This window comes from Somniosus microcephalus, unplaced genomic scaffold (genome assembly GCF_052327205.1).
Source record: "Somniosus microcephalus isolate GS21.2 unplaced genomic scaffold, FLI_Smic_1.0 unresolved_chr7, whole genome shotgun sequence".
Classification (NCBI taxonomy): Eukaryota; Metazoa; Chordata; class Chondrichthyes; order Squaliformes; family Somniosidae; genus Somniosus; species Somniosus microcephalus.
Window position 1 is genome coordinate 26,284,726 of NW_028225185.1, and position 60,948 is coordinate 26,345,673.

Consider the following 60,948-nt stretch of genomic DNA (forward strand, 5'->3'; position numbering starts at 1 on the left):
ACGTAAAAACAGACTGTAAAAGCTTCTATAGGTATGTAAAGAGGAAAAGATAAGCGAAAATAAATGTGGGTCCCTTACAGGCTGAGACAGGAGAAATTATAATGGGGAATAGGGAAATGGCAGAGAAATTAAACAAATACTTTGCGTCATTCTTCACGGAAGACGACGCAAAAAACCTCCCGGAAATAGTGGGGATTCGAGGATCTAGCAAGAATAAGGAACTGAAAGAAATTAGTACTGGTAAAAAATTAATGGGACTGAAAGCCGATAAAGCCCCTGGACCTGATGGCCTACATCCTAGGGTTTTGGAAGAGGTGACTATAGAGGTAGTGGATGCATTGGTTGTCATCTTCCAAAATTCCATAGATTCTAGAACGGTTCCCGCGGATTGGAAGGTGGCAAATGTAACCCCGCTATTTAAGAAAGGAGGGAGAGAGAAAACGGGGAACTACAGGCCAGTTAGTCTGACATCAGTAGTGGGGAAAATGCTAGAATCTATTCTTAAGGACATGGTAACAGGGCACTTAGAAAATAATAATAGGATTGGGCAGAGTCAACAGTGAAAGCGTGTTTGACAAATGTTTTTGAGGTTGTAACTAGCAGAATAGATAAGGGGGAACCATATGTGGTGTATTTGGATTTTCAGAAAGCATTCGATAAGGTGCCACACAAGAGGTTATTACACAAAATTAGGGCTCATGGGATTGGGGGTAATATACTAGCATGGATTGAGGATTGATTAATGGACAGAAAACAGAAAGTAGGAATAAACGGGCCTTTTTCGGGTTGGCAGGCTGTAACTAGTGGGGTACTACAAGGATCAGTGCTTGGGCCTCAGCTATTCACAATCTACATCAATGATTTGGATGAGGAGACCAAATGTAATATATCCAAGTTTGCTGATGATACAAAGCTGGGTGGGAATGTAAGTTGTGAGGAGGATGCAAAGAGGCTTCAAGGGGATATAGACAGGCTAAGTGAGTGGGCAAGAACATGGCAAATGGAATATAATGTGGAGAAATGTGAAGTTATCCACTTTGGTGTAAAAATAGAAAAACAGAGTGTTTTTTAAATGGTGAGAGATTGGGAAATGTTGGTGTTCAGAGGGACCTGGGTGTCCTTGTACACGAATCACTGAAAGTTAACATGCAGGTACAGCAAGCGATTGGGAAAGCAAGTGGTATGTTGGCCTTTATTACAAGAGGATTTGAGTATAAGAGTAAAGACGTCTTACTGCAATTATATAGGGCCCTGGTGAGACCACACCTGGAGTATTGTGTACAGTTTTGGTCTCCTTACCTAAGGAAGGATATACTTGCCATAGAGGGAGTGCAACGAAGGTTCACCAGACTGGTTCCTGGGATGGGGGGATTGTCCTATGAGGAGAGATTGAGTAGACTGGGCCGATACTCTCTGGAGTTTAGAAGAATGAGAGGTGATCTCATTGAAACATACAAAATTCTTACAGGGCTTGACAGGGTAGATGCTGAGAGGCTGTTTCCCCCCTGGCTGGAGAGTCTAGAACCAGGGGTCACAGTCTCAGGATAAGGGGTTGGCCATTGAGGACTGAGATGAGGAGGAATTTCTTCACTCAGAGGGCGGTGAATCTTTGGAATTCTCTCCCCCAGAGGGCTGTGGAGGCTCAGTCGTTGAGTATATTCAAGGCTGAGATCGAGAGATTTTTGGAATCGAGGGATATGGGGATCGGGCGGGAAAGTGGAGTTGAGGCAGAAGATCAGCCATGATCTCATAGAATGGCGGAGCAGGCTCGAGGGGCCGAACGGCCGACTCCTGCTCCTATTTCTTATGTTGTTATCGGTGCTCTCCCACCACTCATCGACAGCAAGGACGGCAGGATGGTCTGGGCTTGTGTTGACTCCAAGTGTTGGTCAGGAATGTTCAAGTTCAATGGAGTGGACGTGCGTCTTTTCTGCCCCATCGCCGTGTCTGCGAGACAGAGTGCCTCACCCTCTCCACACTCCCTTCGGTAGACAGACCGGAAGACAACTGTTTTTTTGGCGTAACCGATGCCCAGCGGGTGTGCCTTTTCGTTTCTATTACTTCAACCGTATTTTAAGACAAAAAAATGATTTCTTTTCACTGCTAACCGTGGCTTGGCCTTAAATTCCACGCTCCCGCCAAGCTGCAGGGACGATTCAAAGAATAGTCTTTCCGTCGATCACAGGTTTGTGAGCGACACCCATCAGCGGCCACAGACTGACCGTTTGCCTGCCGTGTGACGTGAATGCCTACCGTACCATCAATTTCTCATGAGAGAGAGCAGGGACCTGCACCAGTATCACAGATACAACGAACGATATTATTCGGTCCGTTAAAAAAAAAAAAATTCTACACAGCAGACGCTGCTGGTCCACCCGCAAGCCTCCGAACTTTACATTCTCACAAATCTTGCGACTGTTATTAAGGCAGCTCAGTGTGAACAAGGCAACGGTGAAATTCGAAAAATACAAATTGAACACCTTTATTAAAATTATATATTCCATCTAGAATATTGCAATGATGCAGACAAAACAGCAAGAGGATAGCACCACGATAACTACATACTGCAGAGAGATTAAAAAGCAGCATTATGTAAAACATAATATATATAAAAACAGATACGCAATTTGCCATGACACAGCCAAACGCACAAAGCAAAAATACCATTATAGGAGATATATAAAAACAAAGTTTGCCGTGACACAAGATATATATAAAAATTAAAAATATAATATATATATAAATCCTGCGGCACAACGGAGGCTATTCGGCCCATCGTGCCTGCGCCGGCTCTTTGAACGAGCTCTCCAATTAGTCCCACACCTCCGCTCGTTCCCCATAGCCCTGCACATTTAATCCTTTCCAAGTATTCATCCAATTCCCTTTTGAATCTGCTTCCACCGCCCTTTCAAGCCGTGCATTCCAGATCGCAACAACTCGCCATGTGAAGAAATGTCGCTCCCCCTCCCTCCCCGTACACTTTGCCAATTATCCTAAATCTGCATCCTCTGGTTAACCGACACATATACAAAAACTGGACACATTTTACATCGACAAAAACAAAGCTTGCCACGACACAACAAAGCAACAACAAAAAAACACACCACTACCGGCTTAGAAACGCGACGGTTAACGTGCGACCGCTTTGCACGTCCGTACCTGCGACCGCTTTGCACGTCCGCGTGGCGTCCTGTTCTCGCTACCGTGTCGCCGGGCGTCAGGCCGCTCGGAATGAACCGGTCGATGCCTGGCCGGCGGAACGCGCGGCACGTGCACGTCGGCCCGCTAACATTGCAAACAGTAATTCTAATTGCAAGAAAGCTGAGGAGACGTCCCAGGCTTATGTAAAATTAAATACATATATACACACACACATATATATACTCTCACACACGCTTACACTCACTCACATGCACACGCATATCCACAGGCGCACACACATGCACACACATATTACATAGAAATATATATTTATATTTTAAAAAGTTAATGCACATAATGCAACACCTTCCCGCCTCATTTTTTTTGACAGGTGAAACATTTTCACGTTAACAATTTGCAAATGACGGAAGGGCGGGTGGGAAAGATAGATCAGCAGCATCTTGCAAGTGTTATTGACAGGTGATTACTGGAGACCCCGGGGTACTGTTCACCAGGGGACCCGGGGGGGTGGCGTTGCTAGGGGACCCCAGAGGACTGGTGACTAGGAGACCCCGGGGGGTGGTTGCTAGGGGACCCTGGGGGACTGGTCACTAGGGGGCGGGGTTTTGCGAGGAGACCCTGGGGCAGTTGCTAGGGGATTGGGGGTCTAGTCACTAGGGGACCCGGGGGGGCGGTTGCTAGGAAACCCTGGGGGACTCGTCATTAAGGGGGGGGGGGGGAGAAAAGAGGAGACTGGTCACTAGGAGACCCTGGGGGGGCGGTTACTAGGAGACCCTGGGGGATGTGTCACTTGGGGAGAAGGGGGGCGGTTGCTAGGGGACCCCGGGGGGGCGGTTGCTAGGGGACCCCGGGGGACTGGTCACTAGGAGACCCAGGGCGGTCACTCGGGGACCCCGGGCGGTCACTAGGAGACCCCGGGGGGGCGGTTGCTAGGGGACCCCGGGGGACTGGTCACTAGGAGACCCGGGGGGGGGAAAGAGGGGTTGCTAGGAGACCCTGGGGGACGTGTCACTTGGGGAGGAGGAGGAGGGGGGGCGGTTGCTAGGAGACCCCGGGCAGTCACTCGGGGACCCCGGGCGGTCACTAGGAGACCCGGGGGGGGGGGCGGTTGTTAGGAGACCCCGAGGGCGGTCACTAGGAGACCCGGGGGCGGGGGGGGCAGTTGCTAGGAGACCCCGGGGGGCGGTCACCAGGAGACCCCGGGCGGTTGCTAGGAGACCCCGGGGGCGGTCGCTAGGAGACCCCAGAGGTGGGGGGCAGTTGCTAGGAGACCCCGGGCGGTTGCTAGGAGACCCCGGGGGCGCGCGGCGCCGCCGTTATTTCCCCCCTCAGCCGCTCCCGCTCCTCTCCAATGGCCGGCAACGGGTAAGCGCGGCGCCTCGGGCCTCTCCCTCCGCCCCTCACACTCACTCACACCGCGGCCTCTCCCCCGCCTCACACTCACGCCGCGGCCTCGCCGACCCCGCTCACAAGTCTACTAATATTTCAGGCCAGTTTTATTTTATTTTTTAAGTGTCCTTTCGCGCCTTCCCTCGCAGAGGCCTTTTTTTTTTACCTCATCAAAAAGGCCGCGGCCTCTCAGCCTCCTCACACACACACACACAGTGAGCGGGGCCGGGACTCTGCCCGCGGCCCGCTCTCTCACACTGACTCCCCCGCCCCCAGGCTCAGGCTCCATCGCTCCCCCCAAAATCTCTCGCCCGCCGGGTTTTACTCACAGCCGCTCTCCTCCGCTCGGCGCGGCGGCCATTTTCAAATTATTTCCAGCGCGTCACCCCGCCGGCAGCCCAGCGCCCAGATCTCGCGAGCCTTCCGCGAGAGCAGAGCGGGGCGGGGCCTCGCCTCGACACATCTCGCGAGATCCGCCGGCCCGAGCCCGCTCACTGACAGGCCCCGCCCCCCCAGACCGGGCCCCGGCCCCGCCCCCAGACCGGGCCCCGCCCACCTCACAACCCCGCCCCCCCCGCCCGAGCCCCGCCCCCAGACCGGGCCCCGCCCACCTCACAACCCCGCCCCCCAGACCGAGCCCCGCCCCCAGAACGAGCCCCGCCCCCAGAACGAGCCCGCCCCCCAGACCGGGCCCCGCCCCCCAGACCGAGCCCCGCCCCCCTCACAACCCCGCCCCCCAGACCGGGCTCCACCCACCTCACAACCCCGCCCCCCAGACCGGGCCCCGCCCCCCTCACAACCCCGCCCCCCAGACCGGGCCCCACCCACCTCACAACCCCGCCCCCCAGACCGGGCCCCGCCCCCAGACCGGGCACCGCCCCCTCACAACCCCGCCCCCCAGACCGAGTCCCGCCCACCTCACAGCCCCGCCCCCCAGACCGAGCCCCGCCCCCTCACAACCCCGCCCCCCCAGACCGAGCCCCGCCCCCTCACAGCCCCGCCCCCCAGACCGAGCCCCGCCCCCTCACAACCCCGCCTCCCCAGACCGAGCCCCGCCCCTTCACAACCCCGCCCCCCAGACCGGGCCCCGCCCACCTCACAACCCCGCCCCCAGACCGGGCCCCGCCCCCTCACAGCCCCGCCCCGCCCACCTCACAACCCCGCCCCCCAGACCGGGCCCCGCCCACCTCACAACCCCGCCCCCCCAGACCGGGCCCCGCCCCCCTCACAGCCCCGCCCCCTCACAACCCTGCCACCCAGACCGAGCCCCGCCCCCTCACAACCCCGCCTCCCCAGACCGAGCCCCGCCCCTTCACAACCCCGCCCCCCAGACCGGGCCCCGCCCACCTCACAACCCCGCCCCCAGACCGGGCCCCGCCCCCTCACAGCCCCGCCCCGCCCACCTCACAACCCCGCCCCCCAGACCGGGCCCCGCCCACCTCACAACCCCGCCCCCCCAGACCGGGCCCCGCCCCCCTCACAGCCCCGCCCCCTCACAACCCTGCCACCCAGACCGAGCCCCGCCCCCTCACAGCCCCGCCCCCCAGACCGAGCCCGGCCCCCTCACAACCCCGCCCCCCAGCCCGGGCCCCGCCCACTTCACAACCCCACCCCCAGACCGGGCCCCGCCCCCCCCAGACCGGGCCGCGCCCACCTCACAACCCCGCCCCCAGACCGAGCCCCGCCCCCTCACAACCCCGCCTCCCCAGACCGAGCCCCGCCCCCTCACAACCCCGCCCCCCCAGACCGGGCCCCGCCCACCTCACAACCCCGCCCCCCCAGACCGGGCCCCGCCCCCCTCACAGCCCGGCCCCCTCACAACCCCGCCCCCCAGCCCGGGCCCCGCCCACTTCACAACCCCACCCCCAGACCGGGCCCCGCCCCCCCCCAGACCGGGCCGCGCCCACCTCACAACCCCGCCCCAGACAGGGCCCCCGCCCACCTCACCTCACAACCCCGCCTCCCAGACCGGGCCCCGCCCCCTCACAACCCCACCCCACAGTGCCACGCCCCCAGACCCTCCTCACAGCCCCGCCCCCAGTTCGAGCCTCTCCCCCTCAGTTCCAGCCACGCCCCCTGCTTACAGCCCCACCCCTCAGTTCTAGCCACGCCCCCTGCTTACAGCCACGCCCCCTCAGTTCTAGCCACGCCCCCTGCTTACAGCCACGCCCCCTCAGTTCCAGCCATGCCCCCCTGCTTACAGCCCCGCCCCCTCAGTTCCAGCCACGCCCCACACTTACAGCCCCGCCCCACCCCGCTTTAAGCTCCACCCCCAGACTGAGCACCACCCCTCCCGCTTACAGCCCCGCCCCAGACCCCCCTCACATCCCCGCCCCCGCACAGCCCCACCCCAGCCCCTCCCTCCGCTAAAAGCCCCGCCGCCCAGTCTAGTGAACCTTCGTTGCTCCGCCTCCAAGGCAAGTATATCCTTCCTTAGATAAGGAGACCAGAACTGTGCCCAGTACTCCAGGTGTGGTCTCACCAAGGCCCTGTACAATTGTAGCAAGACTTCCTCACTCTTATACTCCAATCCCCTTGCAATAAAGGCCAACGTGCCATTCGCCTTCCTTATTGCTTGCTGTACCTGCATGTTCGCTTTCCGTGTTTCTTGCACGAGGACACACAAATCTCTCACCATATAAAAAATATTCTGTTTTTCTATTTTTCCTACCAAAGTGAATAACCTCACATTTCCCTACATTATACTCCATCTGCCACTTTACTGCCCACTCACTCAGTCTGTCTATATCCCTTCGCAGACTCTGTGTTCTCCTCACAGCTTACTGTCCCACCTAGCTTTGTATCGTCAGCAAACTCGGATACATTACACTCGGTCCCTTCATCTAGGTCATTAATATAGATTGTAAATAGCTGAAGCCCCAACACTGATCCTTGTCGTACCCCTAGTTACACGAGTTATAGCCTGCCAACCCAAAAAAGTCCCAATTATCCCGACTCTCTGTTTTCTGTCCGCTAACCAATCCTCTATCCATGCTATTATATTACCCCCATCCCCGTGAGCCCTAATCTTGTGTAATAACCTTTTATGTGGCAGCTTATCGAATGCCTTTTGGAAATCCAAATATACTACATCCACTGGTTCCCCTTTATCTACCCTGCCAGTTACATCCTCAAAAACAGTTAGGACTTGCACTTGTATAGATTGAATTACAATTAGGACTTGCATTTATCTAAATTTAATTACAGAAAAATATTCCTGCAATTCTTTCCCCTTCAAGTATTTCTCCAATTCCCCTTTTGAAAGTTACTATTGAATCTGCTTCCACCGCCCTTTCAGGCAGCGCGTTCCAGATCACAACAACTCGCTGTGTGAAAACATTCTCCTCATCTCCCCTCTGGTTCTTTTACCGATTATCTTCAATCTGTGTCCTCTGGTTACCGACCCTCCTGTCACTGGAAACAGTTTCTCCTTATTTACTCCATCAAAAGCCCTCATGATTTTGAACACCTCTATTAAATCTCCCCTTAACCTTCTCTGCTCCAAGGAGAACAACCCCAGCTTCTCCAGTCTCTCCACATCACTGAAGTCCCTCATCCCTGGTACCATTCTGGTCAATCTCCCCTTAACCTTCTCTGCTCTAAGGAGAACAATCCCAGCTTCTCCAGTCTCTCCACGTAACTAAAGGCCCTCATTCCTGGTACCATTCTGGTCAATCTCCCCTTAACCTTCTCTGCTCTAAGGAGAACAATCCCAGCTTCTCCAGTCTCTCCACGTAACTAAAGGCCCTCATCCCTGGTACCATTCTGGTCAATCTCCCCTTAACCTTCTCTGCTCTAAGGAGAACAATCCCAGCTTCTCCACGTAACTGAAGTCCCTCATCACTGGGACCATTCTGGTCAATCTCCCCTTAACCTTCTCTGCTCTAAGGAGAACAATCCCAGCTTCTCCAGTCTCTCCACATCACTGAAGTCCCTCATCCCTGGTACCATTCTGCTCAATCTCCCCTTAACCTTCTCTGCTCTAAGGAGAACAATCCCAGCTTCTCCAGTCTCTCCACATCACTGAAGTCCCTCATCCCTGGAACCATTGTGGTAAATCTCTTATGTGCCCTCTGCAAAGCCTTCACGTCCTTCCTACATCACCTTTCACCACCTCAGGACGTCCCAAAACGCTTCACAGCCAATGAAGGACTTTTTTTCGAAGTGTACTCGCTGTTGTAATGTAGGAAACGCGGCAGCCATATTTGCGCACAGCAAGCTCCTGCAAACAGCAGTGTGACAAATGACCAGAGGATCATATTTTTTATTGATACAAGATACTGCGGATGCTGGAAATCTGAAGTAAAAACAGAAAATGCTGGGAACACTCGGCGGGTCAGGCAGCGTCTGTGGAGAGAGAGAAGCAGAGTTAACCTTTCAGGCCGATGAACTGGAAAAAGCTGGAGATGTGACGGGTTTTAAGCAAGTGTGGGGGGCAGGGAAAGGGGGGAGGGGAGGAAAGAACAAAAGGGGGAAGGTGAGGTAGTAAAACTCACTACGCACTTGGTTCGAGCATAAAGCAAGGCTTTAATCAACTTGTTTCAGAACATGCAGGTCTAGTTGTACTTCACCAGTTCCTTGTCTTACAAAATGTCCCTAGGCAAGCTGGGCCCACGCCCGAGTATTTATACTCCTTGGACGGCGCCACCAGCTGGCCGTCCAGTGTTATTTCATGAGTCGTTTCTTCATGATGATGAGATTTATAACAGAAGGTGGATAAATGCGAGGTTATCCACTTTGGTGTCAAAAACAGGAAGACAGATTATTATCTGAATGGCAATAGATTGGGAGAAGGGGAAGTGCAACAAGACCTGGGTGTCCTTGTGCACCAGTCGCTGAAGGTAAGCATGCAGGTGCAGCAGGCGGTTAAGAAGGCAAATGGTATGTTGGCCTTCGTAGCGAGAGGGTTTGAGTACAGGAACAAGGATGTCTTGCTGCAGTTGTACAGGGCCTTGGTGAGACCGCACCTTGAGTATTGTGTGCAGTTTTGGTCGCCTTATCTGAGGAAGGATGTTCTTGCCATGGAGGGAGTTCAGCGAAGATTCACCGGGCTGATACCTGGGATGGCAGGAATGACGTATGAGGAGAGATTGGGTTGATTAGGCTTAAACTCGCTGGAGATTAAATGACAAAAGGGATGATGGTACGAGGCCAAAGGAGACGGTCACGGGACAAGCTTCTGCCGTTCCCATTTACACCTCCTCCAGACCCGTCTATTTGTTTCTTTACTCGTCCCACTTGGCTTCCGCTGGCTCCCACAGGCTGTAAATACAGCGGCGAGCTGTGACTGCGGAGCGATCAGGCTGAACTCAAGTCTACCCCCCAGCTCAACGCCACCGACAGCGCCTGACATTAACAAGACACAGCGGTGGTTCCCTCAATAAAAGGCCAGCACTGTGAGCGTTCCAATGAAACCCAATCACAACGGGCCCCTTCGTTTATTCTTATCCAGATTTACTGCGGCCGCTGCTTTGAACCATGCCTGTTCTGCATGAGCCCAGTGGCGCAATGTAAAAATATTTTTCGACATTTAAACTGACTGGCTCTGCTGCCATCTGATGGCGAACAAGTGTGACAACCGATATTCCTTTCAACAACAAGAACTTGTATTTATCCGGTGCCTTTAACCTAGTAAGACGTCCCAAGGAGCGATTATCAAACACAATTTGACACCGAGCCACATAAGGAGATATTAGGGCGACCCAAAGCTTGGTCAAAGAGGTCGGTTTTAAGGAGCGTCTTAAAAGAGGAGAGAGAGGCGGAGAGGTTTAGGGAGGGAATTCCAGAGCTCGGGGCCCAGGCAGCTGAAGGCACGGCCGCCAATGGTGGAGCGATTATAATTGGAAACGCAGAGATATCGTTGGGTGGGGGGGGGTTGTAGGTATGGACAGTGTCAGCTGTGGCTCAGTGGGTCTCACTCTCGCCTCTGAGTCAGAAGGTTGTGGGTTCAAGTCCGCACTCCAGTACAAAAATCTAGGCTGACACTCCAATGCAGTACTGAGGGAGCGCCGCACTGTCGGAGGGGCAGTACTGAGGGAGCGCCGCACTGTCGGAGGGGCGGTACTGAGGGAGCGCCGCACTGTCGGCGGGTCGGTACTGAGGGAGCGCCGCACTGTCGGAGGGGTGGTACTGAGGGAGCGCCGCACTGTCGGCGGGTCGGTACTGAGGGAGCGCCGCACTGTCGGAGGGGCGGTACTGAGGGAGCGCCGCACTGTCGGAGGGGCGGTACTGAGGGAGCGCCGCACTGTCGGCGGGTCGGTACTGAGGGAGCGCCGCACTGTCGGAGGGGTGGTACTGAGGGAGCGCTGCACTGTCGGAGGGGCGGTACTGAGGGAGTGCTGCCCTGTCGGAGGGGCAGTACTGAGGGGGCGCCGTACTGTCGGAGGGGCGGTACTGAGGGAGCGCCGCACTGTCGGAGGGGCGGTACTGAGGGAGCGCCGCACTGTCGGAGGGGCAGTACTGAGGGAGCGCCGTACTGTCGGAGGGGCGGTACTGAGGGAGCGCCGTACTGTCGGAGGGGCGGTACTGAGGGAGCGCCGTACTGTCGGAGGGGCGGTACTGAGGGAGCGCCGCACTGTCGGAGGGGCGGTACTGAGGGAGCGCTGCACTGTCGGCGGGGCGGTACTGAGGGAGCGCCTCACTGTCGGAGGGGCGGTACTGAGGGAGAGCCGCATTGTCGGAGGGGCGGTACTGAGGGAGCGCCGCACTGTCAGAGGGGCAGTACTGAGGGAGCGCCGCACTGTCGGAGGGGCGGTACTGAGGGAGCGCCGCACTGTCGGAGGGGCGGTGCTGATGGAGCGCCGCACTGTTGGAGGGGCCGTCTTTCGAATGGGGTGTTAAACCGAGGTCCCGACTGCTCTCTCAACTGGATGTAAAAGATCCCATGGCAGTATTTCGAAGAAGAGCAGGGGTGTTATTCCCCAGTGTCTGGCCAATATTTATCCCTCGATCAACATAATTTTTTTTGTCATCACATTGCTGTTTGTGGGAGCTTGCTGTGCACAAATTGGCTGCCGCGTTTCCTACATTACAACAGTGACCACACTTCAAAAAAGTACTTCATTGTCTGTGAAGCGCTTTGGGACGTCCAATGGTCGTGAAAGGCGCTGGAGAAATCCAAGTCTTTATTTCCTTTCTGGAGGAGATTACAGAGGCCACGGAGGAATTGGAACACAAGGATGAGAATTTTGAAATCGAGGCGTTGCCAGACCGGGAGCCAGTGCAGGTCAGCGAGCACAGGGGGTGATGGGTGAACGGGACTCGGCGCGAGTCAGGACACGGGGGCAGCAGAGTTTAGGATGTGCTGAAGTTTATGGAGGGCGGAACGTGGGAGGCCGGGCAGGAGATAATTGGAATTTTTTTTTTAATTCATTCATGGGATGTAGGCGTCGCTGGCAAGACCAGCATTTATTGCCCATCCCTAATTGCCCTCGAGAAGGTGGTGGTGGGACACCTTCAACCGAGTGGCTCACTCGGCCATTTCAGAGGGCTGTTAAGGGTCAACCACATTGCTGTGGGTCTAAAGTCACATATCGGCCAGACCGGGTAAGGACAGCAGATTTCCTTCCCTAAAGGACATCGTTTCACAGGTATTGGTCGCCTTCCCTCCGGTACCTTGCTGAACTGGCCATGTGACCCTGGGCTGCGTGGCACTTTGACCTCGAGGGGCATCAGGGGCAAGCCTAGTGCTGTCCATTTCGTCCCTCAGTGATAATCCACAGTGTCAGCCGTGGCTCACTGGGTCTCACTCTCGCCTCTGAGTCAGTAGGTTGTGGGTTCACAGTCCCACTCCAGAGACTTGAGCACAAAAATCTAGGCTGAAGCTCCAGTGCGGTGCTCCCTCAGTACCGCCCCTCCGACAGTGCGGCGTTCCCTCAGTACCGCCCCCCGACAGTGCGGCGCTCCCTCAGTACCGCCCCTCCGACAGTGCGGCGCTCCCTCAGTACCGCCTCTCCGACAGTGCGGCGCTCCCTCAGTACCGCCCCTCCGACAGTGCGGCGCTCCCTCAGTACCGCCCCTCCGACAGTGCGGCGCTCCCTCAGTACCGCCCCTCCGACAGTGCGGCGCTCCCTCAGTACCGCCCCTCCGACAGTGCGGCGCTCCCTCAGTACCGCCCCTCCGACAGTGCGGCGCTCCCTCAGTACTGCACTGGGAGTATCAGCCTCGAGTTTTGTGCTCGAATCTCTGGAGCAGGGACTTGAACCCACAGCCACCTGACTCAGGTGAGAGAGCTGCCCGCTGAACCACGGCTGACACTGGGTCAGTGGGGTGTGGGTGTGGTACTGAATCACCACTCGGAAAAGGTGCAGGTTAGAGCCACCATTGGTGCGGAGGAAGCTAAACCGACATCTAGCCCTGGATGAGCAGAGATATCCTCCCAACGAAATATTGGGAAGACCGAAGCCATTGGGCTGGATTTACATTCAGGGAACGTGATGGAGGCGGGACTACGACTTTCGGGGTTGTAGTCCAGCCTCCATCGAGTTGTGGCCAATCCACGCGATTTTAACTTGATTGACCTTGTTGAGTCCGCCCAGCGGGCTCAGCAGGCCAATTAAGGGCCACCCGGCAACAGGTGACGTCACAGATTGACATTTCATCTGTCAAGAGCTTTTGATAGATGAAATATCAGCGTTTCACAGCTGTTTGAAGCTGTCAAACACTGACAGTCTTACTTCTAACCTGAGTCCTTCTACACAGACTCAGTTAGAGATCTCTCCGGCACAGAAAGCTGAAGGCTGTCACTTTTGACAGTTCGCGGCCATTCTGCTTTCTGTGCCGGTGAGATGAGGGACTCCCGGGACCAAAAGGAAGGAAGGCTGAAAAGGTAAGAAAAGGTCATTTAAACTTCTTTAAACACTTTAGACACACCAAACACACTTACCTTTGCACTCATGCACACATCACTCACCTGAACACCGGTCATCTCGACCCCTCCAAGTCCTTCAACCTGACGGCCCACCTCCTCTAACTTGGCGTGGTTTGGAGCCGTCGGGAATCCCACACTTCAACTTTAAAAATAGGGATTAGGCTAAAAACTGCCTGTTAACTACCTGTTAACTGGCACTAATCCCCTTCCCGCCTCGGGTCGGCGGGTCCCAGTGCGGGGCGGGTACCTGCCTCCTTTGAAACTGGCATGGAGGCGGGTTGGGGGCGGGATGGGGTCGGGACCCCCGATTTCGGGATTTTAACCCCCCTCCCCCACGCCTCCAATCCCGACTCCACGGCCCAATGAAAATCCTGCCCATTGTTTTCAGTCCCCACCACGAACTCCGTCCCCGAGCCACCGACTCCATCCCTCTCCCTAACATCTGTCTGAGGCTGAACCACACTGTTCGCAACCTTGGTGTCATATTTGATCCTGAAATGAGCTTCCGACCACATCCGCAGCATAACACAGACCGCCTACTTCCACCTCTGTAACATCGCCCGTCTCCGCCCCTGCCTCAGCTCATCCGCTGCTGAAACCCTCATCCATGCCTTTGTTACCTCGAGACTCGACTATTCCAACGCACTCCTGGCTGGGCTCCCCTCTTCCATCCTCCGTGTCCTAACTCGCACCGAGTCCCGTTCACCCATCACCCCTGCACTCGCTGACCTACATTGGCTCCCGAACCAGCAACAACTCAATTAAAAAATTCCCATCCTTGTTTTCAAATCCCTCCAGGGCCTCCTCGCCCCCCCCTCCCTATCTCTGATTCAATAGTAACTTTCAAAAGGTAAATGAGGGATAGATACTTGAAGGGTAAAAAATTTACAGGGTTGTGGGGACAGAACAGGGGGGAGTGGGACTAATTGGAGAGCTCGTTCAAAGAGCTGGCACAGGCTCGATGGGCCGAATGGCCTGCTTCTGTGCTATATCGTTCCATGATTAGTCAGACAGGATCTGCCTTTGAAAAGTCCACGCCGACTGTCCCTTATCATAGTGAGAATTAATTTTGTCCTGTAGTTCTCCCAGAAGCAGATGTGTGCAGTTGTGCTTGCCGGGGCTGTGGAAGAGATGCCGGGAGACAGACTGGTGAAGCAGAATGTGTGCCTTGTGCGGATGGTGGTGCTGGCTCCCCTCCAGCCACAGCGGGCGGTGTGTGTGTGTGTGTGGGGATCTGCAGTGTGAGCAGAGCCCGGGGCCCGTGTTGTGTGTGGGTGTATACATATCCGCGTCATAACTAAGACCGCCTACTGCCACCTCCACCTCCGTAACATCGCCCGTCTCCGCCCTTGCCTCGGCTCATTCGCTGCTGAAACCCTTGTCATAAATCGCAACTTCTACAAGAAGTAACTCAGGAAGTACTACTGAACGGCCAGCCGAGGGCGCCGTCCGAGGAGTATAAATACTCAGGCGTGGACCCACCTTGGCCAGAGACAATCTGGAAACAGGAAGCTAGTGACTACTAACCAGACCTCCATGTTTTGTTACAAGTCGATTAAAGCCTTGCTTTATATACAACCAAGTGCGTAGTGAGTCTTTATTACGTCAACCCTCATCCTCGAGACTTGACTATTCCAACGCACTCCTGGCCGGCCTCCCACGTTCTACCCTACGTAAACTTGAGCTCATCCAAAAGCTGCCCCGTGTCCTAACTCGCACCAAGTCCCGTTCACCCATCACCCCCTGTGCTCACTGCCCCGTGTCCTGACTCGCACCAAGTCCCGTTCACCCATCACCCCCTGTGCTCACTGCCCCGTGTCCTAACTCACACCCAGTCCCGTTCACACCATCACCCCCTGTGCTCACTGCCCCGTGTCCTAACTCACACCCAGTCCCGTTCACCCATCACCCCCTGTGCTCACTGCCCCGTGTCCTAACTCACACCCAGTCCCGTTCACCCATCACCCCCTGTGCTCACTGCCCCGTGTCCTAACTCACACCCAGTCCCGTTCACCCATCACCCCCTGTGCTCACTGCCCCGTGTCCTAACTCGCACCAAGTCCCGTTCACCCATCACCCCCTGTGCTCACTGCCCCGTGTCCTGACTCACACCCAGTCCCGTTCACCCATCACCCCCTGTGCTCACTGCCCCGTGTCCTAACTCACACCCAGTCCCGTTCACCCATCACCCCCTGTGCTCACTGCCCCGTGTCCTAACTCACACCCAGTCCCGTTCACCCATCACCCCCTGTGCTCACTGCCCCGTGTCCTAACTCACACCCAGTCCCGTTCGCCCATCACCCCCTGTGCTCACTGCCCAGTGTCCTAACTCGCACCCAGTCCCGTTCGCCCATCACCCCGTGCTCACTGCCCCGTGTCCTAACTCGCACCCAGCCCCGTTCGCCCATCACCCCCTGTGCTCACTGCCCCGTGTCCTAACTCACACCCAGTCCCGTTCACCCATCACCCCCTGTGCTCACTGCCCCGTGTCCTAACTCACACCCAGTCCCGTTCACCCATCACCCCCTGTTCTCGCTGCCCCGTGTCCTAACTCACACCCAGTCCCATTCACCCATCACCCCCTGTGCTCACTGCCCCGTGTCCTAACTCACACCCAGTCCCGTTCACCCATCACCCCTGTGCTCACTGCCCCGTGTCCTAACTCACACCCAGTCCCGTTCACCCATCGCCCCCTGTGCTCACTGCCCCGTGCCCTAACTCACACCCAGTCCCGTTCACCCATCACCCCCTGTGCTCACTGCCCCGTGTCCTAACTCACACCCAGTCCCGTTCACCCAGCACCCCCTGTGCTCACTGCACCGTGTCCTAACTCTCACCCAGTCCCGTTCACCCATCACCCCCTGTGCTCACTGCCCCGTGTCCTAACTCACACCCAGTCCCGTTCACCCATCACCCCCTGTGCTCACTGCCCCGTGTCCTAACTCACACCCAGTCCCGTTCACCCATCAGCCCCTGTGCTCACTGCCCCATGTCCTAACTCACACCCAGTCCCGTTCACCCATCACCCCCTGTGCTCGCTGCCCCGTGTCCTAACTCACACCCAGTCCCGTTCACCCATCACCCCCTGTGCTCACTGCCCCGTGTCCTAACTCGCACCCAGTCCCGTTCACCCATCACCCCCTGTGCTCACTGCCCCGTGTCCTAACTCGCACCAAGTCCCATTCACCCATCACCCCTGTGCTCACTGCCCCGTGTCCTAACTCACACCCAGTCCCGTTCCCCATCCCCCCCTGTGCTCACTGACCCGTGTCCTAACTCACACCCAGTCCCGTTCACCCATCACCCCTGTGCTCACTGCCCCGTGTCCTAACTCACACCCAGTCCCGTTCACCCATCACCCCCTGTGCTCACTGCCCCGTGTCCTAACTCACACCCAGTCCCGTTCACCCATCACCCCCTGTGCTCACTGCCCCGTGTCCTAACTCGCACCCAGTCCCGTTCGCCCATCACCCCCTGTGCTCACTGCCCAGTGTCCTAACTCGCACCCAGTCCCGTTCGCCCATCACCCCCTGTGCTCACTGCCCCGTGTCCTAACTCGCACCCAGTCCCGTTCGCCCATCACCCCTTGTGCTCACTGCCCCGTGTCCTAACTCGCACCCAGTCCCGTTTGCCCATCACCCCCTGTGCTCACTGCCCCGTGTCCTAACTCGCACCCAGTCCCGTTTGCCCATCACCCCGTGCTCACTGCCCCATGTCCTAACTCGCACCCAGTCCCGTTCGCCCATCACCCCCTGTGCTCACTGCCCCGTGTCCTAACTCACACCCAGTCCCGTTCACCCATCACCCCCTGTGCTCACTGCCCCGTGTCCTAACTCACACCCAGTCCCGTTCGCCCATCACCCCCTGTGCTCACTGCCCCGTGTCCTAACTTACACCCAGTCCCGTTCGCCCATCACCCCCTGTGCTCGCTGACCTACATTGGCTCCCGGTTAAGCAGCGCCTCGATTTCAAAATTCTCATCCTTGTTTTCAAATCCCTCCTCGCCCCCCCATCTCTGTAATCTCCTCCAGCCCCACAACCCCGAGATATCTGAACTCTTCCAATTCTGGCCTCTTGCGCATCCCCCCGATTTCCATCGCTCCGCCATTGGTGGCCATGCCTTCAGCTGCCTGGGCCCCGAGCTCTGGAATTCCCTCCCTGAACCTCTCCGCCTCTCTACCTCTCTCTCCTCCTTTAAGACGCTCCTTAAAACCGACCTCTTTGACAAAGCTTTTGGTCACCTGTCCTAATATCTCCTTATGTGGCTCGGTGTCAAATCTTTTGTCTTCTTCTCTCTCTTAGGCAGTCCCTCGGAACCGAGGATGACTTGCTTCCACATTAAAAATGAGTTCTCAGGTGACTGCGGAGTCCAATACGGGACCTACAGTCTCTGTCACAGGTGGGGCAGACGGTGGTTGAAGGGGCGGGTGGGTGGGGTGCTTGGGTTGACGTGCGCTCCTTGCGCTGCCTGTGCTTGGCTTCCGCTTACTCCCGGCGAAGAGACTCGAGGTGTTCGGCGCCTTCCCGGATGCTTCTCCTCCACTTTGTGCGGTCTTGGGCCAGGGATTCCCAGGTGTCGGTGGGGATGTTACACTTTTTCCAAGGAGACTTTGAGGGTGTCCTTGAAGTGTTTCCTCTGCCCACCTGGGGCTCTCTTGCCGTGCCGGAGCTCCGAGTAGAGCGCTTGTTTTGGGAGTCTCGTATCGGGCATGCGGACAATGTGACCCGTCCATCGGAGCTGATCGAGCGTGGTCAAAGCTTCGATGCTGGGGATGTTGGCCTGAGCGAGAACACTGACGTTGGTGCACCTGTCCTGCCAATGGATTTGCAGGATCTTGCGGAGGCAGCGTTGGTGGTACCTCTCCAGTGCTTTGAGGTGCCTGCTGTACATGGTCCATGTCTCTGAGGCATACAGCAGGGTGGGAATCACGACTGCTCTGTAGACCATGAGCTTGGTGCCGGGTTTGGGGTCCTGGTCTTCAAACACTCTCTTCCTCAGGCGACCGAAGGCTACACTAGCACACTGAAGGCAGTGTTGGACTCCGTCGTCAACATCTGCCCTTGTTGACAGTGGGCTCCCGAGGTATGGAAAGTGGTCCACGTTGTCCAAGGCCTTGTCGTGGACTTTGATAATCAGGGGACAGTACTGTGTGTGAAGGGCAGGCTGGTAGAGGGCCTTTGTCTTACGGATGTTTAGTGTAAGGCCTATGCTCTCGTACGCTTCGGTGAAGGTGTTGACGATGGTTTTGGAGTTCGACCTCCGAGTCATCTTTTTTGTCTTATAACACTCCTGTGAAGCACCTTGGGATGTTTCACTACGTTAAAGGCGCTATATAAATACAAGTTGTTGTGCAGTGTCAGTGCTCTTCCTGCTGGTGTGTCTCTCAGTGTTTCCCTCTCTCACTCAGTTCCCACATGGTCTAGCGGTTAGGATTCCTGGTTTTCACCCAGGCGGCCCGGGTTCGACTCCCGGTGTGGGAGTTCCTAGTTTTTAGTCGCAGGCTGAAGCTACAATACACGACGCTTTAAAACACGTTTAACATAACTCTTTTCTCAAATCCTTTCCCTGGCAAAAGATCCCGATACATGAGAATTTCTCCCTTGAGGATATTAACACACTGGTATAGTGCAGCGGCTTGTAAGCAGGTCTCACCCCTCTCCCTGGGCCGGGATGCAAGTGTTGAAGAGCTTAGAGAAGCTGAGACGAACATATTCTGCCGACTAATGCCCCTTCCAGGGACAGCCCGCTGCCCAACTCATGTTTTAACACACAAGGAAGCAGGGAATCTGAAATGGCGCTCGCAACTGTTGGGTCAGGGTGAAAAACCGCGGGCTCGTAACTGAGAGTGCGCTGAAGGACAGCGACACAATACAGCACAGGCAGGGCTCACTATCCCCTCCGAGGGTGAGCGTTCCCACAGGGCTGGGACCAGCTCAGATTTCCTCCCACTCTTCCACACGGCGCAATTTACTGGGCACAGTTCTGGTCTCCATATTATGAAAAGGATGTGGAGGCATTGCGGAAAGTGCAAACAAAGATTGACCAGGATGTTGCCAGAACTGAGCGGTTCTCACTATCAGGAAAGTTTGTACAGGCTGGGGCTCTTTTCACCAGGAAAGTGAAGGCTGAGGGGTGACAGGATAGACCATAAGAAACAGGAGCAGGATCGGCCATTCGGCCCCTCGAGCCTGCTCCGCCATTCAATAAGATAGAAGATAGGAGCAGGAGTCGGCCATTCGGCCCCTCGAGCCTGCTCCGCCATTCAATAAGATAGAAGATACGAGCAGGAGTCGGCCATTCGGCCCCTCGAGCCTGCTCCGCCATTCAATAAGATAGAAGATAGGAGCAGGAGTCGGCCATTCGGCCCCTCGAGCCTGCTCCGCCATTCAAGAAGATAGAAGATAGGAGCGGGAGTCGGCCATTCGGCCCCTCGAGCCTGCTCCGCCATTCAATAAGATAGAAGATAGGAAATAACAACAGAAAATGCTGGAAAAACTCAGCAGGCCAGGCAACATCCGTGGAGAGAAATTCGAGTTGACGTTTCGGGTCGAAACCCTTTTTCAAAACTGGAAAGGAAGTGAAATAGATGGAAGGCAGGGCTGCGATAGAACAAAAGAAGTAAAAGAGTCATTAAGAGGTATTCAAAACCAGACGAGATGGTAATAGGACAGTGGAGACAAAAGACGGCTGAGATAAGGTGTGAAGTGTACTGGCAGGATGAGAGACAGCTGCCATGTGGGAGAGAGAAACAAAAGGAAAGGGGGGGAAACCCAAAACAAAGGGGTGGAAAAAAATATAAGTAAAAATGTAATAGGGGCCGAGGTTATGATCTGAAATTGTTGAACTCGACATTGAGTCTGGAAGGCGCAGGAGTCGGCCAATCAGCCCCTCGAGCCTGCTCCGCCATTCAATAAGATCATGGCTGATCCAATCTTGTCCTCAACACCACTTTCCCGCTCTCTCCCCAGACCCCTTGACTCCCCTGTAGTTCAAAGTCTGTCAATCTCCGCCTTGAATATATTCAGTGACTCCACCTCCACAGCCCTCTAGGGTAGAGAATTCCAAAGATTCACCACCCTCTGTGTGAAGAAATTCCTCCTCATCTCAGTCCTGAATGGCCGACCCTTTATCCTGAGGCTGTGGCCCCTGGTTCTAGACTCCCCCAGCCAAGGGAAACATTCTCCCAGCATCCACCCTATCAAGCCCTGTAATAATTTTGTATGCTTCAATGAGATCCCCTCTCATTCTTCTGAATGCAAGAGAATACAGGCCTAGTTTACTCAATCTCTTCTCATACGACAGTCCCGCCATCCCAGGAATCAATCTCGTGAACCTTCGCTGCACTCCCTCAATGGCAAGTATATCCTTCCTTAGGTGAGGAGACCAAAACTGTCCACAATACTCCAGGTGTGGTCTCACCAAGGCCCTGTACAACTGTAGTAAGACATCCTTGCTCCTGTACTCGAATCCTCTCGCAATGAAGGCCAACATACCATTTGCCTTCCTTTCCACTTCTGGGGGAGACCAGAACTAGATCGTTACTAATAAATCCAATAGGGAATTCAGGAGAAACGTCTTTACCCAGATAAGCACAGGAGGGGGGAAAGGAATAGAAGGATATGCTGATAGGGTGGGATGAAGAGGGGTGGGAGAAGGCTGGTGGAGCAGAAACGCCACCACGGAACAGTTGGGCCAAATGGCCTGTTTCTGTGCTGGACGCTCGATGTAATTTCACTGAGATATCTGGAGTATCGGATTGTTTGGCTAGTCCATAACTCCATCTGATACCTGGGATGGCAGGAATGACGTATGAGGAGAGATTGGGCTTATACTCACTGGAGTTTAGAAGAATGAGAGGGGATCTCATTGAAACTTATAAAATTCTAACAGGACTAGACAGACTAGATGCAGTAAGGATGTTCCCGATGGTCGGGGAGTCCAGAACCAGGGGTCACAGTCTAAGGATAAGGGGTAAACCATTTAGGACAGAGATGAGGAGGAATTTCTTCACCCAGAGAGTGGTGAACCTGTGGAATTCTCTACCACAGAAGGCAGTAGAGGCCAATTCATTAAATATATTGAAGAAGGAGTTAGATATATTTCTTAAGGCTAAAGGGATCAAGGGATATGGGGAGAAAGCAGGGACAGGGTACTGAATTTGGATGATCAGCCATGATCTCATTGAATGGCGGAGCAGGCTCGAGGGGCCGAATGGCCGACTCCTGCTCCTATCTTCTATGTTTCTATCTGTCACACAGATCTCTGAAGCTCTTATTGCCAAGAATACAGAGAGATTGGTGAAGCAGATGTGATGTAAAAAGGCTTTAATCAACTGTTTCACAACCATGAGATTCTAGTTACATCACTAGTTCCCGGTTACGAAAACGTCCTGAGCAAGCTGGGCCCATGCCCGAGTATTTATACTCCTTGGACGGCGCCACCAGCTGGCCGCCCAGTGTTATTTCATGAGTCATTTCTCCATGAATGACGAGGTGTGTGCAGCTGTGCTTGCCAGGGGCTGTGGAAGAGATGCCGGGAGACAGATTGGTGAAGCAGAATGTGTGCCTTGTGCGGATGGTGGTGCTGGCTCCCCTCCAGCCACAGCGGGCGGTGTGTGTGTGTGTGGGGATCTGCAGTGTGAGCAGAGCCCGGGGCCCGTGTTGTGTGTGGGTGCAGTGTCAGTGCCCTTCCTGCTGGTGTGTCTCAGTGTCTCCCTCTCTCACTCAGTTCCCACATGGTCTAGCGGTTAGGATTCCTGGTTTTCACCCAGGCGGCCCGGGTTCGACTCCCGGTGTGGGAATCCCCACCTTTTAGTCGCAGCCTCCCACTTTGCCTGCAGTGTGAGGCGTGACTGTCACTTCCTCCCTCGCTTCTGTGTCAGCCCCACAATCACACTGAGGAACCGGGCAGGAGGCAGCTCTTAAAGGGACAGTGCACCAAAAACCCAGTGCCACACAAGCTGCAGGGGAAGCAAGCTAAAATACCCCGACAGGATAATCAGCAGCTCACAGCCAAGCGTTTGCCCAGAATCTTTTCATCACATAGTGTAAAACGAGAGTGTCCGTGAAAAACAACTTGTATTTATCCACCGCCTAAAACGTCCCAAGGCGCTTCACAGGAGCGTTACAAAGCAAAGTTGGACTCCGAGCCACATAAGGAGACATTCGGACAGGTGACCAAAAGCTTGGTCAAAGAGGTCGGTTTTAAGGAGCGACTTAAAGGAGGAGGAGAGTGGCGGAGAGGTTTAGGGAGGAGATTCCAGAGCTCGGGGCCCAGGCAGCTGAAGACACGGCCGCCAATGGTGGAGCGAAGCGATGGGAATCAGGGATGCGCAAGAGGTCAGAATTAGAGGAGCGCAGAGATCTCGGAGGGTTGGAGGGCTGGAGGAGGTTACAGAGATAGGGAGGGAGGCGAGGAGGGATTTGAAAACAAGGATGAGAATTTTGAAATCGAGGCGCTGCTTAACCGGGAGCCAATGTAGGTCAGCGAGCACAGGGGGTGATGGGTGAACGGGACTCGGTGCGTGTTAGGACATGGGGCAGTGAGCACAGGGGGCGATGGGTGAACGGGACTGGGTGTGAGTTAGGACACGGGGCAGTGAGCACAGGGGGTGATGGGTGAATGGGACTCGGTGCGAGTTAGGACACGGGGCAGTGAGCACAGGGGGTGATGGGTGAACGGGACTGGGTGTGAGATAGGACACGGGGCAGTGAGCACAGGGGGTGATGGGCGAACGGGACTCGGTGCGAGTTAGGACACGGGGCAGTGAGCACAGGGGGTGATGGGTGAACGGGACTCGGTGCGAGTTAGGACACGGGGCAGTGAGCACAGGGGGTGATGGGTGAACGGGACTGGGTGTGTGTTAGGACACGGGGCAGTGAGCACAGGGGGTGATGGGTGAATGGGACTGGGTGTGAGTTAGGACACGGGGCAGTGAGCACAGGGGGTGATGGGTGAACGGGACTGGGTGTGAGTTAGGACACGGGGCAGTGAGCACAGGGGGTGATGGGTGAACGGGACTGGGTGTGAGTTAGGACACGGGGCAGTGAGCACAGTGGGTGATGGGTGAACGGGACTGGGTGTGAGTTAGGACACGGGGCAGTGAGCACAGGGGGTGATGGGTGAACGGGACTGGGTGTGAGTTAGGACACGGGGCAGAGAGCACAGGGGGCGATGGGTGATCGGGACTGGGTGTGAGTTAGGACACGGGGCAGTGAGCACAGGGGGGTGATGGGTGAACGGGACTGGGTGTGAGTTAGGACACGGGCAGTGAGCACAGGGGGGTGATGGGTGAACGAGACTGGGTGCGAGTTAGGACACGGGGCAGTGAGCACAGGGGGTGATGGGTGAACGGGACTGGGTGCGAGTTAGGACACGGGGCAGTGAGCACAGGGGGTGATGGGTGAACGGGACTGGGTGTGAGTTAGGACACGGGGCAGTGAGCACAGGGGGTGATGGGTGAACGGGACTGGGTGTGAGTTAGGACACGGGGCAGTGAGCACAGGGGGTGATGGGTGAACGGGACTGGGTGTGAGTTAGGACACGGGGCAGTGAGCACAGGGGGTGATGTGTGAACGGGACTGGGTGTGAGTTAGGACACGGGGCAGTGAGCACAGTGGGTGATGGGTGAACGGGACTGGGTGTGAGTTAGGACACGGGGCAGTGAGCACAGGGGGTGATGGGTGAAAGGGACTGGGTGTGAGTTAGGACACGGGGCAGTGAGCACAGGGGGGTGATGGGTGAACGGGACTGGGTGCGAGTTAGGACACGGGGCAGTGAGCACAGGGGGTGATGGGCGAACGGGACTTGGGTGCGAGTTAGGACACGGGGCAGTGAGCACAGGGGGTGATGGGGTGAACGGGACTGGGTGTGAGTTAGGACATGGGGCAGTGAGCACAGGGGGTGAGGGGTGAACGGGACTGGGTGTGAGTTAGGACACGGGGCAGTGAGCACAGGGGGTGATGGGGTGAACGGGACTGGGTGTGAGTTAGGACACGGGGCAGTGAGCACAGGGGGTGATGGGTGAACGGGACTTGGTGTGAGTTAGGACACGGGGGCAGTGAGCACAGGGGGTGATGGGTGAACGGGACTGGGTTGTGAGTTAGGACACGGGGGCAGTGAGCACAGGGGGTGATGGGTGAACGGGACTGGGTGTGAGTTAGGACACGGGGCAGTGAGCACAGGGGGTGATGGGGTGAACGGGACTGGGTGTGAGTTAGGACACGGGGCAGTGAGCACAGGGGGTGATGGAGTGAACGGGACTGGGTGTGAGTTAGGACACGGTGGCAGTGAGCACAGGGGGTGATGGGGTGAACGGGGACTGGGTGTGAGTTAGGACAGCGGGCAGTGAGCACGGGGGGTGATGGTTGAACGGGACTGGGTGTGAGTTAGGACACGGGGCAGTGAGCACAGGGGGTGATGGGTGAACGGGACTGGGTGTGAGTTAGGACACGGGGCAGTGAGCACAGGGGGTGATGGGTGAACGGGACTCGGTGTGAGTTAGAACACGGGGCAGTGAGCACAGGGGGTGATGGGTGAACGGGACTGGGTGTGAGTTAGGACATGGGGCAGTGAGCACAGGGGGTGATGGTGTGAACGGGACTGGGTTGTGAGTTAGGACACGGGGCAGTGAGCACGGGGTGATGGGTGAACGGGACTCGGGTGTGAGTTAGGACACGGGGCAGTGAGCACAGGGGGTGATGGGGTGAACGGGACTGGGTGCGAGTTAGGACACGGGGCAGTGAGCACAGTGGGTGATGGGTGAACGGGACTGGGTGTGAGTTAGGACACGGGGCAGTGAGCACAGGGGGTGATGGGTGAACGGGACTCGGTGTGAGTTAGAACACGGGGCAGTGAGCACAGGGGGGGTGATGGGTGAACGGGACTGGGTGTGAGTTAGGGACACGGGGCAGTGAGCACGGAGGGTGATGGGTGAACGGGACTGGGTGTGAGTTAGGACACGGGGCAGTGAGCACGGGGTGATGGGTGAACGGGACTGGGTGTGAGTTAGGACACGGGGCAGTGAGCACAGGGGGTGATGGGTGAACGGGACTGGGTGTGAGTTAGGACACGGGGCAGTGAGCACAGGGGGGTGATGGAGTGAACGGGACTTGGTGCGAGTTAGGACACGGGATGCCGAGTTTTGGATGAGCTCAAGTTTGTGTAGGGTGGAATAAGAACATAAGAAATAGGAGCAGGAGTCGGCCAATCGGCCCCTCGAGCCTGCTCCGCCATTCAATAAGATCATGGCTGATCTGATCCTAACCTCAAATCTACTATCACTCTCCATCCACCCGAACCCATGTGATCTCCCGGGGAGAGGCGAAAAACCAGATAAAGACCCAATGGCCAATTTGGGAGAAAAAAATCTGGGAAATTCCTCTCCGACCCATCTAGGCGATCGAAACTTGTCCAGGAGATCACTCTGTCCCTATATTTTCTACAGTACTTACCTTCTGTAAAGGCGATCTCCACCCCAGCCAGGAACAGGAATAGAACCATCTCCTGAAATCTAACACAGAGTTAGAACACAAGAAGTAGGAACAGAACCAGGCTACACGGCCCCTGGGCCCGCTCCGCTACCCACAGGGCCATGACCATTCCGAACCTAGACTCATGTCCAATTTCCCTGCCCGCTCCCCGTAACCCTTAATTCCCTAACCTCTAGGAAACGATCTATTTCTGTTTTAAATTTATTTAATGATGTAGCTTCCACAGCTTTCTGGGGCAGCAAATTCCACAAACCTACCACCCCTCTGAGTGAAGAAGTTTCTCCTCATCTCAGTTTTGAAAGAGCAGCCCTTATTCTAAGATTATGCCCCCTAGTTCTAGTTTCACCCATCATCAGGAACATCTTCCCCGCATCCACCCGATCAAGCCCCTTCACAATCTTATATGTTTCAATGTGGGAGGCCAGCCAGGAGTGCGTTGGAATAGTCAAGTCTGGAGGTAACAAAGGCATGGGTGAGGGTTTCAGCAGCGGATTAGCTGAGGCAGGGGCGGAGACAGGCGATGTTACAGAGGTGGAAGTAGGTGGTCTGTGTTATGGCTGGCGGATATGTGGTCGGAAGCTCATTTCAGGGTCCAAATATGACCCCAAGGTTGCGAACAGTGTGGTTCAGCCTCAGACAGATGTTAGGGAGAGGGATGGAGTCGGTGGCTCGGGAACGGAGTTTGTGGCAGGGATCGAAAACAATGGCTTCGGTCTTCCCAATATTTAATTGGGAAAATTTCTGCCCATGCAGGACTGCATGTCGGACAAGCAGTCTGACAGTTTAGAGACAGTGGAGGGGTCGGACAGAGGTGTCATAGAGTCATAATGACATAGAAGGAGGCCATTTGGCCATCGAGTCCGTGCCGGCTCTCTGTAGAGCAATCCAGTCAGTCCCATTCCCCCGCTCTATCCCCGTAGCCCTGCAAGTTTATTTCCCCTCGAGTGCCTATCCAGTCTCCCCTTGAAAACATTGAGTGTGTCCGCTTCCCACCACTTCCCTCGGCAGCGAGTTCCAGGTCCTCACCACTCGCTGCGTAAAAAAGTTTTCCCTCACGTCCCCCCCTGTATCTCTTTCCCAAAACATTAAATCTGTGTCCCCTAGTCCTTGTACCATCAACTAGTGGGAACGGCCTTTCCCCGTCTAGCCTATCCAAACCTGTCATAATCTTGTACACCTTGATCAAATCACCCTGCAACCTTCTTTGCTCTAATGAAAACAAATCCAGCTTCTCCAACCTGTCCTTGTAGCTAAGATCCCCCATCCCCGGAACCATTCTGGTAAATCTCCTCTGCACCCTCTCAAGGGCCTTCACATCCTTCCTAAAAAGTGTGGTGACCAGAACTGACGCAATACTCCAGTTGTGGCCTAACCAGCGCTTTATAAAGGTTCAGCATAACTTCTCTACTTTTGTACTCAATACCTCTACTTATGAAGCTCAAGATCCCATATGCTTTGCTAACCACTCTCTCAATATGTCCTGCCACCTTCAGGGGACCGATGCACATTAACTCCCAGGTCCCTCTGTCCCTGCACACTCTTTAAAACTGTGCCATTAAGTGTATATTGCCTCTCCCTGTTCCTTCTGCCAAAATGCATCACCTCACACTTCTCTGCATTAAATTCCATCTGCCACTTGTCTGCCCATTCTGCGAGCCTTTCTATGTCCTGTTGCAGTCGATTGGTATCATCCTCACTGTTTGCCACACCCCCAAGTTTGGTGTCATCGGCAAATTTAGAAATTCTACTCTGTATAGTGGCGGTGAGGTAGAGCTGGGTGTCGTCAGCGTACATGTGGAAACTGAAGCTGTGTTTTCAGATGATGTCGTCGAGGGGCAGCATGTAGATGAGAAATAAGAGGGGGCCAAGGATAGATCCTTGGGGGACACCAGGAGTGGGAAGAGAAGCCATTGCAGGTGATTCTCTGGCTACGATTAGACAGATAAAAATGGAACCAGGCGAGTGCAATCCCACCCAGCTGGATGACGGTGGAGAGTCATAGAGTCATAGAGTAATACAGCACGGATAGAGGCCCTTCGGCCCATCGTGTCCGCGCCGCCCATCAAGCCCTGTCTAATCTAATCCCATTGGAGAAGGATGGGAATACCAGTGTCTCTGGCCCAATGTTTCCTGTCAGCTTTGTTCTGCGCGGCCTGTTTCTTTTAATGCACGGTCCTTTAAATTTCTGCCCATGCGCAGTATTTACAATATAAAAGCCAGTGAGCGGCGCTGCGCGGGAGCTTTCACGTTACAGCGAGATCGCGGAGTGCACCTTAGCGGGAACATTGCCGAGGGCCCATCTGCGGAGAGAACAGACGGATATGAGATCGACAGATTTTTGGACGCGGAGGGGAATTGAGGGATATGGGGATCGGGCGGGAAAGTGGAGTTGAGATCGAAGATCAGATCGGCCACGATCTTATTGAATGGCGGGCAGGCTCGAGGGGCCGAATGGCCGACTCCTGCTCCTATTTCTTATGTTCTTATGTCATTTTATTTTATTAGTTTATGGGATGTGGGCGTCGCTGGCAAGGCCGGCATTTATTGCCCATCCCTAATCGCCCTTGAGAAGGTGGTGGTGAGCCTCCTTCTTGAACCGCTGCAGTCCCGTGTGGTGAAGGTGCTCCCACAGCGCTGTTAGGGAGGGAGTTCCAGGATTTGACCCAGCGACGATGAAGGAACGGCCGATATATTTCCAAGTCAGGATGGTGTGTGTGACTCGGAGGGGAACTTGGAGGTGGTGGTGTTCCCATGCACCTGCTGCCCTTGTCCTTCTAGGTGGAAGAGGTCACGGGTTTGGGAGGTGCTGCCGAAGAAGCCTTGGCGAGTTGCTGCAGTGCATCTTGTAGATGGTGCACACTGCAGCCACGGTGCGCCGGTGGTGGAGGAGTGAGTGTTTAAGGTGGTGGACGGGGTGCCCATCAAGCGGGCTGCTTTGTCCTGGATGGTGTCGAGCTTCTCGAGTGTTGTTGGAGCTGCACTCATCCAGGCAAGTGGAGAGTGTTCCATCACACTCCTGACTTGTGCCTTGTAGATTGGTGGAAAGACTTTCTTCGAACAGGTGCCGTGGGATCTTCAACATCCACCAACACAGGCCAGACTGGGGGCTCAGTTTAATGTCTTGTATGAGGGACAGCCCCTCCGACAGTGCAGCACTCCCTCAGTACCGCCCCTCCGACAGTGCAGCACTCCCTCAGTACCGCCCCTCCGACAGTGCGGCGCTCCCTCAGTACCGCCCCTCCGACAGTGCGGCGCTCCCTCAGTACCGCCACTCCGACAGTGCGGCGCTCCCTCCGACAGTGCGGCGCTCCCTCAGTACCGCCACTCCGACAGTGCGGCGCTCCCTCAGTACCGCCCCCTCCGACAGTGCGGCGCTCCCTCAGTGCCGCCCCTCCGACAGCGCGGCGCTCCCTCAGTACCGCCCCTCCGACAGCGTGGCCCTCCCTCAGTACCGCCCCTCCGACAGCGCGGCCCTCCCTCAGTACCCGCCCCACCGACAGTGCGGCCCTCCCTCAGTACCGCCCCTCCGACAGTGCGGCGCTCCCTCAGTGCCGCCCCTCCGACAGCGCCGGGGCGGCTCCCTCAGTACCGCCCCTCCGACAGTGCGGCGCTCCCTCAGTACCGCCCCTCCGACAGTGCGGCCCTCCCTCAGTACCGCCCCTCTGACAGTGCGGCGCTCCCTCAGTACCGCCCCTCCGGCAGTGTGACAGTGGGGTGGAAGCGGGAATCGAACCCGTAGCCACCAGAGGAAACAGACTGACGGAGCCACACCGGCACCCCGACCCTGACTGACAGCGAGCAGCGGGACCAATCAGAACATTCCTCCAGCGGGCGGGCGGTGCCGGGCTGTCGCCCTGGTCACAAGATCATCATGTGACGGCAGGGGCGGGGTTAAAGGCTGACTTACCGGACCAATCAGCACCTGGTGCAGACGCCGACGACACGGACTGCGGAGGTGCTTCGAGGTGGGCGGGTGCGGAGAAATGATTGACTGGGGCTGTGACCAATCGAAATTGAGTGCGGCGCAGAGACGACCAATCACCAAGCGTCGGGCGCGATGATTGACGTTCGCTGGGGGCGGGTGCAGGAGGCGGCGCCTGCGCATTGAAAGCGGCTGGGCCGGCCCGACCCGGGAGAAGAGAGCAAAATGGCGGCGGCTTGGAGCGGGTGGGCTAGTGGCGGCCGGTCTGCTGGCGGCCCTGGGCGGGGCCGGGGCACCGACCAGGTCCCGGTGTTGGCCTGGTCCACCGAGAGGTGAGTGAAGCCTGCCCTCAACAACAAACACTCCCACAGCACGGGTTAGATACAGAGTAAAGCTCTCTCTACACTGTCCCCCATCAAACACTCCCAGGGCAGGGACAGCACGGGTTAGATACAGAGTAAAGCTCCCTCTACACTGTCCCCATCAAACACTCCCAGGGCAGGTACAGCACGGGGTTAGATACAGAGTAAAGCTCTCTCTACACTGTCCCATCAAACACTTCCAGGGCAGGTACAGCACGGGGTTAGATACAGAGTAAAGCACCCTCTACACTGTCCCCATCAAACACTCCCAGGGCAGGTACAGCCCGGGTTAGATACAGAGTAAAGCTCCCTCTACACTGTCCCCATCAAACACTCCCAGGGCAGGTACAGCACGGGGGTAGATACAGAGTAAAGCTCTCTCTACACTGTCCATCAAACACTTCCAGGGCAGGTACAGCACGGGGTTAGATACAGAGTAAAGCTCCCTCTACACTGTCCCATCAAACACTCCCAGGGCAGGTACAGCATGGGGTTAGATACAGAGTAAAGCTCCCTCTACACTGTCCCATCAAACACTCCCAGGGCAAGTATAGCACGGGTTAGATACAGAGTAAAGCTCCCTCTACACTGTCCCATCAAACACTCCCAGGGCAGGTACAGCACGGGTTAGATACAGAGTAAAGCTCCCTCTACACTGTCCCATCAAACACTCCCAGGGCAGGTACAGCACGGGTTAGATACAGAGTAAAGCTCCCTCTACACTGTCCCCATCAAACACTCCCAGGGCAGGTACAGCATGGGGTTAGATACAGAGTAAAGCTCCGTCTACACTGTCCCATCAAACACTCCCAGGGCTGGTACAGCACGGGGTTAGATACAGAGTAAAGCTCCCTCTACACTGTCCCATCACACTCCCAGGGCAGGTACAGCACGTGTTAGATACAGAGTAAAGCTCCCTCTACACTGTCCCCATCAAACACTCCCAGGGCAGGTACAGCACGGGTTAGATACAGAGTAAAGCTCCCTCTACACTGTCCCATCAAACACTCCCAGGGCAGGTACAGCACGGGTTAGATACAGAGTAAAGCTCCCTCTACACTGTCCCCATCAAACACTCCCAGGGCAGGTACAGCACGGGTTAGATACAGAGTAAAGCTCCCTCTACACTGTCCCATCAAACACTCCCAGGGCAGGTACAGCACGGGTTAGATACAGAGTAAAGGTCCCTCTACACTGTCCCATCAAACACTCCCAGGGCAGGTACAGCACAGGTTAGATACAGAGTAAAGCTCCCTCTACACTGTCCCATCAAACACTCCCAGGGCAGGTACAGCACGGGTTAGATACAGAGTAAAGCTCCCTCTACACTGTCCCATCAAACACTCCCAGGGCAGGGACAGCACGGGTTAGATACAGAGTAAAGCTCCCTCTACACTGTCCCCATCAATCACTCCCAGAGCAGGTACAGCACGGGTTAGATACAGAGTAAAGCTCCCTCTACACTGTCCCCATCAAACACTCCCAGGGCAGGTATAGCACGGGTTAGATACAGAGTAAAGCTCCCTCTGCACTGTCCCATCAAACACTCCCAGGGCAGGTACAGCACGGGTTAGATACAGAGTAAAGCTCCCTCTACACTGTCCCATCAAACACTCCCAGGGCAGGTACAGCACGGGTTAGATAGAGTTAATGGGTAGGTGATTTAGAATGCTGTCCCTCTGCAGTGTAATTATTAATCTGTGTGGTGAATGATTCGACAGGATTATTGTGAAACTGTGTCGCCGTGTAACTGGCCACCTGTGACAGCAAGATTAACTCGTTCAATCAGTGACGAGCTCATTTGAGCTGAAGTCAATGCAGATCAGTGTCTGAACGAGAAAAGAATGAAAACAAAGAACTTTCATCTCTCCAGTGCCTTTCTCAACCTCAGGACGTCCCAAAGCGCTTCACAGCCAATGACGTCCTTTTAAAGTGTGGTCACTGTTGTAATGTAGGAAACGCGGTAACCAAATTGCGCACAGCAAGCTCCCACAAACAGCCGTGTGATAATGACTCAGATTTTTAGTGATGTTGGTGGAGGGATCAATATTGGCCCCAGGACACCGGGGAGAACTCCGTGCTCTTCCGAATAGAGCCATGGGATCTTTTACACCCACCGGAGAGGACAGACGGGGGGCCTCAGTTTAACGTTTCATCCGAAATATAGGCAGTGATCATTCTGTGTGTGTGTGGGTGATGGAGGAGCTGGTATCGGAGAGTGGGACAGGCTGTGTGTGGGTGATGGAGGAGCTGGTATCTGAGAGTGGGACAGGCTGTGTGTGGGTGGTGGAGGAGCTGGTATCTGAGAGTGGGACAGGCTGTGTGTGGGTGATGGAGGAGCTGGTATCTGAGAGTGGGACAGGCTGTGTGTGTGGGTGATGGAGCTGGTATCGGAGAGTGGGACAGGCTGTGTGTGGGTGATGGAGGAGCTGGTATCTCAGAGTGGGACAGGCTGTGTGTGGGTGGTGGACGAGTTGGTATCTGAGAGTGGGACAGGCTGTGTGTGGGTGATGGAGGAGCTGGTATCTGAGAGTGGGACAGGCTGTGTGTGGGTGATGGAGGAGCTGGTATATGAGTGGGACAGGCTGTGTGGGTGATGGAGGAGCTGGTATCGGAGAGTGGGACAGGCTGTGTGTGGGTGATGGAGGAGCTGGTATCTGAGAGTGGGACAGGCTGTGTGAGGGTGATGGAGGAGCTGGTATCTGAGAGTGGGACAGGCTGTGTGGGTGATGGAGGAGCTGGTATCGGAGAGTGGGACAGGCTGTGTGGGTGATGGAGGAGCTGGTATCTGAGAGTGGGACAGGCTGTGTGAGGGTGATGGAGGAGCTGGTATCTGAGAGTGGGACAGGCTGTGTGTGGGTGATGGAGGAGCTGGTATCTGAGAGTGGGACAGGCTGTGTGAGGGTGATGGAGGAGCTGGTATCTGAGAGTGGGACAGGCTGTGTGTGGGTGATGGAGGAGCTGGTATCTGAGAGTGGGACAGGCTGTGTGTGGGTGATGGAGGAGCTGGTATCTGAGAGTGGGACAGGCTGTGTGAGGGTGATGGAGGAGCTGGTATCGGAGAGTGGGACAGGCTGTGTGGGTGATGGAGGAGCTGGTATCTGAGAGTGGGACAAGCAGTGTTGAATCCAGTGCTGATCTGTGATGAAAGCTCACGTTATGGATTGCTTAATGCTGTTCACTTTCACAGAAGCCATTGGAGCAGTGCGGTGGGTTTCACATCCTGCTCATACAGTCCTGCACTGTCACTCTCTCCACTGACTTTCTGTTCCCATTGCTGTTGAGAAGTGGAGGCTGTGGGATGAGATCACTGCATTGGTGAACACATTGCATCACAGCCTCTCCGCGGCTCCTTGGAGAGGTGTGATGTTCCGTGTTAACGTTCCTGTATAAATGATTCCGCTCGCTTTGCACCGGGATGGAACCGACACCTCCCTGGTCTGTGGCGCTCAGGGTAACTCCTGGCACCGTGTTGCCGTCGGAGCTGATTGCTCCAAGTAACTCTCTCTCTCTCTCTCTCTTTCTCTCCCCCGTGTGTCTGTTCACAGCTCCCTGTGGGATTCTCACGATGCCCCGAACGAAGGTCATATCCTCTCCGCCCTGCAGCTCTCCTCCTATTTGAACCCAGCACTCGGCAAAGGACCCAAGACTGTTGTCTTATTCCTTCAGGATAAGGTAAGGGGGCTGGCTGAGCGTGTGGACCATGAGGAACTGGCAAAGCTTAATCAGCCTGTTCATTGACGATAAACCACCTTCTCCCCGCGTCCCTCGACCCCGCCTTCTCCCCGCGTCCCTCGACCCCACCTTCTCCCCACATCCCTCAACCCCGCCGCCTCCCTCTCTTTTTCCCCCCCCCCCCCCCCCCCCTGGCCTCCCTCCCTCCTCTCTCTTCCCCCCCCCCCCCCCCGGCGTCCTACTTGATTGAATTTTTTGAGGAGGTAACAAGGGTGTAGATGAGGGTAGTGCGTTTGATGTAGTGTATATGGACTTTAGCAAGGCTTTTGATAAGGTTCCACATGGCAGACTGGTCACGAAGTTAAAAGCCCATGGGATCCAGGGCAAAGTGTCAAGTTGGATTCAAAACTGGCTCGGAGACAGGAAGCAGAGGGTAATGGGTGATGGGTGATTTTGTGACTGGAAGGCTGTTTCCAGTGGGGTTCCGCAGGGCTCAGTTCTAGGTCCCTTGCTTTTTGTGGTATATATCAATGATCTAGATTTGAATATAGGGGGTATGATTAAGAAGTTTGCAGATGATACTAAAATCGGCTGTGTGGTTGATACTGAAGAAGGAAGCTGTAGACTGCAGGAAGATATCAATGAATTGGTCAGGTGGGCAGAACAGTGGCAAATGGAATTCAATCCGGAGAAGTGTGAGGTAATGCATTTGGGGAGGGCTAACAAGGAAAGGGAATACACATTAAATGGTAGGACACTGAGTAGTGTAGAGGAACAAAGGGACCTTGGAGTGCATGTCCACAGATCCCTGAAGGTAGCAGGCCAGGTAGATAAGGTGGTTAAGAAGGCTTACGGGATACTTGCCTTTATTAGCTGTGGCATAGAATACAAGAGCAGGGGGGTTATGCTTCAACTGTATAAAACACTAGTTAGGCCTCAGCTAGAGTCCTGCGTGCAGTTCTGGTCACCACATTACAGGAAAGATGTGATTGCACTAGAGAGGGTACAGAGGAGATTTACAAGGATGTTGCTGGGAGTCGAGAATCTTCGCTCTGAGGAAAGACTGGATAGGCTGGGTCTGTTTCCCTTGGAACAGAGGAGGCTGAGGGGAGACCTTATTGAGGTGTATAAAATTATGAGGGGCCTAGATAAAGTGGATAGAAAGGACCTATTTCCCTTAGCAGAGGGGTCAAAAACCAGGGGGCACAGATTTAAAGTAATTGGTGGAGGGTTTAGAGGGGATTTGAGGGGAAATTTCTTCACCCAGAGGGTTGTGGGGGTCTGGAACTCACTGCCTGAAAGGGTGGTAGAGGCAGGAACCCTGACCACATTTAAAAAGTACTTGGATGTGCACTTGGGATGCTCTAACCTGCAGGGCTACGGACCGAGAGCTGGGAAGTGGGATTAGGCTGGATAGCGCTTTGTTGGCCGGCGCGGACACGATGGACCAAATGGCCTCCTTCCGTGCTGTAACTTTCTATGATGTCTCAACCCCACCTTCTCCCCGAATCCCTCAACCCCACCTTCTCCCCCATATCCTTCGGCCTTGTCCCTCTCCAGCAACACATCCAATTGCTTCTTGAATCCATTTGTAAGGGCAGCTTGCGTGTCGTTTCCTGCTAACGCAGGTTGTGCCCGAGTATCTCGCTCCTGGTGTCGCCACGTGCCGGCGTTTACCTCTGGCGATCTCCTGTAAACTGTTCCGCAGGGACTGGAGAAGGCCCAGCAAACACCATCTCCTCGGGGCAGCCAGAAAAGACTGGTCCAGCCGTAAACCTTGACCGATTTGTGTTTCTCGTCACTGTTCACAGCTCAGCGTCGATGATTTCACCGTGTATGGCGGGGCGTACGGCAACAGACAAGAGAGCGCGTTCCCCAACCTGCAGGTAGGAGTCTGAAATCACTGAGGCATCTCGCACTCCATCGCTCCTGCACGTGGCCACTCTGACCCACGAGGTGACCTCGCTCTGTGTGTCACTTACACTGGGGTACAGTACTGGTGGGTACAGGTCTGTCACTGTATTACACTGGGGTACAGTACTGGTGGGTACAGGTCTGTCACTGTATAACACTGGGGTACAGTTCTGGTGGGTACAGGTCTGTCACTAACACTGGGGTACAGTACTGGTGGGTACAGGTCTGTCACTGTATAACACGGGTACAATACTGGTGGGTACAGGTCTGTCGCTGTATAACACGGGTACAGTACTGGTGGGTACAGGTCTGTCACTATTACACTGGGGTACAGTACTGGTGGGTACAGGTCTGTCACTGTATAACACGGGTACAGGACTGGTGGGTACAGATCTGTCACTGCATAACAATGGGGTACAGTACTGGTGGGTACAGGTCTGTCACTATAACACTGGGGTACAGTACTGGTGGGTACAGGTCTGTCACTGTATAACACTGGGGTACAGTACTGGTGGGTACAGGTCTGTCACTGTATACCACTGGGGTACAGTACTGGTGGGTACAGGTCTGTCACTATACCACTGGGGTACAGTACTGGTGGGTACAGGTCTGTGTAACACTGGGATACAGTACTAGTGGGTACAGGTCTGTCACTACAACACGGGTACGGTACTGGTGGGTACAGGTCTGTCACTATAACGGGTACAGTACTGGTGGGTACAGGTCTGTCACTAACGCTGGGGTACAGTACTGGTGGGTACAGGTCTGTCACTGTATAACACGGGTACAGTGGTGGGTACAGGTCTGTCACTGTATAACACTGGGGTACAGTACTGGTGGGTACAGGTCTGTCACTGTAATACTGGGGTACAGTCCTGGTGGGTACAGGTCTGTCACTGTATAACTGGGGTACAGGTCTGTCGCTGTATAATACTGGGGTACAGTACTGGTGGATACAGGTCTGTCACTATAACACTGGGGTACAGTACTGGTGGGTACAGGTCCGTCACTGTGTAACATGGGTACAGTACTGGCGGGTACAGGTCTGTCGCTAACACTGGGGTACAGTACAGGTCTGTCACTAACGGGTACAGTACTGGTGGGTACAGGTCTGTCACTAACACTGGGGTACAGTACAGGTGGGTACAGGTCTGTCACTAACACTGGGGTACAGTACTGGTGGGTACAAGTTTGTCACTGTATAACGGGTACAGTACAGGTGGGTACAGGTCTGTCACTGTGTAACACTGGTACAGTACTGGTGGGTACAGGTCTTTCACTAACACTGGGGTACAATACTGGTGGGTACAGGTCTGTCACTAACACGGGTACAGATACAGTGACAGACCTGTACCCACTAGTACTGTACCCGTGTTACAGTGACAGACCTGTACCCACTAGTACTGTACCCCAGTGTTCTACAGTGACAGACCTGTACCCACTAGTAAACACTGAGGTACAGTACTGGTGGGTACAGGTCTGTCACTATAACACGGGTACAGTACTGGTGGGTACAGGTCTGTCACTGTATAACACTGGGGTACAGTACTAGTGGGGCCAGGTCTGTCACGAATACTGGGGTACAGTACTGAGTTATTGATCCTGAGCCCTCACTCCAGCAGTGTTTGATGTCTCTATTTTGTTTCTTCTTTCCCCGCCCCCCCCACCCCCCCCCTACGAGTGTAGAATGCTGTGGAAGCCTCGCCGTCCTCGCTGGTGCTTCCCTCAGTGGATTGGCACGCGACCAGCTCCTTGCTCTCGTCAATCCAGGCACAGACAGGCGGGAGCCCCCTCTACGTTGACCAGCTGACCATTCGGGAACTCCGCCTTAACGCGAGCGTCCCCTCGCTGCTGGTGGTCAGGCTGCCTTACACTTCCAGGTAAGGCCAGGCCGCTCCTCTCACTGAGACTGCACCAGGCGCAGGCTCGCAGGAGGTGGGGTGGAGTTCGAGCTTGAGGAGAGGGGTAGGGATACTGAGGGAGCGCCGCACTGTCGGAGGGGCGGTACTGAGGGAACGCCGCCCTGTCGGAGGGGCGGTACTGAGGGAGCGCCGCCCTGTCGGAGGGGCGGTACTGAGGGAGCGCCGCCCTGTCGGAGGGGCGGTACTGAGGGAGCGCCGCCCTGTCGGAGGGGCGGTACTGAGGGAGCGCCGCCCTGTCGGAGGGGCGGTACTGAGGGAGCGCCGCACTGTCGGAGGGGCGGTACTGAGGGAGCGCCGGAGGGGCGGTACTGAGGGAGCGCCGCACTGTCGGAGGGGCGGTACTGAGGGAGCGCCGCACTGTCGGAGGGGCAGTACTGAGGGAGCGCCGCACTGTCGGAGGGGCAGTACTGAGGGAGCGCCGCACTGTCGGAGAGGCGGTACTGAGGGAGCGCCGCACTGTCGGAGGGGCGGTACTGAGGGAGTGCCGCACTGTCGGAGGGGAGGGACTGAGGGAGTGTCGGAGGGGCGGTACTGAGGGAGCGCCGCACTGTCGGAGGGGCGGTACTGAGGGAGCGCCGCACTGTCGGAGAGGCGGTACTGAGGGAGCGCCGCACTGTCGGAGGGGCAGTACTGAGGGAGTGCCGCACTGTCGGAGAGGCGGTACTGAGGGAGCGCCGCACTGTCGGAGAGGCGGTACTGAGGGAGCGCCGCCCTGTCGGAGGGGCGGTACTGAGGGAGCGCCGCACTGTTGGAGGGGCGGTACTGAGGGAGCGCCGCACTGTCGGAGAGGCGGTACTGAGGGAGCGCCGCACTGTCGGAGGGGTGGTACTGAGGGAGCGCCGCACTGTCGGAGGGGCGGTACTGAGGGAGCGCCGCACTGTCTGAGGGGCGGTACTGAGGGAGCGCCGCCCTGTCGGAGGGGCGGTACTGAGGGAGCGCCGCCCTGTCGGAGGGGCGGTACTGAGGGAGCGCTGCACTGACGCTGTTTCTTCCATCGAGCCTCCCACCGCCCGTCCTCCAAGGGGCTCATCCACCCAAAGCTGCTGCACCTTCCTGGGGACGCTGGATTTTGACCCGCGGCGGGCAGTCCGGTCTGCTGTCGTTGCGGTAGCAGATTCCAACGACTGACCTGACCGAGGTTTGAGTGGGATATAGCGCGGTGCGTCTTGGTGTCGACACTCGGAGGAGGAAATGGAAGAAGAGTGTGTTGGAGATGGGGTTGGAACGTGGGGGGGTGGGGAAGGAATTCCAGAGGACACCGGCCACAGGATTAAGATGAGAGATGAGAGGGTGTTGAGGGAGTTTGTTTTATTAATTCACGGGCTGTGGGCGTTGCTGGCAAGCCCGGCATTTATTGCCCATCCCTAGTCGCCCTCGAGAAGGTGGTGGTGAGCCGCCTTCTTGAACCGCTGCAGTCCCGCGTGGTGAAGGTGCTCCCGCAGTGCTGTTAGGGAGTTCCAGGATTTTGACCCAGCGACGAAGGATCGGCCGATATATTTCCAAGTCAGGATGGTGTGTGTGACTTGGAGGGGAACTTGGAGCTGGTGGTGTTCCCATGCGCCTGCTGCCCTTGTCCTGCTCGGTGGTAGAGGTCGCGGGTTTGGGAGGTGCTGCCGAAGGACCTTTCTCTCTCTATCCTCATCCCAGTTGTGCTCGAAGGGCCTCTCCGAAAGAGAAATTTGCGGTCGGACTGAAGTCTCGGGCAGATTAGGCTTTGCTGGAGAGATTCCCTTGGGGGGCGGGGGGGAGGGAGGGACTTGTGTGCGAGGTGGAATGACCAGTGTCAGCAGAGGGTCCCCGAGTCTCGGAGGTGAGGGACAGGAGTTAGATCGAGAGTTTGGCTGCGGTCAGTGGGGGTACTGATAATGCGGCTCCGAGTATAACCCGTACGATTGTGTTCCTCTTCGCAGCTCCATCCTGATGCCTGTCAAAGAAGCTCTCACCGGCAATGGTAAGCTTTTCTGATTTACACAGAATGTCCGGCACAGATACAGGCCATTCTGCTCCACACGAGCCTCCTCCCGCCCCTGTTCATCTCACCCCATTACCATCTCCTTCTAATCCTTTCCCCCTCGTGTGTTTATCCAGCTTCCCCTTAAAGGCATCTCCGCTATTCACCTCGACCACTCCCTGTGGTAGCGAGTTCCACATTCTCACCACTCTCTGGGTGAAGAAGTTTCTCCTGAATTCCCCATTGGATTTATTAGTGACTCTCTTATATTGACGGCCCCTAGTTCTGGTCTCCCCCACAAGTGGAAACATCTTCTCTACGTCGTCTTCTTAAGTAGTCCCTTGGAACTGAGGATGACTCTGTGTCTACTCTATCGAACCCCTTCATAATCTTAAAGACCTCGATCAGGTCACCCCTCGGCCTTCTCTTTTCTAGAGGAAAGAGCCCCAGGCTGTATTTGGAAGTGAACTCTGTGAGGCGTCAGAGTAAAGCCACAAACTCCGTTCCCGAGCCACTGACTCCATCCCTCTCCCTAACATCTGGCTGAGGCTGAGCCACACTGTTCGCAACCTTGGGGTCATATTTGACCCTGAAATGAGCTTCCGACCACATATCCGCAGCGTAACACAGACCGCCTACTTCCACCTCCGTAACATCGCCCGTCTCCGCCCCGCCTCAGCTCATCCGCTGCTGAAACCCTCATCCCTGCCTTTGTTACCTCCAGACTTGACTATTCCAACGCACTCCTGGCTGGCCTCCCACATTCCACCCTACGTAAACTTCAGCTCATCCAAAACTCTGCTGTCCCATGTCCTAACTCACACTGAGTCCCGTTCGCCCATCACCCCTGTGCTCACTGCCCCGTGTCCTAACTCACACCCAGTCCCGTTCACCCATCACCCCCTGTGCTCACTGCCCCGTGTCCTAACTCGCACCGAGTCCCGTTCACCCCTCACCCCCTGTGCTCACTGCCCCGTGTCCTAACTCACACCCAGTCCCGTTCACCCATCACCCCCTGTGCTCACTGCCCCGTGTCCTAACTCACACCCAGTCCCGTTCACCCATCACCCCCTGTGCTCACTGCCCCGTGTCCTAACTCACACCCAGTCCCGTTCGCCCATCACCCCCTGTGCTCACTGCCCCGTGTCCTAACTCACACCCAGTCCCGTTCACCCATCACCCCCTGTGCTCACTGCCCCGTGTCCTAACTCGCACCCAGTCCCGTTCACCCATCACCCCCTGTGCTCACTGCCCCGTGTCCTAACTCACACCCAGTCCCGTTCACCCATCACCCCCTGTGCTCACTGCCCCGTGTCCTAACTCGCACCCAGTCCCGTTCACCCATCACCCCCTGTGCTCACTGCCCCGTGTCCTAACTCACACCCAGTCCCGTTCACCCATCACCCCCTGTGCTCCCTGCCCCGTGTCCTAACTCACACCCAGTCCCGTTCACCCATCACCCCCTGTGCTCACTGCCCCGTGTCCTAACTCACACCCAGTCCCGTTCGCCCATCACCCCCTGTGCTCACTGCCCCGTGTCCTAACTCACACCCAGTCCCGTTCACCCATCACCCCCTGTGCTCACTGCCCCGTGTCCTAACTCACACCCAGTCCCGTTCACCCATCACCCCCTGTGCTCACTGCCCGTGTCCTAACTCACACCCAGTCCCGTTCACCCATCACCCCCTGTGCTCACTGCCCCGTGTCCTAACTCGCACCCAGTCCCGTTCACCCATCACCCACTGTGCTCACTGCCCCGTGTCCTAACTCACACCCAGTCCCGTTCACCCATCACCCCCTGTGCTCACTGCCCCGTGTCCTAACTCACACCCAGTCCCGTTCACCCATCACCCCATGTGCTCACTGCCCCGTGTCCTAACTCACACCCAGTCCCGTTCACCCATCACCCCCTGTGCTCACTGCCCCGTGTCCTAACTCACACCCAGTCCCGTTCACCCATCACCCCCTGTGCTCACTGCCCCGTGTCCTAACTCACACCCAGTCCCGTTCACCCATCACCCCCTGTGCTCACTGCCCCGTGTCCTAACTCACACCGAGTCCCGTTCGCCCATCACCCCCTGTGCTCACTGCCCCGTGTCCTAACTCGCATCCAGTCCCGTTCACCCATCACCCCCTGTGCTCACTGCCCCGTGTCCTAACTCACACCCAGTCCCGTTCACCCATCACCCCCTGTGCTCACTGCCCCGTGTCCTAACTCACACCCAGTCCCGTTCACCCATCACCCCCTGTGCTCACTGCCCCGTGTCCTAACTCGCACCCAGTCCCGTTCACCCATCACCCCGTGCTCACTGCCCCGTGTCCTAACTCACACCCAATCCCGTTCACCCATCACCCCCTGTGCTCACTGCCCCGTGTCCTAACTCACACCCAGTCCCGTTCACCCATCACCCACTGTGCTCACTGCCCCGTGTCCTAACTCACACCCAGTCCCGTTCACCCATCACCCCCTGTGCTCACTGCCCCGTGTCCTAACTCACACCCAGTCCCGTTCACCCATCACCCCCTGTGCTCACTGCCCCGTGTCCTAACTCACACCCAGTCCCGTTCACCCATCACCCCCTGTGCTCACTGCCCCGTGTCCTAACTCGCACCCAGTCCCGTTCACCCATCACCCCCTGTGCTCACTGCCCCGTGTCCTAACTCGCACCCAGTCCCGTTCACCCATCACACCCCCTGTGCTCACTGCCCCGTGTCCTAACTCACACCCAGTCCCGTTCACCCATCACCCTCTGTGCTCACTGCCCCGTGTCCTAACTCACACCCAGTCCCGTTCACCCATCACCCCCTGTGCTCACTGCCCCGTGTCCTAGCTCACACCCAGTCCCGTTCGCCCATCACCCCCTGTGCTCACTGCCCCGTGTCCTAACTCACACCCAGTCCCGTTCACCCATCACCCCCTGTGCTCACTGCCCCGTGTCCTAACTCACACCCAGTCCCGTTCACCCATCACCCCCTGTGCTCACTGCCCCGTGTCCTAACTCACACCCAATCCCGTTCACCCATCACCCCCTGTGCTCACTGCCCCGTGTCCTAACTCGCACCCAGTCCCGTTCACCCATCACCCCCTGTGCTCACTGCCCCGTGTCCTAACTCACACCAAGTCCCGTTCACCCATCACCCCCTGTGCTCACTGCCCCGTGTCCTAACTCACACCCAGTCCCGTTCACCCATCACCCCCTGTGCTCACTGCCCCGTGTCCTAACTCGCACCCAGTCCCGCTCACCCATCACCCCCTGTGCTCACTGCCCCAGTGTCCTAACTCGCACCAAGTCCCGTTCACCCATCACCCCCTGTGCTCACTGCCCCGTGTCCTAACTCACACCCAGTCCCGTTCACCCATCACCCCCTGTGCTCACTGCCCCGTGTCCTAACTCACACCCAGTCCCGTTCACCCATCACCCCCTGTGCTCACTGCCCCGCGTCCTAACTCGCACCGAGTCCCGTTCGCCCATCACCCCCTGTGCTCACTGCCCCCGTGTCCTAACTCACACCCAGTCCCGTTCACCCATCACCCCCTGTGCTCACTGCCCCGTGTCCTAACTTGCACCCAGTCCCGTTCGCCCATCACCCCTGTGCTCGCTGACCTACATTGGCTCCCGGTTAAGCAGCGCCTCGATTTCAAAATTCTCAACCTTGTTTTCAAATCCCTCCATGGCCTCGCCCCTCCCTATCTCTGTAATCTCCTTCAGCCCCACAACCCCCCGAGATATCTGCGTTCCTCCAATTCTGCCCTCTTGAGAATCCCTGATTATAATCGCTCCACCATTGGCGGCCGTGCCTTCTGTTGCCTCGGCCCCAAGCTCTGGAATTCCCTCCCTAAACCTCTCCGCCTCTCCTCCTTTAAGACGCTCCTTAAGACTGACCTCTTTGACCCAGCGTTTGGTCACCTGCCCTAATTTCTCCTTCTGTGGCTCGGTGTCAAAGTTTTGTCTGATAATCGCTCCCGTGAAGCGCCTTGGGATGTTTAACTACGTTAAAGGCGCTATATCAATGCTGCTTGTTGTTGTATACCACACTGCCTGGCATTTCAGATGGCTGGGGAGGTGGGAGAGGATTGGTTAGCGGAGTTCAGGAGTGGGAGGAATCGCTGAGCCCTTCTAATCGCTGCCCAGATTGCAGGGCTTGTGTGTGCATCCTGTCGTGGAGAGGCTGGGGTTTGGGCTTGCGATGTCCCCGTGGTTGAACGGCCTGCAGTCCCTGTCCAGGATCCTGCGTGCGGCAAGGCCACCTTGAGTTACCAGGGGTGGCTGGAAGGCATGTGGGAGTCTGTGCCTTCAGGGGAGGAGGGGTGTGGGGGGGGAGGCAGCAGGCAGCTAGGATGGCCTTTATTGCAAGAGGATTTGAGTACAGGAGCAAGGATGTCTTACCACAGTTGTACAGGGCCTAGGTGAGACCACACCTGGAGTACTGTGTGCAGTTTTGGTCTCCTTACCTAAGAAAGGGTATACTTGCCACAGAGGGAGTGCAGCGAAGGTTCACCAGACTGATTCCTGGGATGGCAGGACTGTCGTATGAGGAGAGATTGGGTCGACTAGGCCTGTATTCACTCGAGTTTAGAAGAATGAGAGGGGATCTCGCGGAAACGTATAAAATTCCAACAGGGTTAGACAGACTGGATGCAGGGAGGATGTTTCCCCTGGCTGGGGTGTCTAGAACGAGGGGGTCACAGTCTCTGGATACGGGGGAGGACATTTAGGACTGAATTGAGGAGAAATGTCTTCACTCAGAGGGTGGTGAACCTGTGGAATTCTCTGCCACAGAAGGCTGTGGAGGCCAAGTCACTGAATATATTTAAGGAGATAGATAGATTTCTAGACACAAAAGGCATCAAGGGGTATGGGGAGAGTGGGAATATGGTATTGAGATAGAGGATCAGCCATGATATTGAATGGCGGAGCAGGCTCGAAGGGCCGACTCCTGTTCCTATTTTTCTATAACTGGAGTGATTGCGTGCTGTGTGCGCGTGGAATGCATTGATTCCTGGGATGGGGGGATTGTCCTATGATTCAAGATCATTTTATTGCCATATGTAACTAGTACAATGGAATGCTTACTCCCCACTCACTCCTACAATATAAGTATATAAAATATAAAAAGCAAAAAGTAAAAACAAGTATAAATATAGAAACAATAGGCAAATAAGCAGGAAGTATAGCAATGACAGTCCAAGTTGCAGGATATGATGAATAGCGCAAAAAAGCCTCTATTACCACTGGAAGTAATAGTAATGTAATATGATAATAAGTATATTGTATAAGTATAATCTATATGTTTATATATAAACAAATAAATATAAATTAAAATGCAGTGTGCAATGTACAAATGAGTTATAATTTATAAGTTAAGGTTGAGGTACAAGAGTCCTATGTGCACACCGTCCAGTGATCAAGAATGTTCTTGTGCGCTCACAGTTCGTTTGATATTCAGTTCCCGAGTGGGGGGAGAATATGACTCTAATATGTGAGGCAGTGTGGTTAGCAGTTCAGTCGGCGCACTGCCTGTGGATAGAAACTGTTCTTGAACCTGCTGGTCCTGGTGTGGTAGAATGGGCCGATACTCTCTGGAGTTTAGCAGAATGAGAGGCGATCTGATTGAAACATACAAGATTCTGAGGGGGATTGACAGGGTAGATGCTGAGAGGCTGTTTCCCCCCTGGTTGGAGAGTCTCGAACCAGGGGTCACAGTCTCAGGATAAGGGGTCGGCCATTGAGGACTGAGATGAGGAGGAATTTCTTCACTCAGAGGGCGGTGAATCTTTGGAATTCTCTGCCCCAGAGGGCTGTGGAGGCTCAGTCGTTGAGTATATTCAAGGCCGAGATCGAGAGATTTTTGGACTCTCGGGGAATCGAGGGATCGGGCGGGAGAGTGGAGTTGAGGTCGATGATCAGCCACAATCTTATTGAATGGCGGAGCAGGCTCGAGGGGCCGAATGGCCGACTCCTAATTCTAATGGTCTTGCCTTCTGGCTGTCTTCCAGATAACATCGTGGGGCAGGTGTTGCAGACTCTGAAATCAGAGGGCGTCCCTTTCACTGCGATATTCACCGCGTCCCGACCGTCCCGGGTAAGCTCTGTCGCGGATCCTACGTTTTGGCGCGGGCGGGGGTGGCGGCTCGGGGCCCGCAGACTCTCGAACTTCACGGCTCTTCCGTCTTCTCTCCGCAGATTGTCCACGAGGTCTCGGCCGCCGTCCTGCGGGCTGGCCGGCAGCTCTTGGCCGAAGAGACGGCGGAGCCCTACCCCCCGCTCTCCTACAATGTCACCGCCGGCTCGCCCTGCATCCTCTTCTGGGCCTCCAGGATCCAGCTCACCAAGACGGAAAAGCTGCTGGACCTGACCAACCGGACCTTTGGCGACGGCGCCAATGTCAAAATCAACAGTGGGACCATGTGTACAAACAGCACAGCCATGTAGGTGGCTTAAAACCACTCGCTTCCCTGATCGCGTCCCCTCCAGACCTGCGTCTTTAGACCGACAGTGGGTCTCGCGTTCCCCCCCCCCCCCCCCCAACTCCCTCCACAGTCAGAAGGTTGTGGGTCCGAGCCCCCACTCCAGAGACTCTCAGAATCAGCGAATGGTACAGCACAGAGGGAGGCCATTCGGCCCATCGAGTCTGTGCCGGCTCGTTCGAAGAGCAATCCAGTCAGTCCCACTCTCCTGCAACTTATTCTCTTACAAGTATTTCTCCAATTCCCTTTCGAAGGCGACTATTGAATCTGCCTCCACCGCCCTATCGGGCAGCGCATTCCAAATCCTAACCAGTCGCTGCATAAAAAATGTTTTTCCTCATGTCGCCTTTGGCTCAATCTGTGTCCTTTGGTTATCGATCCTTAAGCCATTGGGAACAGTTTCTCCTTATTTACTGTCTAAACCCTCCATGATTTTGAACATCTCTATCAAATCTCCTCTCAACCTTCTCTGCTCCAAGGAGAACAATCCCAGCTTCTCCAGTCTCTCCACATCACTGAAGTCCCTCATCCCTGGTACCATTCTGGTCAATCTCCTCTGCACCCTTTCCGAGACCTTCACATCCTGTCTAAAGTGCGGTGCCCAGAATTGGAAAACAATAGTTGAGGCCGAACTAGTGGTTTCTATAGGTTTAGCATCACTTCCTCCATTTTGTACACTGCCCATAAGCTAGGCCAACACTCCACAGGTGCCTGCACTGTCGGAGGGGCAGTGCTGAGGGAGGGCTGCACTGTCGGAGGGGCAGAACTGAGGGAGGGCCGCACTGTCGGAGGGGCAGTACTGAGGGAGGGCCGCACTGTCGGAGGGGCAGTACTGAGGGAGGGCCGCACTGTCGGAGGGGCAGAACTGAGGGAGGGCCGCACTGTCGGAGGGGCAGTACTGAGGGAGGGCCGCACTGTCGGAGGGGCAGAACTGAGGGAGGGCCGCACTGTCGGAGGGGCAGAACTGAGGGAGGGCCGCACTGTCGGAGGGGCAGTACTGAGGGAGCGTCGCACTGTCGGAGGGGCAGAACTGAGGGAGCGTCGCACTGTCGGAGGGGCAGTACTGAGGGAGGGCCGCACTGTCGGAGGGGCAGTACTGAGGGAGGGCCGCACTGTCGGAGGGGCAGAACTGAGGGAGGGCCGCACTGTCGGAGGGGCAGAACTGAGGGAGCGTCGCACTGTCGGAGGGGCCGAATTTCGAATGAGATGTTAAACCTGAGGCCCCCCTCTGCGCTCTCAGGTGGACATAGAAGATCCGAAGGCCACTATATGGAAATGCGGGGGGAGTTCTCCCCGGTGTCTTTCGAGCGATACCCACCACTGAAAACAGTGTCACTGGTTGCGGGATCTTGCTGTGTGCTTAATGGCCGATTGGGGAGAGAGTCTGGCACGGGTTTTGGTCAGCCAATGGTTAGGGAAGCTTGGGGGTGGGGGGGGATAATCTGGGCTTGGGTTAGTTTGCGATGGGGACACGGGCAGTCGTTAATTGGTGATTGAGCCAAATGTTGGAAGTATGCAGGCAGTCTGGCAGATGTTAGTGTTGACCCTTCATTGGAGCCCCTTCCTGCATCCAAACCGTGTATTCCTGAGACTATAACCCGTTATAGTTTAGAGGGTGCAGGGGTTTAGTGTCCCTGAAGTAACAGGAAAGAAATCAGCCGGGGCTCCTTGCAAAGTATGTGCAGCACATGCGGTGTTTGTGTTCCCCACGAGCCTCCTCCCGCCCCTTCTTCATCTCACCCCATCACCATAACCTTCTATTCTTTTCTCCCTAGTGTTTATCCAGCTTCCCCTTAAAGGCATCTGTGCGATTCTCCTCAACCACTCCCTGTGGTAGCGAGTTCCACATTCTCACCACTCTCTGGGTGAAGAAGTTTCTCCTGAATTCCCGATTGGATTTATTGGTGACGCTCTCTTAGATTGACGGCTCCTAGTTCTGGTCTCCTCCCCCCCCCCCCCCCCCCCCCCAACGAGTGGAAACATCTTCTCCAGGTCTACCCTATCGAACCCCTTCATGATCTCGCACTTGCTGCCGATCACTCCGTCGTGACCCCACTGTGGGACAGGATGGAGTCTGGCTGTGATGGCTGCTACAGTTCAGTAGCCGGGCTCGTGCGCGGTGGGGGGGGGGTGTTCTGGCCATGGTCGCAGAAGGCAGCACGAAAGCTGTGGTACCTGTGCCTTGGGGGGAGGAGGAGGAGGAGGAGGAGGAGTGGGTGCAGGTGGGACACCATGAACGTGGACATTGACTCCTTCTGATGGATTCTCTCTCTTTCTTTCTCCTCTTCAGCCTGGTTCTTGAGTATGACAATGTGGAAGATTTGGGGACCGTAAAGATCACGTAAGTGCCTCATATTGACACTTCCTCCCCTTTATAGTCCAGCCCTCTCGTTATAAAGGCCAACAATCCATTCGCCTTTTTGATTTTTTTGATATACAGGAAAATTTGGTTTATCCGGAGGTTAACTCACCAGCAAAAATCAGGAGCCGTTTCGTTGGGTTTTTTTTCTTTTCGTTGCTTTTTTTTCACCAGTCAGGCTCTGCAAGGTCTCGCTGAAGCTGTTGCTAAGCTACAGAGACGCTTGCAAGGTACGGCCGACTGTTTAGAAGCTGTTGCTAAGCAACAGGGTTTGTTGCCAGATACGGAGCTCAAAATCTCCCTATGTTTCAACATTAGCGCTGGTTTGTCCAGTTTTGATGGGACAGCAACAGCTCGGTACCGTCGGTGTCGGCTAGCACAAAGTTTCCTGTACCTGACCGCCAATGTTTGTTTAAAAAAAAATACTGCTCGTGTGCGATTATTCCCGTTGTAAAGCCGGCGAGTGACCTGCCCGGGACCTCCAGACCGCTGTGCGGCCACGCAGTCTAAAAGGAAACAACAGGAAAAGCTGGAAACTCTCGGCAGGTCAGGCAGCATCATGGGGAGAGAGCGCGAGAGAGAAACCGAGTTTTAACGTTTCAGGTCGACGACCCTTCGTCAGAACTGGAAAAAGTTAGAGATGTAACAGATTTTTAAGCAAGTGCAGGGGGCAGAGAAAAGGGGAAGCGGAGGAAAGAACAAAAGGGGAAGGTCTGTGATCGGGCAGAAGGCAGGAGAGATTAAATGACAAAAGGAATGATGGTGCGAGGCGAAAGGAGACTACAGTTAAGAAACAAGATGTGTGAAGAGAAAAAGATTGGTGAAGTCGAGCGTCGGTCCCTTGCAGTCAGAATCAGGGGAATTTATAATGGGGAACAAAGAAATGGCAGACCAATTAAATACATACTTTGGTTCTGTCTTCACAAAGAAGGACACAAATAACCTCCCAGAGATTCTAGAATAGTTCCCATGGATTGGAGGGTAGCTAATGTTACCCCGCTATTTAAAAAAGGTGGTAGAGAGAAAACAGGGAATTACAGACCGGTAAGCCCGACATCGATAGTGGGGAAAATGCTAGAGTCCATTATAAAAGATGTAATAGCAGAGCCCTTGGAAAACAGTGACAGGATCGGACAAAGTCAACATGGATTTACAAAAGGTAAATCGTGCTTGACTAATCTACTGGAATTTTTTGAGGATGCAACTGGTAAAATAGATAAGGGAGAACCAGTGGATGTGGTGTATCTAGACTTTCAGAAGGCTTTCGATAAGGTCCTGCACAAGAGATTGGCGTGCAAAGTTAAAGCGCATGGGATTGGGGGTAAGGTACTGACTTGGATAGAGAACTGGTTGGCAGACAGGAAGCAAAGAGTTGGAATAAACGGGTCTTTTTCCTGAGTGGCAGGCAGTGACTAGTGGGGTACTGCAGGGATCGGTGCTAGGACCCCAGCTATTCACAATATATATTAATGATCTAGACGAGGGAACGAGATGTAATATCTCCAAGTTTGCAGACGACTCAAAGCTGGGTGGGCATGTGTCCTGTGAGGAGGATGTAGAGAAACTCCAGTATGATTTGGACAGGTTGGGTGATTGGGCAGATGCAATATAATGTGGATAAATGCGAGGTTATCCACTTTGGTGGCAAAAACAGGAAGACAGATTATTATCTGATCGGCAATAGATTGGGAAAAAGGGAAGTGCAACGAGACCTGGGTGTCCTTGTGCACCAGTCGCTGAAGGTAAGCATGCAGGTGCAGCAGGCGGTTAAGAAGGCAAATGGTATGTTGGCCTTCATAGTGAGAGGATTCGAGTACAGGAGCAAGGATGTCTTGCTGCAGTTGTACAGGGCCTTGGTGAGACCACACCTTGAGTGTTGTGTGCAGTTTTGGTCGCCTTATCTGAGGAAGGATGTTCTTGCCATGGAGGGAGTGCAGCGAAGATTCACCAGACTGATACCTGGGATGGCAGGAATGACGTATGAGGAGAGATTGGGTCGATTGGGCTTATACTCGCTAGAGTTGAGAAGAATGAGAGGGGATCTCATTGAAACTTATAAAATTCTAACAGGACTAGACAGACTAGATGCAGGAAGGATGTTCCCGATGGTCGGGGAGTCCAGAACCAGGGGTCACAGTCTAAGGATAAGGGGTAAGCCATTTAGGACTGAGATGAGGAGGAATTTCTTCACCCAGAGTGTGGTGAACCTGTGGAATTCTCTACCACAGAAGGCAGTGGAGGCCAATTTATTAAATATATTCAAGAAGGAGTTGGATATATTTCTCAAGGCTAAAGGGATCAAGGGATATGGGGAGCAGGCTGGGACAGGGTACTGAATTTGGATGATCAGCCATGATCTCATTAAATGGCGGAGCAGGCTCGAGGGGCCGAATGGCCTACTCCTGCTCCTATCTTCGATGTTTCTATGATGAGGTGTGAGTGGCAATGGCAGTATCATCAGCAGTTGCCATGTGAGAGGGGGAAGAAAACATAGGGGCCGAGGTTATAGTCTGAAATTGTTGAACGCTATTTTGAGTCCAGAAGGCCGTAAAGTGCTCTCTCTCGGCCCGAGTGGCCCATTCTACACACATACAAACCTGCGCGCTGGCAGCTGTCCCCTCCCGCCCCCTAACCCAGTGGGTGCTGAGGCCAAGTGGAGGGCGCCTACCGCTGCCCTGCCACGTTTTGTTTTCCAAGGAGACTTTCACTCTTGGGGGATTTTTCCTCTTTTACATCCCTCAGACTTAACATGTCCAACCGGCTGTACCCGGTGTCTGCCAAAAACTGGTTCACCCTGGACCAGGTGGAGATCAGCTCGGATGCGGACTCCGTCGTCTTCAACGTCACCCAGGTCTACGCCCCGGCCATTTACTCGTATCACTGCAAGTACGTTGCCAACGAGCCCCAGTCCAGCGCCATCCTGCAGTGGGCCAGCGAGGCCAATAAATGGAGGGTCATCTTCGAGAATTTCCAGGTACAGGATCGGCAACACCGCCCTCCCCGGGAAATCCGTGATTCTATATATAAACCCCCCGACCCCCTCGATTAGATTCCAGCCTGTAGCTCGCTCCCAGGTATCTGTTATTCTATATATAAACCCCCCCCCCCCCCCCAAACCCCTAGATTAGATTCCAGTCTGTAACTCACTCCCGGGTATCTTATTCTATATATAAACCCCCCGACCCCCTCGATTAGATTCCAGCCTGTAACTCGCTCCCAGGTATCTGTTATTCTATATATAAACCCCCCCCCCCCCCCCGGAACCCCTAGATTAGATTCCAGCCTGTAACTCGCTCCCAGGTATCTGTTATTCTATATATAAACCCCCCGAACCCCTAGATTAGATTCCAGCCTGTAACTCACTCCCGTGTATCTGTTATTCTATATATAAACCCCCCGAACCCCTCGATTTAGATTCCAGCCTGTAACTCACTCCCGGGTATCTGTTATTCTATATATAAACCCCCTGAACCCCTCGATTAGATTCCAGCCTGTAACTCACTCCCGGGTATCTGTTATTCTATATATAAACCCCCTGAACCCCTCGATTAGATTCCAGCCTGTAACTCACTCCCGGGTATCTGTTATTCTATATATAAACCCCCCGGACCCCTCGATTAGATTCCAGCCTGTAACTCACTCCTGGGTATCCGTTATTCTATATATAAACCCCCTGAACCCCTCGATTAGATTCCAGCCTGTAACTCACTCCCGGGTATCCGTTATTCTATATATAAACCCCCCGAACTCCTCGATTAGATTCCAGCCTGTAACTCACTCCCGGGTATCTGTTATTCTATATATAAACCCCCCGAACCCCTCGATTAGATTCCAGCCTGTAACTCACTCCCGGGTATCTGTTATTCTATATATAACCCCCCCCCGAACCCCTCGATTAGATTCCAGCCTGTAACCCACTCCCGGGTATCTGTTATTCTATATATAAACCCCCCGAACCCCTAGATTAGATTCCAGCCTGTAACTCACTCCCGGGTATCTGTTATTCTATATATAAACCCCCCCGAACCCCTCGATTAGATTCCAGCCTGTAACTCACTCCCGGGTATCTGTTATTCTATATATAAACCCCCCGAACCCCTAGATTAGATTCCAGCCTGTAACTCACTCCCGGGTATCTGTTATTCTATATATAAACCCCCCCGAACTCCTCGATTAGATTCCAGCCTGTAACTCACTCCCGGGTACCTGTTATTCTATATATAAACCCCCCCGATCACCTTGTTCAGATTCCAGCCTGTAACTCACTCCCGGGTATCTGTTATTCTATATATAAACCCCCCGAACCCCTCGATTAGATTCCAGTCTGTAACTCACTCCCGGGTATCTGTTATTCTATATATAAACCCCCCGAACCCCTCGATTAGATTCCAGCCTGTAACTCACTCCCAGGTATCTTGTTATTCTATATATAAACCCCCTGAACCCCTCGATTAGATTCCAGCTTGTAACTCACTCCCGGGTATCTGTTATTATTCTATATATAATCCCCCCGAACCCCTCGATTAGATTCCAGTCTGTAACTCACTCCCGGGTACCTGTTATTCTATATATAAACCCCCCGAACTCCTCGATTAGATTCCAGCCTGTAACTCACTCCCGGGTATCTGTTATTCTATATATAAACCCCCTGAACCCCTCGATTAGATTCCAGCCTGTAACTCACTCCCGGGTATCTGTTATTCTATATATAAACCCCCCGAACTCCTCGATTAGATTCCAGCCTGTAACTCACTCCCGGGTATCTGTTATTCTATATATAAACCCCCTGAACCCCTCGATTAGATTCCAGCCTGTAACTCACTCCCGGGTATCTGTTATTCTACATATAAACCCCCGAACCCCTCGATTAGATTCCAGCCTGTAACTCACTCCCGGGTATCTGTTATTCTATATATAAACCCCCTGAACCCCTCGATTAGATTCCAGCCTGTAACTCACTCCCGGGTATCTGTTATTCTATATATAAACCCCCCGAACCCCTCGATTAGATTCCAGCCTGTAACTCACTCCCGGGTATCTGTTATTCTATATATAAACCCCCCGAACCCCTCGATTAGATTCCAGCCTGTAACTCACTCCCGGGTATCTGTTATTCTATATATAAACCCCCCCGAACCCCTCGATTAGATTCCAGCCTGTAACTCACTCCCGGGTATCTGTTATTCTATATATAAACCCCCTGAACCCCCCGATTAGATTCCAGCCTGTAACTCACTCCCGGGTATCTGTTATTCTATATATAAACCCCCCCGAACCCCTTGATTAGATTCCAGCCTGTAACCCACTCCCGGGTATCTGTTATTCTATATATAAACCCCCCCGAACCCCTTGATTAGATTCCAGCCTGTAACCCACTCCCGGGTATCTGTTATTCTATATATAAACCCCCCCGAACCCCTCGATTAGATTCCAGCCTGTAACTCACTCCCGGGTATCTGTTATTCTATATATAAACCCCCCGAACCCCTCGATTAGATTCCAGCCTGTAACTCACTCCCGGGTATCTGTTATTCTATATATAAACCCCCTGAACTGACGATTAATCATTGAAATGTTAAGTTGCTGGGTATATAACGAGCTCCTCTTGTGTGATGCTGACGAAAGCTGCTGATTTTGCTGTACCCGCCTCCTCCCTCCTCCCAATCTTTCCGCAGATCCAAGGCTTCGGTGTGAACGGTGTGAAGTTCGAATACGCCAGTGACTGCGCCAGTTTCTTCACGCCCGCCATCTGGATGGGGCTGCTCACCACCCTGCTCATGCTCTTCATCCTCACCTACGGGCTGCACATGATCACCAACTTGAAGACCATGGACCGCTTCGACGACCCCAAAGGCCCGTCCATCTCCGTGCCGCAGACCGAGTGAGGTCTGACCCCCGACCCCACCCCCCGCGCCCGAGTGAACGCGATCTTCCTCCGTGACCCCTGATTCTCTTCCCCCACCACCACCACCAGCACCCCCCCCCCCCTTTCCTCCGAGCAGTCTACCTGCTTGACTGGCGTGTGTCGACGTGTTTAACTTAATTGTGTCTTTAATCACGAGCGTTTTCCCCCCCCCCCCCCCCCCAATCCCATTTAAGGGGGTCCGGGTTCCTGCTCAGAGACCCCTTGTGTCACTCTGTATATATCACACTTGCAAGCGCTGTTCCTGCCGCGGATTCCGCTCTCGAAAGCAATCCCGCTGATTGAATTGTGTTTGTGTAAGATTAGCGTCTCCCGGAGTAGGAAACGTGGATTAATTATAAAATCTTTTTTTAATGTGTTCGCGCACCCCTGACTGGTCGGACTGAGCATTAACGGTGTGAATATTTTCTTAAAATGCTCCACAGTTCCGGCCAGGTAGATCCGGGCGTTGCAATTGCGCTCCTGCTGTCCTTTGGCTCAGAGATGGGACGAGTTCCTGATGGTCGGTCTCGTGACTCCCGTCCGGCAGCGATTGGCGATGGAGGGGTTGATCGAGGCCAGATCTCAATGGGTGAAAGACCACAGCTGGCCCCATAACCCCCCCCCCCCCCAAAAAATCCTCCTCCGTATTTACCTGTGCGCTCCGGGGAAGTGCCTTCCTGCCGTCTATAGTGGAGGGAGCTGGGGATCGGGTAGCTCACCTGTTGGGGGCTACGGAGGGATGTAGTCTTGGACCCTCGCTAACGCCCCCGTGGCCTGGGTCGGGACCCTCTGGCCAGCTCCCTCTAGCCTGCGTGGGCAGGTCTGTTGGGCACTGCAGGGTCTGTGCGGAGGGCATGCGAGTGGCTGCTGGTGAAAGGGTTAGCCCACCAGATACGTCAAGGTTTATCACGCTCGAGCAATGACCCCGGGACAAGCTGGCAAAAACTATTTTACCCCCCCCAAAAGGTGCGTGGAGCAACCTGGTCGTAGAACGTCACCGAACACCGCTCGCGACAGAACAGGCTGGCGAGACTGCGAGCTCGGCATTCGGATATTGAGGCTGTTCGTGGCAGAGAGGCGATGACCCTGCTCGCAAAGCATTGCTTCTCTGTTCTAGCGACACCTGTAGGCGCCCACCCGACCCAGTGCGAGATTTCCCCGCGCTCCCTTGTCCTTCCGGCTGAGATGGTTTGAAGGAACAGGAGGAGGCCGTTCAGCCCCTTCGAACCTGTTCGGCCATTCGATGAGATCGCAGCTGATCTGATTTGGGGTCTCTTCCCCCGGGGAGCGGGTACAGAGAGTCCGAGGCTGGTCTCGCTCCCCGGGGAGGATACGGAGGGTCCAAGGCTGGTCTCACTCCCCGGGGAGAGTACGGAGGGGCCGAGGCCGCTCTCACTCCCCCGGGGTGAGTGTGGAGAATCCGAGGCGAGTCTCACTCCCTGGGGAGCGGGTATAGAGTCCGAGGCAGGTCTCGCTCTCCCAGGGAGAGTACGGAGGGTCCAAGGCTGGTCTCACTCCCCGGGGAGAGTACGGAGGGGCCGAGGCCGCTCTCACTGCCCCGGGGTGAGTGTGGAGAATCCGAGGCGAGTCTCACTCCCTGGGGAGCGGGTATAGAGTCCGAGGCAGGTCTCGCTCTCCCAGGGAGAGTACGGAGGGTCCAAGGCTGGTCTCACTCCCCGGGGAGAGTACGGAGGGGCCGAGGCCGCTCTCACTGCCCCGGGGTGAGTGTGGAGAATCCGAGGCGAGTCTCACTCCCTGGGGAGCGGGTATAGAGTCCGAGGCAGGTCTCGCTCTCCCGGGGAGAGTACGGAGGGGCCGAGGCCGCTCTCACTCCCCCGGGGTGAGTGTGGAGAATCCGAGGCGAGTCTCACTCCCTGGGGAGCGGGTATAGAGTCCGAGGCAGGTCTCACTCTCCCGGGGAGAGTACGGAGGGTCCAAGGCTGGTCTCACTCCCCGGGGAGAGTACGGAGGGGCCGAGGCCGCTCTCACTCCCCCGGGGTGAGTGTGGAGAATCCGAGGCGAGTCTCACTCCCTGGGGAGTGGGTATAGAGTCCGAGGCAGGTCTCGCTCTCCCGGGGAGAGTACGGAGGGGCCGAGGCCGCTCTCACACTCCCCCGGGGTGAGTGTGGAGAATCCGAGGCGAGTCTCACTCCCTGGGGAGCGGGTATTGAGTCCGAGGCAGGTCTCGCTCTCCCGGGGAGAGTACGGAGGGTCCGAGGCAGGTCTCACTCCTCCGGGGAGGGTACGGGACATTCCTATCCCGTGTGGGCTCCTCCAGGATCCCCCCAGGGCCACTCTCCCAAATGTTCCCTTATTCCCCCAGCCGTTTCTGCATCAGTCCGTTCTGCACTCGCTTCATCTCGGCCCGGCTGGCTGCACGGACAACTCTTTGAAAATCTAACTCTATTTAAGTGTTGTAATATTTAACATGTGAATATTTTGTCGTTTACAGTGTGTGTATATAATTTTTTAAAAATCACAAAGCTACAACTCTTTCCAGCCTGGCTGTTTGTGTGGAGCTCTCTAAATCCTGCAGTGAGGGGAGGGGGGATGTTGTCCGGGTTCAGGGTGACCTGGAGTCTCGCCCCACAAGCACAGCCTGATCCAGGGTGTGGTGAATTGCTTTAAGTGCTGTGGGACACAGCCTCAAGCTCGTCTTGACCAATATTGCTTTGTCTGTGTTTTGAGCTGTGAATGGGTTCTTGTGCTTGTTATGAATTTCAACATGGTTCAATAAAAATCGAGTAAACCAGTCTGGTGTGTCGATGGGTTTCATTTTGTGTCGGCTCAACAACAGTTCGTAACTGGCCTCAAACACCTTCCATTTTAGGCACTGATCACTTGGATACAGAGTAAAGCTCCCTCTACACTGTCCCCATCAAACACTCCCAGGGCAGGTACAGCACGGGTTAGATACAGAGTAAAGCTCCCTCTACACTGTCCCCATCAAACACTCCCAGAGCAGGTACAGCACGGGTTAGATACACAGTAAAGCTCCCTCTACACTGTCCCCATCAAACACTCCCAGGGCAGGTACAGCACGGGTTAGATACAGAGTAAAGCTCCCTCTACACTGTCCCCATCAAACACTCCCAGGGCAGGTACAGCACGGGTTAGATACAGAGTAAAGCTCCCTCTACACTGTCCCCATCAAACACTCCCAGGGCAGGTACAGCACGGGTTAGATACAGAGTAAAGCTCCCTCTACACTGTCCCCATCAAACACTCCCGGGGCAGGTACAGCATGAGTTAGATACAGAGTAAAGCTCCCTCTACACTGTCCCCATCAAACACTCCCAGGGCAGGTACAGCACGGGTTAGATACAGAGTAAAGCTCCCTCTGCACTGTCCCCATCAAACACTCCCAGGGCAGGTACAGCACGGGTTAGATACAGAGTAAAGCTCCCTCTACACTGTCCCATCAAACACTCCCAGGGCAGGTACAGCACGGGTTAGATACAGAGTAAAGCTCCCTCTACACTGTCCCCATCAAACACTCCCAGGGCAGGTACAGCACGGGGTTAGATACAGAGTAAAGCTCCCTCTACACTGTCCCCATCAAACACTCCCAGGGCAGGTACAGCACGAGGTTAGATACAGAGTAAAGCTCCCTCTACACTGTCCCATCAAACACTCCCAGGGCAGGTACAGCACGGGTTAGATACAGAGTAAAGCTCCCTCTACACTGTCCCCATCAAACACTCCCAGGGCAGGTACAGCACGGGTTAGATACAGAGTAAAGCTCCCTCTACACTGTCCCATCAAACACTCCCAGGGCAGGTACAGCACGGGTTAGATACAGAGTAAAGCTCCCTCTACACTGTCCCCATCAAACACTCCCAGGGCAGGTACAGCACGAGGTTAGATACAGAGTAAAGCTCCCTCTACACTGTCCCATCAAACACTCCCAGGGCAGGTACAGCACGGGTTAGATACAGAGTAAAGCTCCCTCTACACTGTCCCATCAAACACTCCCAGGGCAGGTACAACACGGGTTAGATACAGAGTAAAGCTCCCTCTACACTGTCCCCATCAAACACTCCCAGGGCAGGTACAGCACGGGTTAGATACAGAGTAAAGCTCCCTCTACACTGTCCCCATCAAACACTCCCAGGGCAGGTACAGCACGGGTTAGATACAGAGTAAAGCTCCCTCTACACTGTCCCCATCAAACACTCCCAGGGCAGGTACAGCACGGGTTAGATACAGAATAAATCTCCCTCTACACTGTCCCCATCAAACACTCCCAGGGCAGGTACAGCACGGGTTAGATACAGAGTAAAGCTCCCTCTACACTGTCCCCATCAAACACTCCAGGGCAGGTACAGCACGGGTTAGATACAGAGTAAAGCTCCCTCTACACTGTCCCCATCAAACACTCCCAGGGCAGGTACAGCACAGGTTAGATACAGAGTAAAGCTCCCTCTACACTGTCCCATCAAACACTCCCAGGGCAGGTACAGCACGGGTTAGATACAGAGTAAAGCTCCCTCTACACTGTCCCATCAAACACTCCCAGGGCAGGTACAGCACGGGTTAGATACAGAATAAATCTCCCTCTACACTGTCCCCATCAAACACTCCCAGGGCAGGTACAGCACGGGTTAGATACAGAGTAAAGCTCCCTCTACACTGTCCCCATCAAACACTCCCAGGGCAGGTACAGCACGGGTTAGATACAGAGTAAAGCTCCCACTACACTGTCCCCATCAAACACTCCCAGGGCAGGTACAGCACGGGTTAGATACAGAGTAAAGCTCCCTCTACACTGTCCCATCAAACACTCCCAGGGCAGGTACAGCACGGGTTAGATACAGAGTAAAGCTCCCTCTACACTGTCCCATCAAACACTCCCAGGGCAGGTACAGCACGGGTTAGATACAGAGTAAAGCTCCCTCTACACTGTCCCATCAAACACTCCCAGGGCAGGTACAGCACGGGTTAGATACAGAGTAAAGCTCCCTCTACACTGTCCCCATCAAACACTCCCAGGGCAGGTACAGCACGGGTTAGATACAGAGTAAAGCTCCCTCTACACTGTCCCATCAAACACTCCCAGGGCAGGTACAGCACGGGTTAGATACAGAGTAAAGCTCCCTCCACACTGTCCCATCAAACACTCCCAGGGCAGGTACAGCACGGGGTTAGATACAGAGTAAAGCTCCCTCTACCCTGTCCCATCAAACACTCCCAGGGCAGGTACAGCACGGGGTTAGATACAGAGTAAAGCTCCCTCTACACTGTCCCATCAAACACTCCCAGGGCAGGTACAGCACGGGTTAGATACAGAGTAAAGCTCCCTCTACACTGTCCCCATCAAACACTCTCAGAGCAGGTACAGCACGGGTTAGATACAGAGTAAAGCTCCCTCTACACTGTCCCGTCAAACACTCCCAGGGCAGGTACAGCACGGGTTAGATACAGAGTAATGCTCCCTCTACACTGTCCATCAAACACTCCCAGGGCAGGTACAGCACGGATTAGATACAGAGTAAAGCTCCCTCTACACTGTCCCATCAAACACTCCCAGGGCAGGTACAGCACGGGTTAGATACAGAGTAAAGCTTCCTCTGCACTGTCCCATCAAACACTCCCAGGGCAGGTACAGCACGGGTTAGATACAGAGTAAAGCTCCCCCTATACTGTCCCATCAAACACTCCCAGGGCAGGTACAGCACGGGGTTAGATACAGAGTAAAGCTCCCTCTACACTGTCCCATCAAACACTCCCAGGGCAGGTACAGCACGGGTTAGATACAGAGTAAAGCTCCCTCTACACTGTCCCCATCAAACACTCCCAGGGCAGGTACAGCACGGGTTAGATACAGAGTAAAGCTCCCTCTACACTGTCCCCATCAAACACTCCCAGGGCAGGTACAGCACGGGTTAGATACAGAGTAAAGCTCCCTCTACACTGTCCCCATCAAACACTCCCAGGGCAGGTACAGCACGGGTTAGATACAGAGTAAAGCTCCCTCTACACTGTCCCCATCAAACACTCTCAGGACAGGTACAGCACGGGTTAGATACAGAGTAAAGCTCTCTCTACACTGCCCCATCAAACACTCCCAGGGCAGGTACAGCACGGGTTAGATACAGAGTAAAGCTCCCTCTACACTGTCCCATCAAACACTCCCAGGGCAGGTACAGCATGGGTTAGATACAGAGTAAAGCTCCCTCTACACTGTCCCATCAAACACTCCCAGGGCAGGTACAGCACGGGTTAGATACAGAGTAAAGCTCCCTCTACACTGTCCCCATCAAACACTCTCAGGGCAGGTACAGCACGGGTTAGATACAGAGTAAAGCTCCCTCTACACTGTCCCATCAAACACTCCCAGGACAGGTACAGCACGGGTTAGATACAGAGTAAAGCTCCCTCTACACTGTCCCCATCAAACACTCTCAGGGCAGGTACAGCACGGGTTAGATACAGAGTAAAGCTCCCTCTACACTGTCCCCATCAAACATTCCCAGGGCAGGTACAGCACGGGTTAGATACAGAGTAAAGCTCCCTCTACACTGTCCCATCAAACACTCCCAGGGCAGGTACAGCAC

The 60,948-nt window shown here is 55.0% G+C and overlaps 2 protein-coding genes and 2 non-coding genes across 4 annotated transcripts in view; 3 read left to right on the plus strand and 1 right to left on the minus strand.

The window, feature by feature from the left end:
- Positions 1-5,014, minus strand: part of mecp2 (methyl CpG binding protein 2) — a 75,402-nt gene extending 70,388 nt beyond the window's left edge. The window contains exon 1 of the mRNA XM_085978792.1: positions 4,881-5,014. Within this exon, the coding sequence (XP_085834918.1) occupies positions 4,881-4,912 (32 nt within the window). The 5' untranslated portion in view covers positions 4,913-5,014. The remainder of the gene's footprint in view (positions 1-4,880) is intronic.
- A 13,815-nt stretch (positions 5,015-18,829) lies between these two features.
- Positions 18,830-18,901, plus strand: trnae-uuc (transfer RNA glutamic acid (anticodon UUC)). Its single transcript has one exon. It is a non-coding gene; the product is annotated as a tRNA-Glu (tRNA).
- A 3,248-nt stretch (positions 18,902-22,149) lies between these two features.
- trnae-uuc (transfer RNA glutamic acid (anticodon UUC)) lies at positions 22,150-22,221 on the plus strand. The gene has a single exon. It is a non-coding gene; the product is annotated as a tRNA-Glu (tRNA).
- A 7,801-nt stretch (positions 22,222-30,022) lies between these two features.
- LOC147086654 (V-type proton ATPase subunit S1-like) lies at positions 30,023-57,144 on the plus strand. The gene is made up of 10 exons (XM_085978793.1): positions 30,023-30,166; positions 33,745-33,871; positions 35,683-35,757; positions 37,472-37,665; positions 39,618-39,658; positions 45,657-45,742; positions 45,844-46,088; positions 48,418-48,468; positions 51,229-51,460; positions 54,162-57,144. The coding sequence occupies exons 1-10, from the start codon at positions 30,060-30,062 to the stop codon at positions 54,369-54,371; spliced, it is 1,368 nt and encodes a 455-aa protein (XP_085834919.1). The 5' UTR covers positions 30,023-30,059; the 3' UTR covers positions 54,372-57,144.
- The last annotated feature ends 3,804 nt before the right edge of the window (positions 57,145-60,948 follow it).

Coding starts and splice junctions, on each gene's coding strand:
- LOC147086654 (XM_085978793.1), top strand. CDS start 30,060: ATGGCGGCGGCTTGGAGCGGGTGGGCTAGTGGCGGCCGGTCTGCTGGC. Junction 35,758..37,471: donor GCGCGTTCCCCAACCTGCAG/GTAGGAGTCTGA, acceptor CTACGAGTGTAG/AATGCTGTGGAAGCCTCGCC. Junction 39,659..45,656: donor AGAAGCTCTCACCGGCAATG/GTAAGCTTTTCT, acceptor GCTGTCTTCCAG/ATAACATCGTGGGGCAGGTG.